Source organism: Eriocheir sinensis, chromosome 40 (assembly GCF_024679095.1).
Source record: "Eriocheir sinensis breed Jianghai 21 chromosome 40, ASM2467909v1, whole genome shotgun sequence".
NCBI lineage: Eukaryota > Metazoa > Arthropoda > Malacostraca > Decapoda > Varunidae > Eriocheir > Eriocheir sinensis.
The window spans coordinates 7,910,525-7,969,747 of record NC_066548.1 but is presented as its reverse complement, the minus strand read 5'-3'; the positions used below and the strand labels follow the sequence as shown (position 1 = coordinate 7,969,747).

Genomic DNA, 59,223 nt, shown 5'->3' with positions numbered 1-59,223 from the left:
CTTCATAAACCAGTGGACTATTTACCCATTTTTCGCATATTCATGTTTTCCCTTTTCCTTCCTCTGGCTTCTTTCTTTCCTCTCTCTTCCTTCTGCCGCCGACCTCTTTGTGGGCTACAGATAACCTCCTCATGAACCAGTCGACTTTCTATATTACCAACTATGTTTGTCCTTACCTCTTTTTCACGTATCCCTGTTCCTCCCTTCTTCATCTTGGCTTCGTCCTCCCTTTCCCTCGCCTTTCGCTGCCGCCACCGTCCTCGCCGTTCTCCTCCTCTTTGTGGCTCGGCGAGTGACTGATGCGGCCCATAATGGAGAGAAGCCTTGAAGAGCGAGGATTCTGGGCTTGCACACTCACGCCATTATTCTTATCTACTCCGCCGGTCTATCAGGGTCTGTCTCTCAACACTTACCCCCACGTATCTGCAGCTCCTCCTCCTCCTCCTCCTTTATCTTCTCCCTCTCCTCCTCCTCCCTTTTGTATTCTCTTTTTCTCCCTTATACTCTAAAGGCAGCTTATCTTCTTACAACGTGTATTTTAACTTTCAGACGAGAGAAGAAAATACTTTAAATTTGGTATCACATTTTGAGAGAGAGAGAGAGAGAGAGAGAGAGAGAGAGAGAGAGAGAGAGAGAGAGAGAGAGAGAGAGAGAGAGAGAGAGAGAGAGAGATATTAGAGGAAGGAAAGACAGGCGGACAAAGGAGGAAAGGGACAAATGAAGACACACAGTTTGTATAAATAAGTTTATTAGTATATTTTCCCGGTACATCAAACTACCCACTACGGGCTTGACTTTTTTTATGACCCTTTGAATAAATACTTTGCACATAAATGACATAGAGGAGTAGTAACACGTCCATTACTTAACACTGCCGTCGTTAGTTAAGACTATGGTAATGTTTTGGCTTCACTCTTTGCGACTCGAGGGACAAGCGAAGAGGAGGAAGAAGAGGAGGAGGAGGAGGACATGTCTGGTGATGGAAAGTGAAGGTGGATCAGATGTCTGTGTTGTCTAGTATTTATATTTTTATCTTTTGTTTATTTATCTATTTATCTTTATTTTTGTTTGTGTGTGTGTGAGTGTGTGTGTGTATATATATGTGTGTGTGTGTGTGTGTGTGTGTGTGTGTGTGTGTGTGTGTGTGTGTGTGTGTCCAGTTTCGAGTATCTTTATTTATTTAGCTTTTTTTGTGTTTGTTTGTGTGACGTTCATTCTTTCGTCTTACAGCAATGTTAAAAACGCTTTGGGATGGAGTTTTCTTCCTATATAATGTATGTATGTATGACCTTGTTGTTTAGGTGAATCTAACCTAAGCGGATCATTCGTATTACAAACCCTATGAACCTAATGCCGAAGATCATGTGTGTGATAATGTGGTTTCTTTGCTGTTATATTATTTGCTCTCTTATAACAGCGACTAAGCTTTTGGGGGGTTTGGTTTCGTCCTAAAAATATGTGTATCTAATAATTTCGTTTCATACGTATTATGATTTCACTGAATATATTGCGGAAGTTCCTGTTTTCGAGTTTTCTAAATGTGCTGGTGGCTGTGCGGAAGCCATGAGTTATATTAGGTTGATGTCATGCCTTGGATCGTGTAACCTGCAGAGAGGGGGGAGGGTGTTACGAGCGTCGCCTAGGTGTGTCTGGTGTTGGTGTTGCTTTATGAAGTGTTGCGGCGTTGCTGTTGATGTGGTTTTATTTGTGTGCTGTCTTTTTGCCTGGCTTCTTTGCTTCCTCTCTCGTGCGTCTCTCCTCCCCTTGTTAATGGGCTGTAAGCTTGTGTCTGGTGCTGGGGTTATCTTGTGTTGCTGTTTTGTTTTATTGTTTTGTATCCTGACTTCTTTCCTGACTCTTCCCTGCCTCTCCTTCCCTCATGAATCGCGTAACTTGTTAAGAGTGGGGTGTAAGATTGTGTCGGGTGTTGTTGTCTGGCGGTAGTGTTGCCGTGTGATGCGTGCTAACCACCCTCCTGCCTCCAGTCCACCAGCCCCCTCTTCTCCACCCATTCTCCCTCCATCACCTCTCATGGCCTCCTTTCCCTGCCACTGGGGAAGTCAAGACAGAAAAAAAAACTTGTTATACACTTATTTTACAGTCCCTTATAACACACGTTTGTTAATTGGTAGTGGTTGTTTATATATTCTTCGTTATCACCTCAATTGCGTCGTTAAGGCAACATAAAAAAGCAGTTACATAATAGTTTGTTACGACGATTTCCGAAAATGATGGTCTACAATTTGTCATTATACGTAGGCGAATTTTATGCAATGATACATTTTTGAGCAAGATAAATGTTTGTTTTACCTTTTGGGATCTTGTGACAGCCAAAGGGAGCTAGCCATTCCCTCGCCAGCATCACGTGGCCTGCCGGAGAGGAGGTGGGAGGAGTGTGTACAGAGAGGCTTAAGGTAAGCATGTGCGCACGGGTACACGCACACGGATGCACATACACGCACGCATGCACGCACGCACCCACCCATCACACACACACACACACACACACACACACACACACACACACACACACACACACACACACACACACACGGACGCACGCAAACACACACACACACAACCACACACGCATGCAAGCAAACATACGCACGCACGCACGCACGCACTCAAAAACACACACACACACACACACACACACACACACACACACACACACACACACACACACACACACACACACACACACACACACACACTGAGGTTACCTTAAGTCTTAGTTTTTACTGTATTGTTCTATCTAAGTGTTCTGTAAAGAAACGAGAAAGCTCAGTAGATCGGCTTCGTTAGATTAATTAACCCTGTGTGACCTGGAACGCTTCTTGGCTTTTTTTTTTCTAGGACTGAAACTCTGTATAGTTGTCTCTGCTAGGCAATGCATACAGCGAAGCCCTACCACGGCATAGTCCCTTTTTTTCTTAAAGGAACGCTTTCTTTTCCATCCAGAAAATGAAGTGGTCGAGGAAAGTAGGGAAGTTGAATAAGTTCAAATTCATCAGTGGAATCAGATATTGTAAGAAGACCAAAAAAGTTGCGTCACTGCTGGAGGAAGAAAGAAAAGAAGGTAAATTATAAAGGCTTTCCCGGAGCCGGAGAGAAAATGGAATGTCAGTAAAAGAGAAAAAGTAGGAGGGAATTCGCTTGTGTCTCGGGAACTGACTTGCACCAAGTCATTTCTCAGCGGAGAGAAGAAAGACGAGATGCGGTTCCTCATTAAGGTGGAATTCGAAAACTAATGAGAAAGCGAATCATCATCTCACCTCACAAGCTCGTGTTTCATGTAAAAGACTTTAATTCTGTGTTAACTTAGTCTCACATGGCTTCTGCTTAGTGTGTCCTGCGCCTGCCTAACACGCGCCTCATTACAGCAACGCCTTAACCCTAACCTTAGGTCGATACACCCGCCATATTGGAGCTTCACTTAAGGTACAGCGAATGGAAGCCACAGAAAGGTTGGGACGCCGCTACAGCATGACTACGACACATACTTCATAGAGCAACATCATAAAGGGAATATAAGTAAGTATATATTTGTAAGGAGATGGAAGTCTAGTCGGAGCACCGGGGCGCGTCTGGCCGCTTGTCTCGTCTGTCTCCGATCACTGGATCAGCGCCGCTCAGTCCACTTGAAACCTGAGCCACACATTCCCAGTCACTGGAATTCGGCGCCTTCAACAAATGGCGGCCGACCAGTTCCACGAACACACCCTGAGCGCCGGCCTAGACCGCTCGTCCCCCGCGCCCTAGAACGCCACCGAGCACTCCGGCGGCTTCGGGTTCGTATCCTCGGGAATCTTAATTGAGTTTGCTTTGGGGGCCGGAGGGGCACTTTGATGCGTCACACACTGTGTCTCTCCTTTAACAAATTTAACTTTAAACTTAGGACTACCGACGCTCGATCGTGACGGCACTGAATGCAGACACACGGCACCATTGTTCACCTGGCTTTGGCTTTGACAGCAGGGCGCTCGAGCGTTTAGTGTCGGCGAGTAAGTGGCCTTTGTTGCCATTGTGCCCTCACCCTGGCGTCTCACGTTGCGGCCAGAACCCAGGCAGTGTGAATACCATTGAACGCTGGCCTCCACCGGCTGTCTTTGTGGCACGGTCGTTGGTAGCTGCTGTGCTTCGAATCCCACTTCTCGCTGGACGGCGGAGAGCGTCCTGGCCTGTGGAGCCTTCGTGCCGGGCCAGGGGGGCGCCGGGTCGTGGATCCACTGGACGCAGGAAGAAACACACTCCGAACGAGCAGCGTCGCCCACAGCAGGGTCCACAGGTCGTGACGCGCAGTCCCCGGCGGTTAGCGACGGTGTGGAGCAACGCACCGGAGACGGCGTGGACCGGTCAACCCGCGTCGCTCCTCCAGCCACGTGCCTCGAGGGAGGGAACCGAGGCGAAGAGTTCCAGCGGGCCGGGTTGTGAGACACAGACAAGTCTACAGAGGGCAAAGCTACCTTCTGACTCTCCCGGCGCTCGGAGTAGGTGTGTGGCGCTGGGAGGTCAGACTGTGACCTCATGTGACACCGATAAGGAGACTGAGGCGAGTTTTGATTTTTACGGGTAATCAGGGAAGCGTCTTCATGGCACTGGGCTTTGTATGGTGGCATGGGCGACATTGGGGGCGCAGCCATGCACGCAAACCCCTCACAGCGGCCCCGGACACAGGCACCAAGGGACACCGAGCGAGCAGGGTTTGACGAAGTGTTGTTCATGGGCTGGGTGCATGGTTCCTGCGGCCTCGGCTGACGGGCGTTGAGTCTTCTCGGCATGAATGACTCCATCCTCGCCCTCCACGTGTCGCTGTGGGGCCCGCCGTCCTGGGAGGCGCAGGGCGGAGGAGTTGGCACGGGCGGGTGCTCGGCAATGGTTCTTCTTTGCCCGAAACAGTTTTCTATTGGCACTACTGACTCACTAGTGTAAAATTCACCTGGCACTGCCATACATGTCGGCGTCGTCACCACGTAGTCGGCTGGCACGGTCGGCTCAGCTCGAGACAGAGCTGAGACGGTCATGCCCGCTGTCCCCACAGGGCTGGCCAGCTGAGGTCCCGCTTTCTGTCCGCGGGGAGAGGGGCCGCCCTCCACTGCACTTGTCCGGGACAACAACTCTACGGTGGCCGGTGGGCAAGAGTCACCTGTGTCCTGCGGGCCATTGATAAGACGAGGACACGCGTCCATGTCACTCATAAGTAAATCACTGGATCGTGAGGTCACTGTCAGGTCGCCAGGGCAGGGCGTGTCTACCGCCTGGCGGGAAGAGCCCGAGGGTGCCGAGGACCGCCGCGGGTGTAAGCGCGACAGCAGCCCGGCACATCGAGGTCACCACTACATCACCAGCAGGAACAGGGTCACCAGGCAGGTTAGGAAGAACATGACCAGGTTGGCGCCCACCACGGAACCTGAGGGAGGCAGAGTCAGTCTTTTGCTGCAGAAGGAAAATATTGTATAGACAAGCTTGACACAGCATGGAAATGGGACAATAAATGTTTCAGAAGGTTATTGATTATTGGACCTCATCCTATAAACACACTCACACACACACACACACACAGTGAAATCAGATTCTCTCTCTCTCTCTCTCTCTCTCTCTCTCTCTCTCTCTCTCTCTCTCTCTCTCTCCTGCCCGCCCCCTTCCTCCCCCCCCCCCAGCACCATCACATCACCGCCGCCTTCTTTTCCCGTCCGCCCAATTCCTCGCCCCACCTCAGGCGTCTGCATGCACGAAACACGATATTCAGCCGCTCCTGGTGTGTGTGTGTGTGTGTGTGTGTGTGTGTGTGTGTGTGTGTGTGTGTGTGTGTGTAAACCAAAAAATCTATCTCCTCTATCTTTCCTTCTCACTCTCCTCCCTCTTCTCTATTTTCTTCTCCTCCTTCTTCTCCTCCCTCCCTTCCTCTCCCTCTCTCTTCCCTTCTTACTTTTACTTCTATTCCTACTCTTCATACTCATTTTCAACATCACTCACTCTCACACATACTCAAATCCTACACACCCGCCCCGTAGAGTTTCTGTGAGGGCGCCGCTGTCTTGCCCGGGACGGTGAGGATCACGTCTGAGTTCTGCTGGTACAGGAGGCCGAGGGAGGCGCGGCAGGTGAGCTGGAGCCGGCCCTCCTTGAAGTGACGGGGCGTGAGGCGGAGGCGAAGCATGGAGGTGGGCGAGAGGAGCCCCACTGACGACATGACCTCCGTCACCACTTGACTGTGTTCCTTGTCCACCTGAGAGAGAGGGAGAGGGAAAGAAAAAGAGTAAGAGTAAGGATAATAGGGAAGGGAAAGAGAAGGAGAGAGAAGAAGGAGGAGAAGGAGTTGGAGAAGTAAGAGAAGAAAAAAGAAGCTAATGTTTGACCAATTCGCTTTTTGTTTCTCTGTAAATCGTAATGCAGCTTGTGTAAAAGTGAATTAGCCTTTGTGTTTAGGTTTCCTCTTTTAGACTGAACAAACTGGTATTTCAATTTCAGCTCTTGGAAATACCAACACAGCTTTAGTAGGTATGGAATCGACAGACTTTTATGTTTTAAAGCTGATAATCAATTGAAACATATAGTACTTCTCTTAATCGAAATGAAATATGTTATTGGAAAGCCTAATGAAAGCCAAATGTGCCGAGGTGTGGGACTCAATAATCAGGTCAAGCTAAAATACATTATCAGGAATATAAACATGTAAGAGTGAATGGACGGCGAGGGGCGAGGGAAATATTTAGTACTTCTCTCAGTCGAAAGTTCATAGTGGTGATGAAATGCATAATGAATGTCAAAAGTGCCCTGATATCACACTCTGAATAATCGAGTAAAGCTAAAAATACATTATCCGGAATATGAATACGGTAGGAGTGTGACAGGCGAAGGGAAAGTTAAATATGCAGCATTTCTCAATCGAAAGCTCCATCACACTTCTGAAATGGCTATTGAAAGTCAAAAAAGCCCAGATAAAAGCCTTTCAATAATTAGGTCAAGCTAGAACACATTAACTGAAATATGAATAGGGTTGAGGCGTGTATGTGTGACAGATGAGGGGGCGAGAGGGGCGGATGAGCAGGCTATTGTGGGCGGCCGAGTTAATTGTGGCTAGTCAAAGGTAATGAGTTTAGCAAGGATGGAATGGTTCTCACCGTTATTTCCACGCCGGGGAGTTAATACGGCGCTTATTAAATATTCCGCCTAATGCCAGAACAGAGCTGCCGTCGCCCTTGTGTGTGTGTGTGTGTGTGTGTGTGTGTGTGTGTGTGTGTGTGTGTGTGTGTGTGTGTGTGTGTGTGTGTGTGTGTGTGTGTGTGTGTGTTTGTTTGTGTGTGTGTGTGTGTTGGTTTTGGGTGATCTTTTTATTTGTCTTACTAGTGTTTTTTGTCTTTGTTTATTTTTGTTTGTTTGTTTGTTTGTTTTCTCGTGATTTGGGGGTTTAAAAGAGTTGTTCGTTCGTTCTCTTAATTATGTTGTGGGTTTTTAATTTATTTTTTTAGTATTTCTTTCGCCTTCCTCCTTATTTTCCGCTTTTTTGCTTAACTATTTTGTCTATTGTTTTTATTTATTTCATCTTCCACCTGTTCCCGTATTTTTTTTTAGTTTTCTTCTTCTCATCTTTCTTTTATTTCGGGATTTGCGCGAATGGCGAGCCCCCGAACTGACTGACTTGCCCGCGGCGACTATATATAGTTTTGCTGCCTCGGCTTGGTCCGCCACTTTACTTCCCTGATTTGCTCACCACGGCCTTCGCTTTTGCTGTCCTTCATCTTCCACTTTTGATTAAATAGTTGGTGTAACTTGTCACAAACAGCCTCGTAAGTACCAGCAGGTCTGCTGTTTGTTCTTCCTTTGTGTTTCTTTGTTCCTCCTCCTCCTCCTCCTCCTGCTCCTCTTCCTTTTCTTCCTCCTCCTCTTCCTCCTCGTCCTCCTCCTTTTCTCCCAGTCCAGTTACTCGCCTCCTTTTTTTTGTTTCTTAACCAAGTTTTCCTCAGTCCTCCATCGCCCTCTCCTCTACTCCATTCCCCCTTTCTTGTCCTTACTCCAGTTCTAATCTGCTTTCTTTCCTTCCCTTTCTCTTTCATCCTTTTCTTTTTATGCGTCTTGGCCTTTTCACTCGACCTCCTTCCCTTCCTTCCCTTTCTCCGCCTCACCACCTTTTAAATTGGTCCACAAAGAAAACGGGTCTTCAGAAAACCTTTATTTCCCTTTTAGCTCCCTCATTAGCGGAAAAAGAGAGTCCCATATGTAATCATTTAGGAGTCTTAACTTACTTAATTGAGCTGAGCAGCCTCGTTCCGGTTATGTTAATGGGCGGAAGGGGGCGTAGGGTAAGGGCTGAATCAAGGTATAAAATAGTCAGTGTGTTAGTTATTTAGTCTGTTCAGGTGCTACTTATTCTTCTGGTTCGATAGTTACATTGTTGGCTGGTTAGTTATTGTCGTTTGAAACCGGTTAACTGTCTGGAAGCTTAAGTGGTGTATGTTTCTTTTAAATACAACTTCTTTTCTTTGTTAATTTTATCTCATCGCTGAAATATATCCATTACATCTTTATTTTTTGTTTTCGCTCTTATCACCTTCCTTTGACTGTTTTTTTTTTATTATCCTTCCCATCCACCTCCTTTTCTTTCTAGTTCTCCTCTTTTTCCTCCTCTACCACATGCTCTTCCTCCGTTTCCTCCTCCTTGAACGCATCCTCTTCCCCCTCTTTCTCCTCCTTGAACACATCCTCTTCCTCCGTTTCCCCCTCCTTGAACACATCCTCTTCCTCCATTTCCTCCTCCTTGAACACATCCTCTTCCTCCGTTTCCTCCTCCTTGAACACATCCTCTTCCTCCGTTTCCTCCTCCTTGAACACATCCTCTTCCTCCGTTTCCTCCTCCTTGAACACATCCTCTTCCTCCGTTTCCTCCTCCTTGAACACATCCTCTTCCTCCGTTTCCTCCTCCTTGAACACATCCTCTTCCTCCGTTTCCTCCTCCTTGAACACATCCTCTTCCTCCGTTTCCTCCTCCTTGAACACATCCTCTTCCTCCTCCGTTTCCTCCTCCTTGAACACATCCTCTTCCTCCGTTTCCTCCTCCTTGAACACATCCTCTTCCTCCTCCTCCTCCTCCTCCTTGAACACATCCTCTTCCTCCGTTTCCTCCTCCTTGAACACATCCTCTTCCTCCGTTTCCTCCTTGAACACATCCTCTTCCTCCCTTTCCTCCTTGAACACATCCTCTTCCTCCCTTTCCTCCTTGAACACATCCTCTTCCTCCTCCGTTTTCTCCTCCTTGAACACATCCTCTTCCTCCCTTTCCTCCTTGAACACATCCTCTTCCTCCGTTTCCTCCTCCTTGAACACATCCTCTTCCTCCGTTTCCTCCTCCTTGAACACATCCTCTTCCTCCGTCTCCTCCTCCCCGTCCACCACATCCTCTTTCTCCATGTCCTCCTCCTTTTCCACTACATCCTTCTCCTTGTCTTCCTTCTTCTCCGCCTCTTCGTGTTCTGTAATATTTTTGTCCCATTCATTTTGCTTCCTTTTATTTATCATTCTCGCTTGTGTCGTATTTCCTCATCTAATTCTTCATCTTCACAAAAATCCTTTAGCTCTTCTGCCACTCTTCATCCTCTCCAGTTCAGTGCTCGGAATTTTCAAGCTCATTTTTCCTCGCAGTTTCTCATTCTCGTTCTCGTTTCTTATCTTCGCCTTCATTATCTTGCTCTGTTTTTTTTCTTCCTGTTCCTTGACTTTCCTCTTGCCTCGTTTTCTCTCTCTTTCATCTCCTCCTCCATCCTTCACTCCTGGTTTCTCTTTTCCTTATATATTCTTTCCATCTTCTTTCTTGTGTTATATATATATTTTTTTACAGTTTATGCCTTTATTCGCTTTTGCTTCTGTTCTCAGGTATTTCTTTTCCCTTTTTCCTCTGATGATTCCTTCTTTTTCTCCTCCAGTATCGTCCCTTTCTTTCTTTTTTTCCTATTTCTTTTCACTTCCTCCTCCTACCCCTCCTCCTCTATCCTCCTTTTATTTAAACCTAATTTTTTTTTCACTCCCTCACCCTCCGGCTCCTCCTTTTCTTCATTCTTCTCTTTTTACGCCTCTTTTTTCGCCTGCTACTCCTTCTCTCTCCACAGCCAGCAACAACAACCCTATCGAAATCACATCACCTCTGCATATCACAGCATCCCTTACCCTGTACCCCTCCCTCTCTTGCTCCACCCTTCCACCTGATCACCTGACTCCACTCACCTGGTCCCCGTTGATGAACCAGTCGATATCAGGTGCGGGCATGACTCCAGGTGAGGTGCAGTTGGCCACAAGTTGGTCCCCGCGCGAGTACTCGGTTCGCGACACAACCAGGATGGGGTAGCTGTCGGGCACGTCTGTAAAGGGGAAAAGACTGTCTGAACTAAGAGAGAGATGATGGGGAAGGAGAAGAGATGAGGGAGAGGATGTGGATGGAGGGGAAGGAGAGGAGTTAAAAAATTGAGGGGTGTGTGAAGGGCAAAACACTGGTTGAGCTAAGAGAGAGAGGATGGGAAGGCGGAGATATGAGGGAGGGGTTAGTGATTGAAGGGGGAGGAATAAAAATGAGAGATAAATAATTAAGAGAGATATGAATGAGGGAAGAGGATGAGATTAGAGAAACAGATGAATAAATAAAAAAGATAGACTAAAAGAGAAATGATGATGAATGAAGGAGAGATGAGGGAACATGATGGTGGTGAATGAAGGGAAAACATGAATGAAGATAAAAAAAGATAGAGAAACTTAGAGAGGGAAGATTAGTGAAAGTGAAATAAAAACATGAAAAAGATAGACTAGGGGAGGTGATGGAGAATAAGGGAGTGAGTGAGTTGCTGAATGAATGAAGTAGATATAAAAGAATGAAAATAAGACTAAAAGAGATAATGGGGGATAATAGAGAGGAGGATGGATTATGAAAGGGGAACAAAGGAATAAAAAAGATTGATTGGTCTGTGAGGGGCAAAACACTGATGGAGGAGGATGGTAAATAAAAGGAAAAGGAAAAAAAATGGGAGACTAAGAGATACTGGGAAATAAGGGAGATATGAGAGAGAGGGATGATAAAAGAAGGGGAAACAGAGAATGAAAAAGATGGATATGCGTGTGAGGGGCAAAATACTGATTGAACTAAGAGAGAAAACATGAAGTAAGAGTAAAAATGAAGTGAGGGGAAACTGAGGAATAAGAGAGAAAGAGGTCAGAAATATATACGACGGAGAATAACGAAGGGGCAAAAAATAAAACATAAATGCGGAGAAAATGATGAAGTGGAGAATGAGAAGATAGATTAAGGTAAAAGATAACGAGGAGTAATGGAGGCGTGAGGGAGGTGAATAAAGAGGAGAACGGGTAATGAGAAAGATGGATAGGGGGAAGCCAGGATGAAAGAAAGGAGGAACGAGACAGCGAATTTGGGAGTTGACCGGAAGAGAAAGTGATAAGTGAGGAAGATGGTTAAACAGGAATGAAGGTATAGGAAGGGAGATTTTTTTTTTACAGCTAAAGAAACAGCTCAAGGGCAACAAAAAAAAGTGTGGGTGAATGAGAGAAAATGAAGAGAGGGATATACAGTACTTAATATTATAGCTCTCCCCGTTTTTATATATCCTATCAGTCCTTCACTTCATCAATTTATAATCCTGTGTTATTTTTTACATATTTTCTGATAAAAAAACAATTTTTCTCGAAGAATGAACCTTACTAAATTGTTTATTATTGTCTGTTAAAGGTAAGTCATGACGAACCTCGCTTTTCTTTCATCGGTGTCACATTAAGTTTTGATGACGCGAATATCTTTAGTAGCGAAGCATAAGGATATACTCGAATGTTTCTCTCTTGCTTGATATACGCGTGTGAGGGGATGGGGGGGGAATGGGGAGGGGGTAAAATTTCGCGCTTCAAAATGTAGACTTTACCAAATCCTCCCACGATTAGATGATGATGATGATGATGATTGATAGCAAAGGCTGTAAATCGAACAAGAAAAGTGTCACTCCCACGATCTTGTCTCGACTCCTGTCTCCCCACCCTGACCCCCTCTTTCTCTTCTTTCCTCTTTTCCCTCTACCCTGCCTTGCCTCCTCTTCTTTCCTGTCCCTCTAACCTGCTAAGCTTCTCTTCTGGCCTTCTACCTCCTCTTTCCTCCTATCCTTCTGCCCTGCCTCGCCTCCTCTTATTTCCTTTCCCTCTAACCTGCTAAGCTTCTCTTCTGGCCTTCTACCTCTTCTTTCCTCCTATCCTTCTGCCCTGCCTACCTTCCTCTTCTTTCCTGTCCCTCTAACCTGCTAAGCTTCTCTTCTGGCCTTCTACCTCCTCTTTCCTCCTATCCTTCTGCCCTGCCTCGCCTCCTCTTCTTTCCTGTCCCTCTAACCTGCTAAGCTTCTCTTCTGGCCTTCTACCTCTTCTTTCCTCCTATCCTTCTGCCCTGCCCCGCCTCTTCCTCTCTTTTCCTGCCCCTCTACACTCTACGCTTCATATGCTGGCAGTGTTACCTGTTATTTTATGTGTTACCTGCAGTTTTAGCTTTCGTGGACTAGTTTTCGGCGTGTTTTCTCACTTTTGTTTCTTTTTCTGTGTGAATGTTGCTGTGCATGTGTTGTTTCACTTCGGATTTACACGGTACAGTATTTTTCCTGTGCGTGGTGTTCTCTTGATTTCATTTCTTTTTTCTTTTTTTTTAATGTTTTTGTGCTTGGGAGTTCAGCATCATTTTTTTCACCCTTTTTTTTTTCTTTTTTTTTTTCGAGGCAGATTTTTTCTTGGTTCTAATTTTCTGATTTTCCTCGGCAATTCACTTTTCACTTTTGTTTTTTTGCCAAGGCGTTGAATTTGGAATGCGATGTAATCTCTGTTATTTCCAACACACACACAAAAAAAAAAAAAAAAAAAAACCTCTTTTCTTTCCCCTCTCTCCCTTCACTTCTCCTCTCTCCTCTCTCACACACCCACAGAAACCCCCCCCTCCCCCCTCCCCCCTTACATATATATATATATATATATATATATATATATATATATATATATATATATATACACACTCACCTCAGCCTTCACATCCCCACACTGACATCCTTCTCCCTCCCCCCCCAGCACGGCTCCCCAGAAGACAAATAACACCCTTTCTTTCTGCGTGAAGAGTGAGCGAGTTGGCGACGATGAAGTGTCCGCCAGTAGGTTCGTGTCCCCGGCATTATGTTGTCTGTTTATCATGAAGGAAAGCACAAAGTTGGGTGAGAGAGAGAGAGAGAGAGAGAGAGAGAGAGAGAGAGAGAGAGAGAGAGAGAGAGAGAGAGAGAGAGTATTAGCTTCTCATTATCTCCCTCGCGCGCCGCTAAAAGCTTCCCCTGCAACAAGAATGACGTTATTAATATTCCTAAGGGTACTCTCGGCGCCTCGTCCCTCACGCCGGCGCCTCGAGGCAGACTGATAATGGCCACGCTTATCCATTATTACATCGGGGGTTATATATCACACCGTCACATTACGAACGAAGTCACTCATCATGTATACAATCAGCGCTCACTTTACGGTTTTACAAAGACACAGAAAAAACGAAGAATCAGACGCATAAATACACACACTCAGTCCCAGCCGTTATGTCAAAGAGTGATTGAAGTCTTGTAACTCAATCAACAGAGGAAAGTGATTCATTATCGAGTTGAAGGTTTTACTTGTGTGACCCGTGATTGATGTACCGTGACAAGCTTCTCCTTTTCTCCTCTTCCTCTGCCCGTCTTCCTCCTCTTCTTTTCCCTCCTTCAGCCCTGTCCCGCCTCCTCTTTTCTCCTGTCTCCACACCCTGACCCCCTCTTCCTCTTCTTTCCTCTTTTCCCTCAACCCTGCCTCGCCTTCCTTTCCCTTCTGTCTCTCTCCAGCATATGACCACAGATGTTGCGCCGACTAAACGAAACTTTCCAACTTTTCGCCTCCTCTTCTTTCCTGTCCCTCTAACCTGCTAAGCTTCTTCTCTTCTGGCCTCCCACCCTGTTTCTCCTCCTCTTCTTTCCTCTTATACTACTGCCCTGCCCCGCCGCTTCCTCTCTTTTCCTGCCCCTTTACCCTTCCCCTTCTCCCGGTCTGTCCCAGGTGCAGGATGGTCCCCGGTGATCAGTAGGCATCTTGACCCGTCCCACGCCCAGATGATGTTGACAATTCGAATTTAAGACACTGATGTGGTGGTGGGGGTGAATGGAGGGAGGGAGAGGGAAAGAGAAAGGAAGAAAAAAAGGAGAAAAAAATGAGGAAAGAAAGAATGTAAAAGAGAAAGAAAGAAAAGAAAGAAAGCGAGAGAAAAAGGAAAGAAAGAAAGCGAGAGAGAGAGAGAGAGAGAGAGAGAGAGAGAGAGAGAGAGAGAGAGAGAGATGAATAGATACATAGAAAAATATAATTAAGTATATGCACAAACGGAATCCAGTGAAGAAAATTAATTGCTTATTCATAATACATTCAAAGCTATACAAACCAGTCGAGTTAATTAACAAACATAAGGCAACCAACGACGTCTTCACACAGAGCACCCAACACCAGAAACAACACTATCCTTAACGCTCCTTGTGTAATAGCATGACGTACATAAAAGGTGGGTTTGTTTATTTGTCTCAGCAGCAGCGGCGGGTAATGGAGCTGACACCTGGGCGACGGGTAGTGGTGTGGTGGTGGTGGTTGTTGTTGTTGATATTGTGGTGGTTGTTGTTCTTGTTTTGTTGTGGCTTCGGTGTTGTTTTGCTCAGTTTTCATTGTTATTGGAGGTGTGTGTATGCCGGCTTTGTCACTTTGTTTTTTACCTCTTTTTTTATATATTTTACTTAGTTTGCTATTTTGGAAGGGACATCATTCACTGTTTTGTTGCTGTGTATGCTAGCTCTTTCCTCCTTGTCTCCACACCCTGACCCCATCTTTCTCTTCTCTCCTCTTTTCCCTCAACCCTGCTTCGCCTCCTCTTCTTTCCTGGCCGTCTAACCTGCTAAGCTTCTTCTCTTCTGTCCTTATACCCTGTCCCTCCTCCTCTTCTTCTATACTTTTCTTTTATTTATTTAGTTTGCCTTGTATTGGTGTTGTGTATGCTAGTCTTGTCACCTCATTTTCTGCTTTTTTTCTAATATTTCTAGTTAGTTTGCTGTTTCGAAAGGCTATCATTGTTTTTGTGTTGTGTACGATGCCAGACTTGTCACCTCAATTTCTACCTTTTTTTTCATCCTTTTTCCTTTTCGACTTGGAAGGGACGTCATTGTTGTTGTGTATGCTAGATTTCTTTACTCATTTTTTACTTTTACTTCTTTTATTTGCTGTTATGATAGAGCAGCCTTGTTAGTGCTGTTGTGAATGATAGCTGTGTCTCGTCAATTTCTACTCTTCTTTTTTTATTTGGTATCTGGTTTGAAAGGACCGTTATTTTTGGTGTTGTATGATAGCTTTGTCTCGTTTTCTACCCTTTTTTTTATCGAGTATTGCAGCTTCAAGAGTGCGTTGCAGGAGGAGGCGAGGCTGGTGGGAAATGGAGCGGCGGGGAGGGCGTGGGCGCGTGTCAGCCAATATTGGTGACGGCGGGGAAATGTTTGAGGTTGGCGGTGAACCGAATCGTTGTGAAGTTGCCCTGAAACTGAGAGGAAAAAAATAAACTATAATATAAAAAGGCGTGTGTTCTAAAAGTGCACATAAAAGCCTGGCATAACGCAGAGCCAGGATACACTTTCTTTGCGGTTCCTTTAAAATTTGAGGAAGAGAAATCTGTAAAAAAATAAAATAACTAATAATGTAAATACGGGAAGAGGCGGGGGGCTTATTTGGACCTGATGAGCGCCCGACTAAATAATTAACAAGTCTATTTAAAAAGTTACGGAATTTCTCTTTTGTACATTGGGGAGTTTGCTTGCAACTTAGCCTTGTTTATTTCACGCTCCACTCACTCCACCGCTCGCAGCGCCGTCACCACTTTTTGGAGCAGTCCTGTTAGGCGTTGGTCGGTACCGCGCATATCGGGCCCTTAACGAATGTCATTAATAGCTTGAATCTTAATGAAATAGTTTTTTTTATTTTTTTATCGAAGTGTTTTTTAGTTTAGATAATAAAAAAGTTCCGAGTGCAGGTCAAGTAAGTGATTTGCGGACTTTTTTTATTGTTTTTTTCTTTCTTTCTTTTTTTTCTTCTTTTTTTTGCCCTTGAACTGTTTCCATTACTATAAATAAAAAAAGTTTGATACATGGGAAACAAACTTGTGTTCCTCTTGGCCAAGGACTCAGGTTAAGCAGCGGTGTGCTATCGTGAGGGAAGAGCCAGGAGTTGTTTCTCTATAGCACGGGCGTTTTTCTCCCGATGTTTTCTCTCAAACGTTTTTGCACTTCAAGATGATACCTCACTGATCATAGTATTTTGAACTGGCAAAACTTATATTACCACAAAAGGTTATCACCAGGCATCGCCACTTACCAGACAGCGCTATGACATGTCTTTGGTGCGATATTGTGAGTTTTAAACCTTTATGAACAGACCTTATATGCATACAGCTGTCGATACATTGAAAGGCGGCAGTATGTGTTTCTTTTAATCGTGTACCACCACACTGAAGTTCAATAAAAAATGGAATGAATTGCTATTGCAGAATATATTTTTGTTTAGAATAAATTTTGGAAGATCATACAGAACTGATAAGTTCACACCAAACTTTTTTATGATAATGTTAATAAGCGTTATGTTATTGCATTCCAAACTGATTTTTAAAGTACTTCACACATGTTAAGTTTGGATTTTTGTGTTTCCAGCATAATTATATCGTGCAACGTCTTCCTAGTCGAGATCAAAGCCTGTCAGCAAAATCAAATACCTGACTTCCGCTCCTAATTATCTTTTTTGCAAGTGTTTATCCCCAAGCCACGCCGGGTCTTCCTGCCGATATAATAATAAAAAAACACTATGCTCTGAAATATATAATCCCTCACCAACACACACCGACAAAAATACAAACCCACACAAAGCACTCAGGCGGCAACATGTGACCCCGCCGTGCACATCCTGCTCGTTGCGGCGTCTCCACATAAGTGAGTCGGCGCCCGCGGCGATAACAAGACTCGAGACGCTCCCGGAGGCTCCCAAACAGGCGAACTTTGTGTGCAAGCGTCTGTCCCCTCGGCCGCGCGCTGACCCGCCAACTTATTGTTTGTGTTCACGGCCAAGCCTCGGGGCCGCCGCTGCTCCTCCGATCCCCCTCTGCTGCAGCGGGGGGTGGGTTCTTCATAATTTTTCTCTCTCTCTTTTCTTCTTATTCTTTTCTTTATTTTTTCTTCTTCATTATTTTTCCTTTTCTTATTATTTTTGTTGTAGTTTTCGTCGTTGTTGTTCTCATATTATTTTTCTTTCGTTTATTTGTGTTGTTGATTTTCTTCTTCGTCTTTGTTGTTGCCCTCGTCCTTTTCTTTTCCTCTTTCTTTTTCTTTTTCGTTTTCTTCTTTACCCTCTTCGTTTCTTTTCATTTTTTATTTCTTCTTCTTCTTCTTCTTCTTCTTCTTGTTTTTTTCATCACATCATTATTATGTGATCAACTCATCGTGTTCTTCTTGCTCTTTTTTTATTGTTATTTGTTATTTGGCAAGCTGATTAAGGCAGACTATCATACTGTGTTGTGCTCATGAAATACATCGATCTGTCTATGAAGATCAGTACGAGACAACACATGATATATTAACTGGCTCGGAAATTAAATCTTTACCTGGTTCCAAGAAGAGGGATTTGCTATTTTCGAACTTGGCTATTCTGAGCAAGAGGAGGAGGAGGAGTTAAGTAGTTAAGTAGTGCGGTAGAAGTGATCTCAGATGATGCTTTGAAAAATGTTAAATTCTCGGAAGTCTAAAATGATAAAACAAATAACACACTCATCGCTAACAATCCACAAAGTTAGGAAAATTGTAGGGAACTTTAGATGATCCTCCACACACAAAAAATGAAAAGTTACAGATTTATATTCTTGTTGAGCGGAAAGAATGATTGATGGTGAAATTGGGCTCTTAAAACAAGGTAGAACAGTTTGCTACTCATCCCAGAGCGACTTCTGAAGATAAAAAGTTCTTAATTTGATGTTGACAGTATTGTTTTATTGTTCTCTTTCCTTTTTTCTTCATTCTTCTTTTTCCGTTTATTTTACCAGGTTCTGCTTTTCTCTTTTCCTCTTCCTTCTCTCTTTTCCTCCGCTTTTTTTCCTTTTCCTCCTCCTCCACTTCTTTTATCCTCTTCTTTCCTCTTCCCACTCACTCCTCCTCCTCCTTTTTATCTTCTGATTCTTCATATTATAGCTTTTGCTCCTCTTTTTTCTTCTCTTTCTCTTCCTCCTTTTCCTTTACTTCCTCCTCCTTTTACTTTCCTCTTCCCTGCCCCCTCCTCCTCCTCCTTTTTATCTTCTGATTATTCATGTTTTTACTTTTGTTCCTCTTTTTTCCTTCTCTTTCTCTTCCTCCTTTTCCTTCACTTCCACCTCGTCCTTTGCTCCTCCACTTCAAAAAAAAAAATCCTTCCCATTTTCTTTTTGCGTCGCTTTTTCTATTGCACTTTTCGTTTATATGATGTTGTGTTTTCTCGCTTTCGCCTGTACTTGAGTTTAAATTTCTGTCGTGTGCTTTCATTTAGATTCTCGTTTTGCTCACAATATTCAGTACGTTGCTTCGCCAGTATTGGTAATGGCTGTAGTAAAAGTGCTTGTAGAGTCTCGATCGTTCGGTGTATTTATAAAAAGGGTAAACATTTTTTTAAGTAGTTCGTCCTCCTATGACTTGAACGCCTTTTAGATGGGAAGGATTTTATGGCACTGGTGGGAATTTGATAAAGCTCGTGGACCAAAAAACGTGAAAAAAAAGAGAACGCGATGAATCTCCTTTTTGATCTTTGGATATTGTTTATGTGAAAGGCGGAGGCGTTTAACAATACCGACTAACTCACTTTCTTTTTATTCACCACCTACCGTTTTTTTTCTCTCTCTCTTTTACCTCCAACAGCTTCTCCATGCCGTTTGCAACACCCACAGCTGTACCCCATTTATCAGTCACTATTTTATATGTTCATCGTTTACCATCGTCCTTTTCTTCTTTCTTTTTCTTTTTTCCGCTTTCTTTCTTATTTTTCCTCCTTATTTTTTCATACTTCTTTCTTTCCTTCTCTCGTTTCTTTTTTTCTTTTCTTTTTTTATTTATTTCTCCCTGATTTCTTTCTTCCTTGCTTCATTTTTCATATTTCTTTTTCTTATTTCTTTCCTGGTTCTTTTTTCTCTTTATCCTATTTTTTCTTTCTCATTTCTCTTCTTCCATTCCACCAACCACACCCACTAAACACATCAACACCTGGCCCGTCCCAATGTTCTCTACTTTCACCGCGACCTCTCACTGCCCTCACCACCCACACCAAGCCCTCCAACTCTTCTGTAGTCCTCCACTTTGCCATCCCATTCTCCCCCACCTTTCCATCCCATCCTCTCCCATTTCCCCGACCATCCCCAGGACCACGAACAAGGCCGCACCCATTCTCCGGAACATGCCGACCACCGACCTTCATTACTTTTTGGCTTAACAAGGACGAAAATGCCACTCTGTTCTCTTGCTTCCGGTTCAGCGCAAAGGGAAAAGTTTACTCTCGAGATGTCAGGCAAGGTGAGGGTTGTCTCTTTATGGGGGGTGTTTAGAGCTTCTTGAAGGTTTGTAGTTTTGAAGCGGTGTGAAAGGTGGTTTTGTGATTTTCTTATTTTTTTCTTTTTTTCGTTCTTTTTTCTTTATATTTTATTTATTTCCCTCCTTTATGTATCTATCTTTATCATCTCATTAATTTCTTTCTTTCTTTTATGTTGTTTCTTTCCGTCCTTGTCTTTATCTCTGAATCTATCAATCCTCTCTCTTACTTTCTTTCTTTTTTTTTCTTTTTCTTTTTTCTCGTTTTATTTCTATCAATCGAAGGAACTATCACCTCTTTCTTTCATTCCTTCTTTTTCTGTCTTATTATTAATCTATACATTTACCTCTCTCTCTCTCTCTCTCTCTCTCTCTCTCTCTCTCTCTCTCTCTCTCTCTGTCTCACACGCGCTGACTTATGTAAAATGGTTCGGGGAAGGCGTGTAAGGTAAAACTCTGCTCATATTTTACTCTGCACTTAAGACTCTCGGGAGATTAGTGTTGTAGTTAACGGATAAAAGATTCCCCCTTATAAGTCGGTCGGTGTGAAATGTGTATATATCTCTTTGTGTCTGTTTCTGTCTGTCTGTTTGTTTGTCGTTGGCGCCATCTCTCTGTATGATGTTTTTCCTTTGGTGTTTTGTTTATGTATTTTTTTGTCTTTTTTAAGGGGGGGGGGTTGAAGTTTTATTTATGCTGTTTAGTTGTTGTTGTTTTTCTTTCGTGCTTTCTTTTTGTGTATAATTATCATCGATTTTTTTTTTATCTACTTCACTTTCTTTTTTTTTTGTTTTTTTTTTTGTTTGTTTGTTTCTCCCTCTTTCTTGCTGTTATTTCTTGCTGGTTTTTTTTTCTTGCACGCTTTTTTTTTTATGTGAGTTTTCTTTTGTTTTTCTTTCAATCTATTTTCTTTCTCTGATATTTCGTGTCATTTTTCTTTTTCTTGTTTTTTCTCTATCTGTCTAGTTTCTGTCTATCTACCATTAATTATTTCTCTCTCTCTCTCTCTCTCTCTCTCTCTCTCTCTCTCTCTCTCTCTCTCTCTCTCTCTCTCTCTCTCTCCCACACACACACACACCTCTTCCCTTGATAATCAACTCGTAACCTCAAAAGAAGAGGAAAAAGTAAGGACTCCCATTTCCCGATCCTTCCGATGAGCCGGTAAAAGAGTGGGGTCGGTTTTCGTTTCTTTTCCTCCGCGGATGACGTCTGATTTAAGCCTCGCGCGCGTAACGTGAAAATGTTAATGCCGGCTAGAGTGCAGCAGTGTCATTAAATAGAGATGGGCGGGGGTGAGGTCGGGAGAGATGGGTGGGGTGGGGGTGGGGTAGGAGATGGACGGGGATGGGTGGGGTGGGAGATGGGCGGTGTGGACTGGGGTGGGAGATGGGCGGAGTGGAGTGGGGTGGGAGATGGGAGGGGTGGGGTGAAGTGAGAGATAGGTGAGGTGAGGTGGGATGGGGTTATCTTTTTTTTTGGTGTGTGTGTGTGTGTGTGTGTGTGTGTGTGTGTGTGTGTGTGTGTGTGTGTGTGTGTGTGTGTGTGTGTGTGTGTGTGTATTTGCATGTGTTTTTAATGTGATTGGGGACATTGAGGTGAAATTGATTCGTTTATTATTAATGTGATTTTTTTGGGTGATTTTTGTTGTAGTTTTTATCAGCCATTTATCTAGCAGTGTATTTGATTGTTTATGTGTGTGCTTGTTTGTGAATGGGAACGTTGAGGTGAAAGGGATTTTTTTTTATTAGTGTAATATTGTGAGATGATTGATGTTGGTCTTTATCTACTGGTGTTTTTTTTCTTCGGCCCAAGCCCGTCATGGCGAAGGCAAGTGTTTATAGTGGCGCCATCCATTCTTGGTTTGTTTGCTTATATGTTTGTTTACCTTTGCGTTTGTTTTTGTGTGTGTTCGTGTTCCTCTTAACTTCCAAATCTTGCAGTAATTGTGTTTGGTCTTCGCATTACGTACCTCCAGTTTTCTACAAGCCATGTCTTATGTTTATTTTCTTGATCATATCACCCCACATTCTTTTCCTTCATTATATCACCTCACATTCATTTCCTTCTCCCCTAGTTAAGCTTTCACCCTTATTCCTTCGTTCTTTTTCACGGATGCTGGGTCACGTGACAAGCTTCTCATCGACCGGTGTCACGTGTCGGTTTTGGATGACAAGTAGATAGAATTTTGCTCCCTCTGTGTTCCGTGTCGAGGATTAAGGGATGTTATTTACTGGCGCGCTAATTGGCAGGGGAAGCAGAGAGGAGTGTGTGGAAGAAAGGGAAAGGAAAGGGGAGAGACAACGGAAGAGGAAAATCCAAAGATGTAAAGAAAATAAAAGCGTGCTCAGAAATGAGGAGGGTAAGGGAAATGGAGAGGGGAAGGGAAAGGGGGAGGGAAGAGGAAAGTCCAAAGGGGAAGTCCAAAGGGAAATTAAAAGGGAAGAGGAAAGTCCAAAGGGGAAGGGAAAAGGGAAGAGGAAAGTCCAAAGTCGAAAGGGAAAGAGAAAGGAAAAGGGAATAGGAAAGTCCAAAGGGGAAGGGAAAGTGGGAGATGAAAGGAAAGAAAAAGAAAAAGAGGATAGTCCAGAGAGGACGTCCAAGGGAAAAGTCCAAAGGGAAAGTCCAAAGAGGGAGAGGAAAGGGAAGAGGAAAGCGCAAAGACGTAAAGAAAAAAAAATCGTGTACAGAGAGGGGAGAAAATGTTTACAGTGACTCACCTTTTACCCCGGAAAGCTCGGCCCGCGCGTGTTTTAAGAGGATTAAGCTTCAGAAAACTCTCCATGTTGATTAATTTGAGGAATAAAATCGTGGGGGAAAGTAGGTAGCAATTTCTACGCCTCGGACGGACCGCTGGGTGTGTGACGCTTCCGGGAATAATAAAATATGATGAAAAAAATAAGTTTGCCGTGATATTGAGAACGGTATAGGATTGGTCGCCGACATGAACAACAACAACAACAAAAATGACGGTAGCAACAACAACAACAACAACAACAACAACAACAACAACAACAACAACAACATTATCATCATTATCTCTCTCTCTCTCTCTCTCTCTCTCTCTCTCTCTCTCTCTCTCTCTCTCTCTCTCTCTCTCTCTCTCTCTCTCTCTCTCTCTCTCTCTCTCTCTCTCTCTCTCTCTCTCTCTCTTTCTTTCCGCTTTCTTTCTTTATTCCTTTCGTTCTTTTTCTCTTCCATTCTTTGTCTCCAGGAATAAAAAAAATATTATGATGAAAGTAATGATGATAATAACACACACACACACACACACACACACACACACACACACACACACACACACACACACACACTGAACCGTATCCTCATTATCCACTGTAATTAATTGTCCCAGATACGGAGACAACCCGGAGGACGGATATTAATACTGTGGGGGGGAGGGGGAGAGGGGGAGTAGGGTAGGGAGGAGGGAAGGGATTGGTGGTAAGTGGGCGTGGCGTAGGTGATTGGGTGCATGTGGGTGGGTGCAGGGTGACGAGGTGGTGGTGGTGGTGGCGGTGATTGTGGAGGTGGTGGTATTATTGATAGTGATGGTGATGGTTGATTTGGTGGTGATGGAAGGGATAGTGATGATTGTTTTAAGTGGTTGTGGTGATGGTCCTCCGTAGTGTGGTGAGGGTTGTGATGGTTTTTGATGGTACTAACACAAGGAAGATTGGTTTTGATGTTTGGTTGGTCGGAAGAGAGGTGGTAGTGGTTTTGGTGGTCTTGATTGTGGTTGTTGTAATGTTTGTAATATTGGTTTCAGTGGTAATGATGGAGGGATGGCTGGTTTACTCGTATATGGTGGCTTGGGTGGTTGTGTTTTGGTGGTGACGCTGTTTCCTCCCTTTAGTTGATGATGGTATTGAAAGCATTAAGGTTATGGCGGTGATGGGAGTGGCTTTGGCAGGGTTAATGGTGTCGTTGTTTGGTGGTGGTGTTGAAAGTGGTGGTGTTGAAAGTGGTGGTGTTGAAAGTGGTGGTGTTGAGAGTGGTGGTGTTGAAAGTGATGGTGTTGAGTGTGGTGGTGTTGAGAGTGGTGGTGTTGAGAGTGGTGGTGTTGAGAGTGGTGGTGTTGAGAGTGGTGGTGTTGAGAGTGGTGGTGTTGAGAGTGGTAGGGTTGTGGTGGCGATGATGGTGATCGACTAACTTCCTTGTTCCATGAGCCGAAGTGAGGATTTGAAGGATTATTGCCATTGTTAGACACACACGCAAACACACACACTACCCACTCCCCCAACCCCTCCACACACACACACACACACACACACACAATTCCCCCCCCCCTCCCCCTACACACACACACAACCCCCTTTCCTTCTGAACACAGGATAGGCGTCTTCACCGTTGAGGCTCACGAATATAAGAGTTTCACGGGTAGAGCACTTTCGGGTTCTCCACGTAATGGCTACTTCTCCCGCGTAAGTGACACATCAATCCCTTAAACTGCATTTGCTGGAGCGCGTTGAGAAAGAGAGGCGCCGGTGCGGATACATACCTTGCATACATAGGAGTGTGTGTGTGTGTGTGTGTGTGTGTGTGTGTGTGTGTGTGTGTGTGTGTGTGTGTGTGTGTGTGTTATACGCTATTCTTCAACCCTGGCAGAAAGCGTTCCTAGAGTGTAATAGTTTTGTGCGGAAACAGCGTTGTATGTTTATTCAGTAAAATATTTGTGTGCCTATTGTACGCCATTACTCAACTCTGGCAGAATACATCCGTAGAGTTAAATATTTTTTGTGTAAATTTTTATTGTATGTCGTTCAGTAAAATTTCTGTGTTCTTTACTGACAGGCAATGAAGTTCTTAGTACGTACCTTGGATGTTTTTGTATTGCTCTATTCTAAAAAAATAACTATCGACATAAGTATCGCCGTTATTTTTTTTCTTTCAGTTTAATTTATTTTGTTTATTTATTTACTTATTTTTGCAGCAGCAGAAGCATTAGCACTGTGTACTTTTCTATTATTATATGTGTTTTCTTTTCTAATTCGTGGTTCGTCCCGTTAGCTATGGCCATTCAGAGAGAGAGAGAGAGAGAGAGAGAGAGAGAGAGAGAGAGAGAGAGAGAGAGAGAGAGAGAGAGAGAGAGAGAGAGAGACTGATCGCTACACGGTAAAGTTAGGCAGGCCCGGCATGAGTCAGGCAGAGTAAAGTATCGTTTCACTGTCTGTCTATCTCTCTCTGTCTATGTTCCTTTGTCTGTCTGTCTGTCTGTGTCCAGGAGAATGTGCTTTGGTCTTCGCGACGGTTTGCTTCCGTGTCTTCGTGCATACCCCCCCCTCTCTCTCTCTCTCTCTCTCTCTCTCTCTCTCTCTCTCTCTCTCTCTCTCTCTCTCTCTCTCTCTCTCTCTCTCTCTCTCTCTCTCTCTCTCTCTCTCTCAAAAAGAAAATACTAGCAAGAAGATGCTGATTGGTGATTTTCATTTTACTCAGAGCCCGTGATTTTGAAATGCCTGGAGAGAGAGAGAGAGAGAGAGAGAGAGAGAGAGAGAGAGAGAGTAAACAAACATCACCGTATAATGTAAACAAACAGCTTCCCGTGGCTACAAGAGGTTTTTCAGGTGCATCGCGGGCCAGACCTGTGCGTAAGAAAAATAGCTTACAAAAATAAGGCGCCGCTGGGCTCCACCTGCACGGCCGCGGCGGCACGCGTGACTTGGCCGCGAGAAAGAACGCGGAGAGCCATTTAAAACTCCGATTACGGCGCCAGTGAGGCCAAAGTTTGCAGTGGAAAAACGCGAGCCATCCATTTTCTTTGCCTAAAATTTGAAAATTCTTAATTTCGGACCAGTGATTAGCGGGCTTTTGATTTTTCTATATTTGTAGGCTCCTGAAATGCCTCGTTCTGTGCACTCACCCAACTGTTATTTATCTGTTGGCAAATTTAGGCGCGGTACCACTTCTTGGAAAATATGGGAAATGTCTTTAATTCACTATATATTGATGAATTATGTTATCCACCAGTCATCCAGACACCAAAACTTGAATGCCATTGAGTATTTTGCTTCAAGTCGTGATTTTCCTTCAAGGATCTCGATAATTTTTCAGACGCTCGTCAATATTACTGTTCAAAAATACGATTAAAAGCTAATAATAATGCATACAAATGTGTTGGAACAACCATGACTAGGGTGGCCTGTGTCAGTCATCACACAACACAGATACACATAAATATCCAGCCACCGCCGGGCCTTTCAATCCTTCCGCAACAACAGCGTTTGTTTAAATGCTTACGACAACCATTGTATCCCCAGCGCTCTAAAAAAAATGGCAATAAATAGTTCGCCAGGAATAGCCTTACTCACCTATGATGGACATGTTCTTGAGCTTGGAGTCCTTTTCGAAGCTTGGATATTCGGCCACCACCTCGCACTTGTAGCTCCCGGCGGTGGCGGGCGACACGTTCAGCAGCACCACCGTCGTGATGTTGGACTGGGCCTCCTGCGGGGCGATGGGCGGGATGGGTGTTAGTGGCGACAGACACAGGGACTAATCAGTCTAGTTTAGTCTGACTAGTCAGTAAAGGAGCAGGAAGTTGCCTGATTAGTTGGGAGATAAATTGCTAGAAGGGAACTGGAAGAAGAATAAAGACTGCAGCGTCATATAAATAAAGGAGAAGTGGTGAACCTGACATGTGATTGACTATGTGAAAGGAGGTGAAGAGTCAGTGGCAGGGATGGGATGTGATCATTAATGGACGGCGTGGAGGAAGGCCTGACAGTTAAATGTTAATGAAAGGTGTTAGAGGCAGCGTGTGTGTGTGTGTGTGTGTGTGTGTGTGTGTGTGTGTGTCACCGGTGGAATAAGTGGAATCCTCTCTGCTTCTGAGGCCACTTGGTGAATACACAGAACATCCTTGATTGCCGTTCAAGAAAAATCACTAAAGAAAAAAATATACGCAGTAAGGATCAATTATTTCTTCGTTGTTTACAAAAGCGTGATAGAAACCATTTCGTGGAGGATTGTGTTAATAGAAACAATATGCTCTTTTGAAGCTCCGCAACAGCCTGAAACAAAGCCGCCACTCCGTTGATTTGAATAAGTTTTACGAACTCTCTTTTCGAAACGCTTTCCACGGATTTTGTCGGTGTGAAGCTGCGAGTCAAAGTAATATATGTGACTAGAATAACACTTTTAGGTGAGGAATTTAACATCAAACTGGATATATTATTAATTCCCTCCGCGTCGCGAGAAGGGCTATCAAGTTTTTGTCTTTGTTGGTCTAACGGTTTATCTACCTATGTTTATGTACGTATGTCTGTTTGTTTGCCCGATACTAAAATATCTCTCTAAAAAAATATTGACGCAGCATCTTTGAGAAAAAAATGCTATGTGAAAAGTTTAAAAAATATGGGGAGCAAAGAGAGTGGAGAGGAAGAGCCAGACTTCACACAGTCATCACTGGAAGATAAGTGGAATGGAAGATACAAAATTCACACAGCCATTAATGGAAGAGAAATGGAAAGCAAAAGTCAAAATTCACACAGCCGCTAGGGGAAGAGAAGAGACGAGAATTGAAAGAGAAGAGAAATGGAAGAAGATAGAAGAGAAATGGAAGAAGATAGAAGAGAAATGGAAGAAGAGATAAGAGAAATGGAGGAAAACAGAAGTGAAATGGATGAGATGAGAAGAGAAGAATAATGGAAGAGATGAGAGGAGAAGAGAAACAGAAGAGCTAGAAATCACAGAGCCCCCGACATAACCAAGACGACGATCAGTCAGTTAGTCCGTCTCCCGAGAAGCGTTGAAAATATAATGAACTTGTCGGGGAACCTCCTTGGGGGAAACACGAGAAGACAGTCCTCGGTAGAATATAACAGCGCGTATAGACTAAAATTATGTGTGTGTGTCTCCAGCGATGACTGTGGTGGAGGCTTGAGGCGAGCGGTGTGGTCGAAGGGAGGAGTAAACCGAGGAGGAAGAGGAGGAGGAGGAGGAGGAAGATTGATCGAGTAATTGATCGAAAGTCATTTAGGAGGACGAGGACGAGAAGGAGGACGAGATAGTGGAGTAGGAGGATAAGGACGAGGACGAGATGGAGGAAGAGGAAGAAAAGGACGAGGAGAAGGACGTGAAAATAGAGAAGGGCGAAAACAAGGATAAGGACAAAGAGGAGTGCGAGAAGATGGAATAGGAAGAAGAGGAGGAGGAGGACGACGAGGAAAAAGAGCAAAAAGGAGGAAGAAAACGAGTACGAAAAGAGGAAACTGGAGGACGAGAACGTGTATGAAGAGGAGGAGGAGGAGGAAGAGGAAGAGGACGGGGACGAAGACGAGGAAATGGAGGCAGAGGACGAGAACAAAGACAAGGGAGGAGGATGAAGATGACGATGACAAAGACGAGAAAGAGGAGTAGTAGGAGGAGGCAAAGACGACATGAAGAGGAAGGGAGAAGGCAGAGGAGAGGATGAGGAGGAAAAGAAGGCATGGAGAGGAAAGGCGCAGGCAGAGGAGAGGAAGAGAGGCAGGTCGAAGTAAAAGGACTGGCGCTGTTGATTCTGGAAGCGCCTGCTGAAGCTCGCTAAGCCCCGAGGCCCTTTGTGCATTGGATGTCAGAGATTATATTCCTGGCGGAGTGTGTGTGTGTGTGTGTGTGTGTGTGTGTAGATAAACTAGTTGAGAGAAAGACAAACAGGAATACAGACTGGCAGACAGGAAGATGTACAGACAGACAGGCGAGCTTACAGACACAAACAGACAGTGGAAGAAAGCTATTTTGAAGAAGAAAGTAGAAATACACGAAATACAAACGACAAAACAATTTAAAGGAAGGAAGAATGAGAGTAAAGCTGATTGATTCCTAGACGAACAAGTGCAGCAAATAATAGAAATAGAATCTAAAGCAAAACAAAAAGAATAGTGAAAGTAAATGTTTATGAAGGTTACCCCGTGAACCAGCCAAGGGAACAGCTATTTCACCTACGTTGTTTTAGGATAATATAAACCTTTTGACACGAACGCAACTCCATGATTAACCCGTGGAAGTTTGTGTTATTCTGTTATTCTTCGCTCTTAGGAAGTAAGTTAGCTACAGGGAAGTTATATATTTTCTTTAGCAACATCAGAAACGTTAGAAGCCAAGAACTGTCATTTATATTCTCTTTCTCCTCCTCCAGTCTCTCACTCTCTTTCTCTTCCTCCTCTCATACACTTTCGCTCTTTCTCCGGTCCTCTTTACACTTTTTTTCTCTTTCTCCAGTTCTTAACACACTTTTGTCTCCTCCTTCTGTCCCTTACACTCTATCATCTTCCAGTTCCTTATCCACTTTCTCTCTCTTCCTTCTCTCCTTGAACAATCTTTTTCTCTTCCTCCTGTTTTAAATACACTTTCTCTCTCCTCCTCCTCTCCCTTAACACTCTTCCTTTCTCTTCCTCCAGTCCTTTAACACTTTCTCTTTCTCCTCCTCCAGTTGTGTGACTGTGGCGGCGGTGGACAAATGACGTGCCAAGTCCGGGGTCGCTTAGCACTCCAGGGGAAGCCTTCGCCCTCACGCCCACTTTAACCTTCCCGCCGCCAAAGGTAAGAAACAGATTAATCACTTATTTACTTTCTTATACGTTCATGTAGTCTGACAATGTGTCGCCCGTGGGAAGGAGCAGAAGTGTTATTTTTTTATTTTTTTATCCTGCAAAGTTGATACGTATAGGATACAGGTTTTGCCTCCCAGGGAAACAAGTACCTTTCTCATCTTCTTAATCACTGACGTTGTAACTGTATATTGTTTAGTGATTTGTAGCCTAGAGTAAGTAATTAATTTTGTCGCTTACTACTACCAGAGATACATGGTGGCCGAACTCTGGCCTTTCTATTCCTTTTTTTTTTTAAATACTATTGATTTTAAAATAACAAAATTCAAGTAGTTAGCAAATGTGTAACTTACCGCTAACCTTGTACTACTTTCCGTAGACTCTTCGGCAATATTTGGAGCCAGTAAATCGTGTCCTTGAAGGCAGAGCTCAGTGAGCCGTGTGTGGTCTGAATGGAAGCGTTTGTCACTATATAGACTGCCGCTTTTGGTCTGTTTTGTGTCGGCCTCTCACACATATCAAGGGCTCGAATGTTAAATCAGATCATGAGAGAAGAATAGCTATATGTTAATTGTTATTCCTTGGACGGCACTGATGATCGACCTTATCGTGTACTGGTACTGACGGATATCCATGAATATCAATTTTAGGGCAGATACTACTCTTTTCAGAAGTCATAGAGCTGGATAAAGTATTGCTAGAGTATACGCGAATGATTCTCGAGTATGCGACGAGCGGACAGAGAACATTTTATAGCTTTCTCCAGCTGACCAGAGATGCAGTGTGGTTTACTGAAGTGTTTCGTGTTATGTTGCCAAAGTTGGGTCTGACTGGCTTTTGTCATTTCAGGACTTTGTACAATGTAAGAAGATTATTAAAAATATGCCTCACAGAATTATGATCCATGAGGGCAGTACAATTATTTCCAAGGGGCGTCACCGTGAGCCCAGGTCGGCTGCAGCGCCGTCGGGCCAGGCAGCGTTCATGGCACCGCGTGGGCCGCCGCCCCCAGGCTGGTCATAACCCGGCCATGGCGTCGCTGCGGCGGGCGGTGCGCCGCGTGTCCCGGCCTGAACGTTGATTTTGTTCGGCCGAAGATGCGAGGCGTGGATGAGCCGCGGCGGCGACGCGTCTAGTGCGGGATGAATGTTTCAGGTGTGATGTAAAACGTTTTTTTTTAACATGTTAGCGGCCGCTATTACTTCGAGCTTTTTCGGTTCATTGTTTGTTAATGTTAAGTCGTTTCGGTGAAACTTTCTCTGTTTCGCTAGACATATCGAAAGCCTTCGATAGAGTCTGGCTCAAGTCTTTGCTTTCTAAACTGCCCTCTTTCGGATTCTATCCCTCTCTCTGTTCCTTTATCTCCAGTTTCCTTTCCGGCCGTTCTATCTGTGCGGTGGTAGACGGTCACTGTTCTTCCCCTAAACCTATCAACAGTGGTGTTCCACAGGGCTCTGTCCTATCACCCACTCTCTTCCTGTTATTCATCAATGATCTTCTTTCCATAACAAACTGTCCTGTCCACTCATACGCCGACGACTCCACTCTGCATTATTCAACTTTTTTCAATAGAAGATCATCACAACAGGAAGTACACGACTCCAGACAGGAGGCTGCAGAACGCTTAACCTCAGACCTTGCTATCATTTCCGATTGGGGCAGAAGGAACCTTGTGTCCTTCAACGCCTCAAAAACTCAATTTCTCCACCTATCAACTCGACACAATCTTCCAAACACCTATCCCCTATTCTTCGACAACACTCAGCTATCACCATCTTCAACACTAAACATCCTCGGTCTATCCTTAACTCAAAATCTCAACTGGAAACTTCACATCTCCTCTCGCGCTAAATCAACTTCCTCGAGGTTGGGCGTTCTGTATCGTCTCCGCCAGTTCTTCTCCCCCGCGCAGTTGCTATCCATATACAGGGGCCTTGTCCGCCCTCGTATGGAGTATGCATTTCACGTGTGGGGGAGCTCCACCCACACAGCTCTTCTGGACAGAGTGGAGTCTAAGGCTCTTCGTCTCATCAGCTCTCCACCTCTTACTGATAGTCTTCTACCTCTTAAATTCCGTCGCGATGTTGCCTCTTTTTCTATCTTCTATCGATATTTCCACGCTGACTGCTCTTCTAAACTTGCTAACTGCATGCCTCCCCCCCTCCCGCGGCCTCGCTGCACACGGCTTTCTACTCATGCTCATCCCTATACTGTCCAAACCCCTTATGCAGGAGTTAACCAGCATCTTCACTCTTTCATCCTTCACGCTGGTAAATTCTGGAACAATCTTCCTTCATCTGTATTTCCTCCTGCCTACGACTTGAACTCTTTCAAGAGAAGGGTATCAGGACACCTCTTCTCCCGAAATTGACCTCTCTTTCGGCCACCTCTTTTGATTCTTTTTTAGGGGCAGCGAGTGGCGGGCTTTTTTTTTATTATTGTTTCCTTTTTTGTGTGTGCCCTCGAGCTGTCTCCTTTGTTGTAAACAAAAGATAATGTGGTTTTTTTACGTCGCGGGCTATTGCGCCGTCAGGCTTTTTTCACTGGTGGGGCCTGATGGTCGGCCCACCCCGTCGTGGCGCAGGCAAATGTTTATAGTGGCGCCATCTTGTTTTGACTCATACTGCCCCACGGAGTTTATATTTGAGCCTCTCTTTGGAGAGGTAATCTACAATCCGGGATGATAGGTGGTCTTCTGGGCAGCATATGGGTAGTCTTAGACCACTCGGCGGTGACTGAAAACCCCCAGCTGTGTGGCGGCCAGGAATTGAACCGGCGTCCCTCCTGGATCTTCCGGACGCGGCGCTTGCACGCTAACCACTCAGCCACCGCCTCCCCAATTGTTTTTTAACAATGTCCTGTCTGCATTTTGATAAATAAAAATGGCGTATGGCTTAGTGCTGCATCGGTGCTGGTTGTGATTAATATGCGAATGAAGAAATCTGCATACAAGAGAAATATTCATAATGACGAACAAAAATATACTTGTTCAGAGTGCCTTATTAAATACATTATAATACAATTTTGGTCTGAGCGTTTTTATTTTGAAAGCTGTTGACGTTTTATGCAAGCGTAAATCTTCACTAGTTAATGAGGATTTATGTAAATGAATATAATAATTAGAGACTGACGCAATTACTTCCAACATTTTCCAGTATTTTTATTCGCCTCGCTACCAAATGAAACCGGAAACTTTCCCATTAACTTTTGTTTTCGTTTTGCACAAACTGTGTTCGTATATTTCAATTATCAACGAAAAGATACACCTCAAAGTTATATTATTTTATTTGATTTTAAGATGTGTTCAAAACGTTTTGATCCAACAGTAACCAGTTTTCTTTTTTGTTTGTTGCACAGTTCATGATGTTTTTATCTTTTAATATTTCCCATTTTAGGTTTAGTTAAAATTTAGTTTCTTTAGGTAAATCCCAGTCACAAACAATCATTGTCTCATAAAAAAATGATGATGTTAAATTGCCTTTCTTATGTGACACAAAATCGAAACATTTAACCGAGGAATTCTACCTTTGCCGAAATCAGCCTCGTGGTCGACTTTTGTTGGCGGTGTTCCGCGAGGAGCCAGACCCCCGACCCCCGACCCCCGCGGCCTCATACATTACCTCTGTGTGCTGTAAAACACGCGCCTAATGGCTTGGATTGGTTTTGTACTACTAAAGGAAACTGTGAATCCCTTCTTATTTACGGAGGCCGCCGCGAAGCCTTTCTTCTTCCTGGCTGCGTGGTGAGCGCGGGAAGATAACGGCCTGGAGCAGCCATTTCCCATCCATTCCCTCATTTGAATTACTGGGGGTAAGCAAGGCAATCCACCTCGATAAGTAATGTAAGGAGCCGACCCCCTCGTAAGGATCGCGAGGCTTTGTATCCCTGTAAGTGTGTGCCACCCGCGGCTACAACTCCTTCTCCTGCTCTCGGGGGTCTTGCGGGCGCTGTGTTGCCTCCCGCTGGTAATGGCGGAGGGCGGCGGGCGGCGGGCGCTATGAACCATCGGGTGGCGGCCTAAACCAATTTCGGCGAAGAGGTCTGGCCCTTGAATCTCGGCTAACAGTGTTAAGACGAGATGTACGTCCAGCCGAGGCACGAAAACAACGCCGGGGATTACCTCTCGTATTTTGTGGATTATAACAGCCTCGTAACTACTGCTCTTGCTCCCCCCTACCCCCTACCCCTTCCCCTGCCCCGCCCCGCCTCCACCATCGCCGCCACCGCCACTATAATGCATTTTTTTCTTTTTATTTATTAAGTTTTACCGTTTTTTTTCTTATTTTTTTTTTTTGCCTCATCCTCATGTTCCTCCATTTCTGTCTCACTCCTCCACTTACTGTCTTACCCGGATCCTTCCTCCTGACATTCTCCTCCCTCCTTTATCTCCTCCTTCCTTCCTCCTCTCCTCTCCTCCATTCCTCTATTCCTCCTCCCATCCTTATCCCCTTGAGCATACTCTTCCTCTTACTCCTTCTCCTATTCCTCTTTCTCCTCCTCCTCCTCCTCTCCACTACCCATTCCATTAGCCACATTCTCTTTCCTCCTCCTCCTCCTCCTCCTCCTCCTCTCCCAGGCCAAGGTTGTTCCACTTTACGGGTTTGTCCGTTAGTGGAAGATGATCCAAGTTAAGAGATTGGAATTTCTTGAGTTTGCAATCGAGGTTCGTTTTCAACATTACACGATGGCGGCGGCGGCGGCCCGTGTGTGTGTGTGTGTGTGTGTGTGTGTGTGTGTGTGTGTGTGTGTGTGTGTGTGTGCGTGCGTTTTTGTTTTACCGTTTGCTTTTTATGCCTTTGAACTTAAACTTTGTAAATATCTCTATCTTCTCTTTAAAATGAAAATACAAAAGAAGAAGAAAGAGGTTATTTTACTTTCCTCGCGGCTTAAGTGTGTCGGTGTGATGGTCCTCCTCCTCCTCCTCCTCCTCCTCCTCCTCCTCCTCCTCCTCCTCCTCCTCCTCGCCGTGATGGCCCCAAACTTAATCAGCTCGATGAGGCAGCTTGAGGCGCAGTGGCCAAACTTATTCCTAACTTGATCAAGCCGTCGCGAATTGTCCCTCACGGCGCCTTCCTCCGCGGGTCTTGCCCTAGAAGCCCGCCGACGCACCTCTATATTCATTCCCTCCCGGTGACCCCCCTGACGACTCCCTTCACTGGTCCCTTTCTCCTCCTTTTCCTCTTCCTTTTACTCCTCTCTTATATTCCTCCTCCTCTTGACGCTCCTCTTGCCGACTCTCCTGACGACTCACTTCAATGATCCCTTTCTCCTCCTTCTCCTCTTCCTCCTCCACTCTTCTTCCTGTTCTCCGTTTCCCTTCCGGCGACACCCCTTCATGTCTTCCTTCTGGCGACTGACTTCACTGACCTTTTTTCACTTCCTTTTCGTCTTCTTCTCCTCTTCTCTCGTCTTCGTTTCCTCCTGTTGACTTTTCTGACAACTCTATTCACTGCCTCTTATGTCTTTCCTTTCCTCTTCTTCCTCTATTCACTGTTCCCTATCTCCTTTAACTCCTCCTCTTCTTCTCTTCGTTTTCCTCCGGCCTCCTCTCCCTTCGCTATGTCCTCCTGCTGAATTTCCTGACGACTCATGCACTTCACTGACCCCTTTCAACTTCTTCTCGTCTTCCTCTTCTACTCACTGTCCCCTCTCTGCTCCTTTTCCTCTTTCTGCTACTCCTCTGCTCTTCGTTTTCCTCCGGCATCTTCCCTTTCTCTGTGTCCTCCTGCTGAATTTCCTGACGACTCATACATTTCACTGACCCCTTTCTCCTCCTTTTCCTCTTCCTCCTCCTCCTCTCCCTCTTCTCTGCTCTTCGTTCCCGTCTCGCATCCTTCACTTCTCTTGATCCCTGATACTGAATGTGACCCGTTTATCCTTTTTGTTTTCCTTCTCTGTGCTTCGTTCCCTTCTTCCCTTCTTGCTTCGTTCTCCTTCTATTGAGCCTTCGACGCACCTCAACATCTTCCGCTCCTAACCTTACTCACCTCTGGCTATTGTCTTCACTTTTTCCCCTCTCCTTTCTTTTCTTTTCTCCTCCTCTTTCTTTGTCTTTACTTCTACCCCTTTTCCTTCTTTTCCTATTTTCCTTTCATGTGTTTACTTTTGCCCTCTTCCCTTCCTCTCCTTTTCCTTTTTTTCTTTCTTGTCTTTACTTTTTCCCCTTTCCCGTCCTTTCACTTTTCCTCTTTTTTCTTTATTGTCTTTACTTGTACCTCTTTACCATCCCTTCCTTTCCTTTTCTTTTCCTCTGTTTCTTTCCTTTTTTACTTTACTTTTGCCCTTTTTCCTTTCTTTCCTTTTTTTCCTTCTTTCTTGTCTACATCATTTTTATCCCTTTCCCTTTCTTTCATTTTTTTTCTCTCTTTCTTCTCTTCAATTTGTCCCTTTTCCTTCCTTTCCCTTCGTGTTCTTTTCCTCTTTCTTGTCTTCACTTTTACTCTTTTCCCTTTTTTCCCTTAATTTCCTCTTTTCTCGTCTTCACTTTTACCCTTTTCCCTTTTTTTTCTCTTTTCTCGTCTTCACTTTTACCCTTTTCCCTTTTTTCCCTTCATTTCCTCTTTTCTCGTCTTCATTTTTACCCTTTTCCCTTTTTTTCCTTCTTTTCCTCTTTTCTCGTCTTCACTTTTACCCTTTTCCCTTTTTTCCCTTCATTTCCTCTTTTCTTGTCTTCACTCTTACCCTTTTCCCTTTTTTTCCATTTTTTCCTCTTTTTTCGTCCTCACTTTTACCCTTTTCCCTTTTCTTCCCTTCTTTTCCTCTTTTCTTGTTTTCATTTTTACCCTTTTCCCTTTTCTTCCCTTCTTTTCCTCTTTTCTTGTTTTAACTTTTACCCTTTTCCCTTTTCTTCCCTTTTCCTCTTTTCTTTTCACTTTTACCCTTTTCCCTTCCTTTCCCTTCATTTCCTCTTCTTCACTTTCCTCCAGTAAGGTCGTTGACTCACCTTCATTTAGTCTATTGCTGCCGTTCCTGATCCCTGACTCCTCCTACCCTTTTCGTTTCCTTCCTTTCCCGCCTTTCTTTTCTCTTTATTCTTCCTCCAATTCGTCTTTCCGCATAGAGCCAATTTCACAGTTCAACACAGTGGCTTTGTAATCGCCCGAACCAATCTATGCAATCCCCTACAATCTTCATGGTTAGGTTTTCGAGGCAACACCAGATACACAAAAAAATTCCCGTATGGCTTCCTCAAATTTCTTAACTTAAATATGAACACAAAATACTATACAAGGAATTTTCTCTTAAGTCTTGGGTATTGGTGTGGAGGCTTACTAATCCATCATGGCGAACTGAGAAAGTGGCCCTAGAGAAGTCACTCACCCCACTGCCGATTTCCTATGTATGGCTTCCTCAAATTACTTACTTAAATATGAACACAAAAATACTATACAAGGAATTTTCTCTTAGGTCTTGAGTATTGGTTTGGAGGCTTACTAACCCATCATGGCGAACTAAGAAAGTGGTCCCTAGACTCGGTGAAGCATTGATTACCATTGTTGCTGACTCCTGATTCCTAATTTCATGACCCCCTCTCTTTCCCTTTCATTTTCATTTTCCTCTTTTTTTCCATTCTCCTATAAATCCTTCTCCTTTTTGTTTACCGTTTAATCTTCCATCTTGTATATTATAATTTTTTTCTCTTTTTCCTCTCTTTTTACCATTTGTTTTCGTTCTGTAATCTCTCTCTCCCTTGAATCATTGTTTTTCTTTGATTTTATTTTTTTTATCCTGATTCTCCTTGATTTCACTCCCATTCGTATGATTTCCTGATAATCCTCCTTTTTAATCTTGTTCCTACTCATCCTCTTTTTCCTCCCCGTTTTCTTCCAGCTAGTTAATGTACTCCTTTCTTTTCCTCTTCCTCCTCTTCGTAAATGTTGAACTCCTCCTCCTCCTCCTCCTTTTCCCGTTTATCCAACTTTTAATTTTCACTATAATTCTTCTTCTCTTTCCCCCTTTTTCTTCCAGCTAGTCGATTTATTCCCTTCGTTTCCTCTTCCTCCTCTTCCTAAATGTTGACCTCCTCCTCCTCCTTATCCCATTCATCTTACTCTTAATTTTCACTGTTCTTGTTCTTCTCTTTCCTCTTTTTTTTGCCTTCTCTTCCCTTTTTCTTTCACTTTTTCTCTTCCTAATCCTTCTTCGTTATAGTTTCTTTCTCACATCGATATTTTTTGTACTTGTTAAGTTTTGTCTTTGTTCTATTGTTTTCTCATTTATTTGTCCTTTTCATTGCTTTTTTTTCGTGCTGCGTTTTGTTTCCTTACCTGTTTTTTTATCCTTTCACACTCCTCCTCCTCCTCCTCCTCCTCCTCTTCCTCCCTCTCCTCCTCCTCCTCCTGCTTGTTTTTCCTTTTTCTATCGTTTTCTCTGGTTTGTCCCCATTCTTGTCGTTTTTTGTTTTTCGTCTTTTTTCCTCTTAAATTTTACCTTCGTTGTCCTCCTCCTCCTCCTCCTTTTCTTTCTATCGTTTTCTCTTTGAATTGTCCCCATCCTTTTCCTTTTTATCTCCTTTTTGTCTCCTTTTTCCTCCTCCTCCTCCGCCTCCTCCTCCTCCTCCTCCTCCTCCCGGTATGCGGGTGAAGTGTTTTCACCTCAGGGAACTAGACGCCCCTGCCTTACATAGTCTCAGGTCACCCATGGACAAGGTGTAATACCTGATCTGTCTCCCGTGCCAGGGTCATGGTGAAGCCTCTGGGCAGCAGCAGTAGTGGATTGGACTGCAGGCAGAGGATCTCTTTATGAGACAGTGACTGGAGTTCCAGGGACCTGGTTAGCTGGACCGTGCCCTAGTTATTTAGGCCTGCGATGTAGAAGAGTGTGGCGACCCTTACACTAAAAACCATACCTGGGAACCAGTTGTCGATGTGACCTCCCCGTCCCTCCCCTCTAACGACGGAACTCCCATCCCTATTCTGCATAGCAGCTGGTTCTTCTTTTTTTCTCCTTTCATGCCAGCTTTGGCTGGAGGGATTGGGGAGTGGGGAGCCTTCGCTTTTGCTGTCCTTCATCTTCCACCTCTGATTAGATAGTTAGTGTAGCTTGTCACAAACAGCCTCGTAAGGACCATCAGGTCTGCTGTTGCTTGTTCTTCCTTTGTGTTTCTTTTTGTTCCACCTCGGGGAGTTTTGGAGGGAATCTCTTCTGAGCCCGTTGTCAAGGTAACGTGCCTCTCTCCCTCCCTCTTTCTTTCTTTTTTTTTTTTTAATTCTTTCTCTTCTTTTTATCCTTTGTTTTTACCTCCCTTACTCTGTCATTCTGTTTCCTGGCGCTCCAGTTTTTTTCTTCATATTTTTTCCGTATCTCTCTCTCTCTCTCTCTCTCTCTCTCTCTCTCTCTCTCTCTCTCTCTCTCTCTCTCTCTCTCTCTCTCTCTCTCTCTCTCTCTCTCTCTCTCTCTCTCTCTCTCTCTCTCTCTCTCTCTCTCATTTTTACTTTTCAATGTGTTTTAAGACTTTTATTTTATTTCCCTTCCCATCTCTCTCTCTCTCTCTCTCTCTCTCTCTCTCTCTCTCTCTCTCTCTCTCTCTCTCTCTCTCTCTCTCTCTCTCTCTCTCTATCTCTCTCTCTCTCTCTCTCTCTCTCTCTCTCTCTCTCTCTCTCTCTCTCTCTCTCTCTCTCTCTCTCTCTCTCTCTCTCTCTCTCTCTCTCTCTCTCTCTCTCTCTCTCTCTCTCATTTTTTCCTGTAGAGTGATCTTTTTTCCTTTTTTTCCCTTTTATTTTATTTCCCCTCCCATCAAAAGGTTTTGGTCCTCGTCCAGTTTGGTCGCGACGCTTACCTGGGTGCGCACAGGTAGAAACTTTTCCTGACTCTACCCTTTGTTAGTGCCATTGGTGTTTTTTTTAGTCACACACACTTATAAAACCCATAGACACCACCCCTACCCCTCCGACATACTTAAACACACACACACACACACACACACACACACACACACACACACACACCGATCCCCCACCCAGACACTACACACACATACATACATACACACTTAAAATACTTAAAACACCCACAAACACTTTTCCTACACTTTCGAGACCCACACACACACACACACACACACACACACACACACACACACACACACACACACACACACACACACACACACACACACACACACACACACACACACACTCACCAACCCCAACCCCACCCTACACGCACCAACAAACAAAGAAACAGAAATATCCGGACCCCATTCCCCCTCATACACGCAGAAGCACACATTTACATACACACACACAACACACACCAACAAATAAACAAACAACCCTCTCCTCCCTCCTTGCACGCCCATACACTAGAGTCATGTATAATACCCGTTCAGATCTGTATCAATTTCGTCTTTGTCTTGAATACCAACGAATCATCTTGAAGTCTATCTATTTGTCAGGTTTGGCATAAGGAAGGGCGTTCGCTATTTTTGTCCCGTCCTGTATAACGTTAATAAGCAGGATTTTTTTTTTTCGATATTATTCTGCTGCTTAATGTAATATCAGCTCAGAATAATACATCTGAAATTGGCTGAGGATCCTTTTGGGAAGCTTGTTTCCTGAGCACTAGTTGGATATCGTTCGTGAAATAATTTAAAGTTTGTACAAGTTTTTTTTTTTAGAACAATGGAAAAATGCGAGTCTTAAATTCGAAATACGCAGCCAATTTAAAGGAATTAGGGGTAAAAGGCACGCGTATAAGGATGTCTTCGTACACACACACACACACACACACACACACACACACACACACACTCACATTCTCTCTCTCTCTCTCTCTCTCTCTCTCTCTCTCTCTCTCTCTCTCTCTCTCTCTCTCTCTCTCTCTCTCTCTCTCTCTCTCTCTCTCTCTCTCTCTCTCTCTTAAAATAGTGTACGCATTCAATTTTCCACAAAAGCCATAACGTTTGATGACCTTAACAGCACTATATCACTGAGAAGACGACGACACGACACAATCTCCAAAGAAAAGAGCTAAAGAACGACGCCTACGTTAACGTATCACACAGGGCGAGATTAAAAGAATAAATTGCCAACGTTTTCTTCGGCGTATCCTGTTTTTGACGAGCGACCGGAACGTTGGGTGTTATTGGTGTTGGTGTTGTGAGCTTCGACCGCCCCCGTGGCAAGAAGGCAATGAAAAACAAGCAAATAAGAAATCACGAAACAAAAACAAAAAGTAAACAGCAGCGGGAAACAATCACTTCGAACGTATATGTGTCTTTTAATAGCAAGTTTCTTTCTTTTCTTTTTTTCTTACCCGAGCAAGTAAATAAGCCGTGTATTCATGTTCTTTTGTTTTCCTTGTTGTCGTAGGATTCAATGGTCTTAAAAGTGTGTTGTTTCGCAGGGGACAGGTAACTCTTTTAGGGCAGGTAAATCTTTTTCTAATATTTTTTTTATTTTTTACCAGAGCAAGTAAGTCGTGTATTCCTTTTATTTTTGTTGTCGCAGGATTCACTGGTCTTAAAAGTGTGCCTCTGGGGCAGGGGTTCAAATGAGTGTTTTTTTTTTTTTTTTAGGTTCATGTTACAGAAAAAGGGTCGAAACACCACCTGGGTCATCAAACTACCTACCCATGGACAAGGTAAACAAAAATCCTACGAAAGCCTTGTCAGATATGTGAGTTTTGGCGCCGAATTGTTAAAGACTATGACCCCTTATGTATTTCCTAGGTCCGAAAATGAGATCAATCGGGTTCTAATGAGGGTTTTTTTTTTTTATTCATAATACAAAAAAAATAAAACTACCACATGAACAAGCTAAGAAAAAAAAAAACTACGAAAGCTTTGTCAAATATGTGAGTTTTTGCGCCGAAATGTTAAAAAGAATGTATCCTTCAGTTCTTTTCTTCAGCTTCTGTAGTGGTCGATTCGCGGGCTATTTTTATTCTCTTTTCTCTCCGTATTTTATTCTATTCCCGACTTTCTTTCTCTAAATTCTTCAATCCCTTCTCGACTCTCCCACCGCCTTCCCACGTCTTCCTCAATCACCCTCTCCCTCCTCCCCTCCTGCCCCCTTGCTCTCTTTTTTCTCTCCCTCTCCCCTGTTCACCTTCCTTCCCTTCCTTTCCTTCCTCCCTCTCGTTCCCCAACAAATCCTTGCTCTCTTTTTTCTTTTATAATTCTAACTTTTCTTTGATCCTTCCATTCTACAATATACGTACGTTGCTCTCTCTCTCTCTCTCTCTCTCTCTCTCTCTCTCTCTCTCTCTCTCTCTCTCTCTCTCTCTCTCTCTCTCTCTCTCTCTCTCTCTCTCTCTCTCTCTCTCTCTCTCTCTCTCTCTCTCTCTCTCTCTCGCCTTCGTTGACCAGTGTTTTTTTTTTTTTTGTCACCCTGTAGCCATTTTTATATAGCCCTGTCCCCTCCAGTATGTTGGTCTGTATTTACGGGTGTTTGTGTGTTGACCCTGTGTGTGTGTGTGTGTGTGTGTGTGTGTGTGTGTGTGTGTGTGTGTGTGTGTTTTGGTTATAATCGGATAAATAGTTGATGGGTTGGTATTCGCCCCCACTACAACCACCACCACCATCACCACCACCAGCACCACCATCATCACCACCACCACTCCCGCCACCTCCGCCACCGCCTTCACCACCATCCACAAAGAACTAAAAAAATATTGGAAATAAAACAAATAAAAAAAAGAAACATACGCAGAAAACCTAAAAGTAAAAGAATCTCTGGTCACTCGCAGCTCCAAAAGCGAAAGAGAGAAAGAGGTAAAAAAAAAAGAAAACGAGAGAGAGAGAGAGAGAGAGAGAGAGAGAGAGAGAGAGAGAGAGAGAGAGAGAGAGAATGTGGCTTCGGCGATAAAAGAAAACGACAGATGGATTTTAGGTGACCGGGCCCGCGTGAGGTCGGTCCTGTGTCTTGGCCTGGATGGAGCGTGGGATCCCGAGGTGGCAGGGGGATGATGGCCCGAAAAAGTCGTGTTGTGGGGGTGGGAATGGAGGGGGCAGGGGAAGCAGAGGAGGTCGAAAGATGATGAGGAGGGGATGGGGTGCGGACACAGTGGAGCAGGGAGGTGTGGTAGGGAAGACGGAGGAGAGTGGGGAGTTAGGAGTGGTAGGGTGTGCAGGGGTTGAAAGGGACGAGGAAGTGTGACAGGGAAGAAGGAAGAATGTGAGGTGATAGAAGGGGGCAGGGAAGTAAGGGAGTATGGCAGGGAGGAGGAAAGATCAGTTAAAAAGTATTACTAGGTCTCGTAAATTTAGAATATATAAAGAAACGGAAATGTAAGGGAAAGAAAGGGAAGGTGAATTTTCTTTTTGCTTTCGTAGAAGAAGAAGAAATGTAAAGGTGTGTGTGCGCGCTGGAAAGAAAGGAAAAAAAAAGAGTTTAAACGTCGTTCCAGGGACACTTAAATTTAGACTAGGTAAGAGAACGGAGAAGGAAAGAAAGAGACGGGAAAGGAATTAAAGGAAGAGAAAGAAAAGGAATTAATATGTTGTTTTGTCTGCCTTGAAAAACGAATAAATGTAAAGAAAATGTGGGAGAGGAGGAAGGAGAGGCTCGACAGTGGAGGGTAGGAGAGCAAGAGGCTGGGAGGGGAGAGGTGGAGGTGTGTGTGAGTGGTTGGGAAGACGTGGCTTGAAAACTTGGCGCCTCACAAAATATTTAGAGAGAAAGCCAATAAGCGCACACAGAGGAATGTAGAGAAAAAAAAAGCTGGCCATAACTTGAAGAGACATAAAACGAACGCCTTGGATTAGGGAACAGAGAAAGGTTGAAGATATTGTAATGCATTAACGCAGACTCTATCATACTCAGAGCTGATGATAGATGTACAGGCAAAGTATCGTAGTGGCATCCTAGAAATTGTAGAAGTCAGGACAGACAGAGGACCAGGTGAAGAGGTGAAGTTAGAGCATTTGCGTGATCAGGATGAAGTACACTGATCAGACAGAGATGAAGTTTGAACATTTGCTGGAGAAGGATGAAGTACCGTAATCAGACAGAGCTGAAGTTAGTGTAGATGATGTTAGAGCATTTTTCGGAGAAGGTTTAAGTCTACCAACACCAGACAGATATAGATGGAAAACATTGGTTGCATATGATGATGAGGGGATGGGGGTTAAGTGAAAACGTATGAGGGGAGAAGAATTAGGCAAGTGAAGTTAGTGTTTATATGTGAGTGCGAAGAGTGAGGATGAAAGGTTGGAAGCGTTTGGTAGAGGAGTACGGAAATGGAGGAGTAAGGAATATAGTTTCGGAATGGCGAATTGAAGAGTGTAAAAGGTAAGAGAGAGAAGGAAGGGGAAGGGTAAACTTTAAGGGATAGAAGGGAGGAGGACACAGTAAGTTCAATAAGGAAGAATGATTGAGGGAGATGGAGCGAAACAACAAATAAAAGGGGAAGAATTAAGGAGAAAGGATAAATTAAAGGAAGAGAAAGGAGAGGAAAGGACGTAGGGAAAGGAAGAGGATGTGATGAACGAATTTAAAAGGAGAGAAGAGAGAAAAAGTACATATTTAAGGAAGAGGAGAAGGATGTGGTAGACGAATTTAAAAGGAAAATAGGAGAATAAGGTGAATTTACGGGAGAGAACGGTTGAGGTGGAGGTGAATTAAAGGTAAAGAAGATAAAGGAAGGACAAATTTAAAAGAGAAAAAACGCGAAACGAAAGAGCAAGAGGAGGAAACCGAAAGGAAGGAGGAATATAAGGGAAAGAAAGGTGAGTTTGAAAATGAAATGATGTATTGCTTAAAGATATGAGGGAGGACGGAGGTGAAGGAGGTGACAGAGACGGATAGAGGTAATGAGAGAGAGAGAGAGAGAGAGAAAGGGTACAAATTAATCTCAAAAGTAAAGAAAAGAAAATAAAAAAACAACACTGATTCAATTCGTCAGTTTACCAGAAAAGGCTGTCGAGTGGGAAGCTTTTTCAGTCTGTCAGGGCGAAGAAAAAAGAAAGTCCTCGATGTGAAGATTATATAAATTTAAGACAAAATGAAAACCAAAAAAGAAAAAAAAGAAAAAAACGTTAAAAGGCTTTGTGAAATAGAATTGATTCACTTCCCCACCCCTCCCATTACACACACACACACACACACACACACACACACACACACACACACACACACACACACACACACACACACACACACACACACACACACACACACACACACACACACACACACACACACACACACACACACACACACACACACACACACGCACATGGAGGAAAGAGAAAGAGAGAAGCAAATAAATACAATAAAACACACACACTCCAACAAACAAAAGAAACACACACAAACAAAATAACAAACACGACAAACTTCCTAATGTTTTCGTCAACAATTAAAGGAACTGTTTGCCTCCCTTCCAGGCCGTGGCAAACAAGGGAGCATGTTTTTCTCCCTCTTGTTTCTCTCTCTCTTCTCTTTGTCCTGATGGCTTTTGTCTCTGGATATTACGCTCTTTTTTTTTTTCAATGATCCTCTCCGTCAGTGAGAGAGACCGTGCGGAGAGAGTTAATTATGTTAGTTAAGGAGACACACAGATAGAGGAGGGAGAGTGGAAGACCAGTAAGCTTGAGTGACTACCTGTTGTTCATAATTGTTGTTTTACCTGCGCGCGCGCGTGTGTGTGTGTGTGTGTGTGTGTGTGTGTGTGTGTGTGTGTGTGTGTGTGTGTGTGTGTGTACCTGTGTGTTATTTTCCTTTGCCTTCTTATGTACATGTTAGATTATATAATTACCTGGAGAGAGAGAGAGAGAGAGAGAGAGAGAGAGAGAGAGAGAGAGAGAGAGAGAGAGAGAGAGAGAGAGAGAGAGAGAGAGAGAGAAATACATACATACATACATACATACATACAAACAGACAGGCAGAAGGTAGAAAGACAGGCTTATAGAGAAGAGAGACAGAGTGACAGGAAGAGATAAAGAAGAGGGAAAGAAAGAGAGACTAACAGACAGAGACACAGACAAAGAGAAAAGGCAGACAGGCAGACAGACAGACAGGCATGCAAGAAAGAGTGAGGGGAGACAGAGAGTGAGGCAACATATATAAAAAAACGAGAGAGGGAAAGTGAGTAAAAAAATGAACACGATAAAATGAACAAACTCTTATCGAGAAACAGCGGACCAATCGCAGAAGGGTAATGTTGCGAGGGGCTGACTGATTGGTTCCCGACGGGCGCCGAGGGGAGAAGGGGCGCTGAGAGGATGCTGTAGATGCCGGGAGATGAAGAGGGGAGAGGTGGTGTAGACAAGGAGAAGGAAAGAGGTAGGCAGGGAGAGATGAGAATGGTAGGGAGAGGAAAGGAGATGGGAGGTGATGTATATAGAGAGATGAAGATGATAAAGGGAGAAGGGGCGCTGAGAGGATGCTGTAGATGCCAGGAGATGAAGAGGGGAGAGGAGGTGTAGACAAGGAGAAGGAAAGAGGTAGGCAGGGAGAGATGAGAATGGTAGGGAGAGGAAAGGAGATGGGAGGTGATGTATAGAGAGAGATGAAGATAATAAAGGGAGAAGGGGAGCTGAGAGGATGCTGTAGATGCTGGGAGATGAAGAGGGGAAAGGGGGTCTAGGCAAGGCGAAGGAAAGAGGTAGGCAGGGAAAGATGAGAATGGTAGGGAGAGGAAAGGAGATGGGAGGTGATGGATAGGGAGAGATGAAGATAATAGAGGGAGAAAAAGCGTTGAAAAGATGCTGTAGATGCCGGGAGATGAAGAGGGGGACAGAGGTTGGAGGTAAGGAAAGAGATGAAAATAGTATTGACAGGAAAGGAGATGGGAGATAATAGATAGGGAAAGATGAAGAAGGGAGGTAATGAATTTTTAGAAGATGGGAGATAAAGAGAGCCGGGAGAAAGAGAGGAGATAAGAGGATGGGGAGAGGGAGGAATCTTGTGTAAGGAAAAATGAAAGAAGAATGAAGAGAGAGAGAGAGAGAGAGAGAGAGAGAGAGCGGCGTGTGTGTGTGTGTGTCCGTGTCCGTGTGTAGAGGAAAGGCATGCAGCTGGGAAATGGTGTGAGTAGCGATGTAGATGGGGCGTGTAGATGGGTGCTTAGGAGTGGGAATGTACGGGGAATTGAGAGAGGAGGAAGGGGAGAGTCGATGGTATGTAGAGGGGCGCTGGGGAATGTGGGAGAGGGGTGAGGAATGGTTACTGAAGGGAGGAAGGGGGGGAAGGAGGAAGGGAGGAAGGGGAAGGGGCAGAGACAGATAGAAAGAGAGGGAGGGAGGGGGGGGAGGGAGGAAGAAAAAAAAAAGTATGGGAGTGTATGAACCGTGAAAAAGTTTAGGAATGGAAAGTAAGGGCCAGGAAATTGTGTTGTGTGTGTGTGTATGTGTGTGTGTGTGTGTGTGTGTGTGTGTGTGTGTGTGTGTGTGTGTGCGTGCATCCGCCGTCTGCTTTCTCGTTTGGGGACAAATTACCAAAGCATCAATAACGACAGAGGTAATAAAGCGATTCTAATTACCTGGGTGATCGTCCTCATTAGTCTCACCTGTGTGTGGGTCCGCCAATTGCTTCCGTCTCGTGTCTTTATTATATTACCGATTATTTTGTGTTTTTATTTGTTTTTATTTAATATTGCTGGAGGAGAGTAAGGGTCGGCACGGTAACGGGATTTTTTGTAAGACTTTTATTTTTATTTTTTAAGTGTATAGGTCCATCTTGTTTCTTCATTATATTACCGATTTATTTTGTCTTTCTATTTCTTTTTCACTTAATATTACTGAAGGAAGAGCGTTAGAGGGTCAGTATGTTAAGGGTTATGTATTTTTATTTTATTTCCCAAGATATGCTCAGATTTTTTATTATATTTTTTTCAACTATAATTAGAGGGCTTGAAGTCCGTCGTTTTTTCACTTAATATTACTGAAAGAAGAGCGGCAAAGGGTCAGTATTAAATTAAACAGTTATATAACTATTTTTTCCTAAGACATACTAAAATTTTCATGATGTTCACTATTATTAAGGGATATGAAGTGCATTGCTTTTACCAGTGAAGTTTTAAGTGTAGAATTTTTCACGTACCCTGATTATTTATTTGTTCCCTAAGACGTGCTCAAAGTTTTCATTATATTGTTCACTATTTTTAAAGGTTATGAAGTCCATCGCTCTTACCGGTGAAGTCTATCGTGTTGGGTTAATCACATACGTATATATTTTTTCGTTATTTGTTTGTTCTTTTATTATGTATGGCATCGATTTCATCCGTCCTGACTCTGGAGTGCTTGATACTTTGAGGCAATTTGCATGATTTTTGTCCATTTTCTGTTTTCAGTTTCATTTATTTTCCTAGGCCGTGGATAATCCAAGCGAAAAGTGTAGAATTATATGAATGTTTTATTTTATATTTATTTGGAACAACAACACGATTGTTATATATATTTGGAACGACTACACGATTTAGTAGGATGGAGAATCGCTGGCTACTGGTCCTGAACACACACACACACACACACACACACACCACACATACCATCCCCTCCCACACACACACACGCTGATCTTCACTTCATGTTTCCCCTAAATGAACGCAACGTGAAGCATCTGGGTTATAAATATTCGTGGCGCCCACCTGATCGAGTTCTAAAGCAGAAGCGAAGATGGGAAACGTAATCTCTGGGAGCGGCGAGCCTGCGGGAAACGGTTTAAAAGAGAAGCAGAGAAGAGCATCAGGGCCATTTTAAAAGCTTATCCGCCATTTTGAACGCTAATATTCCACCTGCTGTTGTACGCATCTATCATTCTTGAGACGGTCCGCTACGTTTCACTACAGTATATAGAAATAAAATCAAACAGAGTATTGTAAGTTATGATATTTTTATACGCTACTCCACTTCAATTGTTCTTGTCCGTCCGCTATCTTTCAGTACGCGTTAAGAATAGAAAATCAAGAACAGAATATTTTAGATTTTGAGATTTTCAGCGTCCAGAATACAACACTGAAGAATAATTTGCAGGGGAATCTCACTACTTGGGATTTTTTCAGCTTGATAAAATAAAATGATAAAATTGAAAACAGTATATTGCAAGTTTGGGCGTGTGTATTTTTTCCTTCCTGCGTCGAACACTTTTTAGGAGGGGAAGTATCAAAACACCTCTCAAAACGATTCTGACCCTCTGTTTCGGGAGCTTTTTACTGTCCACTGTTTGCAGGAGCAGCGGCAGCAAACTTTTTTTTTCCCTTGAACTGCTTCTTATACTGCATCAAACTATAGAACACTGAATGACAACTTGCCGGAGAATATCACTTTTTTTGGAATTCTTTATTTTGTGTGTGATTTTTTTTTATAGAATTTTTCATTTCCTGGAGCTAATTTTTTTTTCAGCTTGATAAAAAGAATTGCCGCTAGTGTTAGTTGTTTGTGTCGGTGCTGGTATTACTTTTGTTGTTGTTGTTGATGTTGGTGTTAATGTGTTGCGTTGCAGTTGACGAGAGGGTGTTGAATGCCCTGCTTTGTTAGGCTTAATTCTTGCCACAAATCAGCCATAATGATATTGTCCGCGATAATGATGGTGGCGATGACGACGGCGGTGCTGTTGGGTGTATTTGATACTGCTGGTAATTTATTTTAGGTTAACGAGGATGATGACTTTGATGTTAGTAATGAAAATAATAATAATAACAGTAATAATAATAATAATTTTTTTTTTACAACAAAGGAGGCAGCTCAAGGGCACACAAAAAAAGAAGACAATAATAAAAAAAAGCCCGCTACTCGCTGCTCCTAAAAAAGAAACAAAAGAGGTGGCCGAAAGCAAGATCAAATACGGGAGGAGAGATGTCCTGATACCCTCCTCTGCTAGTTCAGTTTACCTTATATTTATTATCTGTCATAGCTTCAAAACGGTCCAAAAGGCTCACTAATATTAAGAAAAAAATAGACAAGCTCCTGAAATGACCGTCGATGAGCAAGGTTTCAGCAGCTCTAAAATATGTACATTGTTAAGATCAGGACGCATATTTCTGAAGTCTCTGCTTGATTGACTCTCCCCTCAGCCGCTGATCCGTGGGTGAGGCGCGGGTCGTTGCTGACAAACTAACAACGTTGTCTTCTTATATTATTAATCTTAGTGTATTTCATGTACACTTGCGTAATTATCCTAACCTTACCTAACATAACCTAACTCAACCTAATAGACTAACCCAGTCTAATCTAACCTAACCTTAGCTTACATCACTTAACGTAACCTAACTTAATCTTACCAAACCCAACCTAATTTAACCCAATCTAAAATGACCCAGCCTAACCTAAACCAACCTAAACTAACCATAACTAACCTAACCAGCCTAACCTAATTTGAAGTAAACCTGAACTGAATCAACTTATCCCTAAGACAACACTCTTACAGTTCAGTAATATGCGATTGGGAGAAGGGGAAAAGAGAGAGCAAGGAGCGGCGAAGCAAGGGAAGGAGGTGCGTCAGGTCTGTACAGGGTCCCTTTTGAAGCCTAGGTGTTACCGGGAAGCTGTTTACCTGGAGGGGGGAAACTTAATTACACGCTATCATCATTTAGTGTCTCCCTTAATAACGAAGCCTTCCATCAATATGCTTCTTTTGTAATCTTAATGAAAGGCCGTTTGGAAAAATTGTGTATGCAGGGAAATGGGATATGGTAGTGGAGGTGGGGGGAGCGGGGGAAGTGGTGTGTGTGTGTGTGTGTGTGTGTGTGTGTGTGTGTGTGTGTGTGTGTGTGTGTGTATTTGGAAGTGACAGTGATGGAATATGGAGACCCACTAATGTCTAAAGTCTCAAACACACACACACACACACACACACACACACACACACACACACACACACACACACACACACACACACACACACACACAGAGAGAGAGAGAGAGAGAGAGAGAGAGAGAGAGAGAGAGAGAGAGAGAGAGAGAGAGAGAGAGAGAGAGAGAGAGAGAGAGAGAGAGAGAGAGATCCTTTGACGCAGCATCCCTAGGTCTCCACAAGATCGTGTTATTAGGATCGCATTCCTTTGACCAGTTAGAACATGCATCTCCATCTCCCTTCCATCAGCTCTCTCCCCCTTCCCCTTCCTCTAATCCCTCTCCTTCCCTTCTTCCCCTTCCCTGTTATCCTCCCTCTCCTTCCCCTTCCCGCTCATCTTTCTTCATCTGCATGCTCCCTTTCCCTCCTTCCTCTCCCCTTTCATCATCCCTTTTCCCTCCTATCTCTCCCCTTTCATCCTCCCTCTCCTTCACCCTTCCTCTTGTTTCATCCTACCTCCTCCTCCCCTTCCCTCCCACCTTCTGTCTTCATTTTTTCCCTGTCCTTTCATTTTCCTTCTTTACCCTCTATTTCTTCTTCCTCTTTTTCTTTTCCTCTTCATCTTTCCCCTCCTCTTTCTCCTCGCTTTCTTCTTATTTCCCACCCACATCCCTTTCCATCTTTCCTCTTCCCTATCCACTTTTCATTTCTCCTTTCCTTCACCTTCTCTTCACTCTTCCCTTCTATCTGTTCCCTTCCTATTTTCTTCGTTACTTCTTCCCTTCCCTCTTTGTTCCTCCCTACCTCTTTTTATTTCCCTTCATTTCCCTTCTTTCCTCCTTGTCCCCTTTCATATTCCCCTTTTAGACCCTTTTCTCTTTTTCATTCACTTTCCTCTCTTCTTCAACGTCCTCTTCCCTTCCCTCTTCGTTCCTCCCTGTCCCCTTTCTATTTCCCTTCATTTCCCTTCTTTCCTCTTTGTCCCCTTTCATATTCCCCTTTTAGACCGTTTTCTCTTCTTTTTCATTCCCTTTCCTTTCTTCTTCCACGGCCTTTATCTATCCTATAATTATTCTCTTTATTTTCCACTTATATTACACCTCTTCCTTCCTTTTGTACCTCCCTATTCTTATCTCCCTATCTCCTTCCCGCTTCTCCTTCCTCATTTATCGTCCTTTGCGCCGTTCCGTCATTTTGGATTCCTACTGTCATTCTCTCTCTCTCTCTCTCTCTCTCTCTCTCTCTCTCTCTCTCTCTCTCTCTCTCTCTCTCTCTCTCTCTCTCTCTCTCTCTCTCTCTCTCTCTCTCTCTCTCTCTCTCTCTCTCTCTCTCTCTTCTCTCTTCCTTCAACTCAATGATCTCCTTCTCATACCTTTGACACCTGTATTTGGGTTCTTTTACTCTCTCTACCTCTTTGGACTCTCTCTCTCTCTCTCTCTCTCTCTCTCTCTCTCTCTCTCTCTCGCTCTCTCTCCTTTAACTCTTCCCTTTCTCACTCTTCTCCAATCCCTTCTCTCTTCCTCTTTTCCTCCTTTCCCTTTCTCACCTTTCTCTTTCCTGCCACCTGTCTATGATCTCCTTCTCATACCTTTGACACCTGTATTTGGGTTCTTTTCCGTGTCTTACTCTCCCCTACCTGGTTTTGGACTTGTTGGTGTGTGTGTCTTTTTTCTGTTTTGTTTTTGTTTTTTCTTTGTGTCGTTCCTGTTTTTTTTATATGTCGTCCGCCGGTTGTGATGTTCGTTTTTCTGCACTATCTGTCTGTCAGAATGTCCATCTTTGTCAGTGTGTGTCTTTGTCTTTCCGCCTGCCTGTGCCTGTCTGTCAAACTGTCTCTCCTTTTCTTTGTCTCTCTTTGTATCTCTATCTACCTATTTATCTTTCACCCACACTCATACACACATATACACACACAAAACAAATACGCACACAAGACCACAAACAAACAAAGGAGACAAGAAGAAAAACAAACATATATATGAAAACACACCTAGTAAGAATAATAACAACAACAACAACAATAATAATAATAATAATAATAATAATAATAATAATAATAATAATAATAATAATAGAATGTTAAACGGATAAAAATAATAATAATGATGATGACAACACAGCACAAAAACACACACAATAGCACAGGCTTCTTCGATCTTCCAAGTAACGGTCTCCGCCTCACCTTCCCTCGCCAGCAGCAGGTGAGCAGAAACCCCGACGGAGCGCTCCACCTCCTCCCGCTGCTGTTCGGCCTGGCAATCCTCTCAAGGTGACTTAGCATGTACGCGTCACTTAGCGGGGCGCCGGGACAAAACCTCGAACCCTCATTATTATGGTGAGGTGGAATTCAGACGGGGATTTACTTACTTGCTCAGTTATTTTGTTTTTGTTATTTGTTTAAGTGTGGGGTGGGAGGGGGTGAGAGGTATATCGTTTGTTGGGGTCTGGGTTTTTTTTGCGGGATGATGAAGTGGGTTTTTTTTTATCGTGTGTATTGTTTTGTTTTGGTTGTTTTCTTTTTCTCTTGTCTGTTTTTACGTGTGTTAGTTAGTCGTTGCCGTTCTCGCTTGTTATTCATCGTTGTTATCGTTGTTTTGAATAATTGATCGTGATTTTATTTTCGTTTTGTTTTCCCTTTGCTACTTTTTCATCCTTCTTCACGTCCGTGTATTGATTGTTTTCTTTTTCTTTTGTCTGTTTTTACATGTGTTAGTCAGTCGTTGCCGTTCTCGTTTGTTATCCATCGTTGTTATCGTTCTTATGAATAATTTATCGTGGTTATTTTCGCTTTCCTACTTTTTCATCCCTCTTCACGTCCTCGTTGTCATCGTCGTGCATATCTCATCATTTTCTGCGTCCTGGGTTCGTTAAAATGTTCCTATGTCCTCCCTTTGTTGCCTTTTTCATCCTGTTCTTCACGTGTTTGCCATCATCATCGTGTTCATTATGTCGATCTTGTCCTCGCGTTAACCTCGTCGTTTTCTTCTTTTCCTCATCTCCGGCCTCCTCCCCGCACGACCTCCAGCCTCCTTTCGCGCTGTATCGTTGTCTCGTTAACGCTCTCATCTCCGCTCCGAAGTTTTACAATAAATTTTCCTTCCGCCTCCTCAGCACAAGAAGGGAGCTGAAGAGAACCTCGCCTCGAAGGGGGAAGGAAAGGAAGCTGAGGGACACTTGAAACGCCTCGCTGCACCTTCGACTTAAAGCGCCTTGCTGGGAAACGTTCGGGAGTTGAAACGTTTGTGATAAGAGGGAACGTTTGTAGAGGTTTACGTTCCCATTGGTGGATTTGACAGCAGACATTTCTAATAGTGAACGGTTAATTTTTTGCTGGGAAACGTTCGTGAGGGGAAACGTTTGTGATAAGAGAACGTTTGTAGAGGTTTACGTTCCCATTGGTGGATTTGGCAGCAGACATTTCTAATAGTGAACGGTTTATTTTTTGCTGGGAAACGTTCGGGATGGAAAACGTTTGTGATAAGAGGGAACGTTTGTAGAGGTTTACGTTCCCAATTGTGGATTTGACAGCAGACATTTCTAATAGTGAACGGTTTATTTTTTTACTGTGAAACGTTCGTGAGGGGAAACGTTTGTAATAAGAGAACGTTCGTAGAGGTTCATGTTCCTATTGATGGATTTTGCAACAGACATTTCTAATAGTGAACGATTTATTTTTGGTGGGAAACGTTCGTGAGGAGAAACGTTTGTGATGAGAGGGAACGTTTGTACAGGTTCATGTTCCTATTGATGGACTTGGCAACGGACATATCTAAGGCTGAACGGTTTATTTTGTACGGAAAAGAAAACAGCACAAGTGTAGTAAACAAAGAAAAAAAAACAGGTAATCGCTGCCCCTGCAAAAAACAGAAAGCTGGCAGGAAAAAAAAAAAAGGTCAATTTCGGGTTGAGATGTGTTTTGATACTCCCATTTTTCAATAGTTCGAGTCGTAGGCAGGTGGAAGAATAGACGGAGTAAGGATAATCCTGAGTTTACCAGTAAAAGGAATGAAAGATTGATGTTGGGTAACCCTTGCATGAAGGAGGTAGATAGTACAGGGTTGGGCTAGAGTAGAAAGTAGTTGAAAATACAGACGGAGGAAGGATGTTCTAGTCTTGAGTTTACCAGTGAGAGGAACGAAGGTGCTGGCTAACTTTTGCATAAAGAATTTGGATAGTACAGGGTTGAGCTAAGGTAGAAAATAGTTGAAAGTACAGACGGAGGAAGGAGAGTTTATCAGTGAAAGGCATGAAGGAATGTACATACTGGTTAACTCTTGCATAAAGGATTTGGATAGCACAGGGTTTAGCTAGAATAGAATGCCGTGAGCAGCGGGGTCCCAAGTGGTGTTATAAAGGCTCACGTTCTTATTGGTGGATTTCGCTACAGTCAGCATCATAAGGCACCATATGTTTTGTATTAGCGAAGGTCAGTTAGTTGGTCAGATGAAAACAATTACCCAGAACAGTTAATAGATTCGTGTATTTTTTTTCTATTTACCTCTAATCTTCAACTTCAACCTTCCCTCCGCCACTCTGTAAGCTCGTCGTGTTCGCCATTAATGTTTTACATACAGCTGAGTGCTTTCTTTCAGTGCAGTCATCAAACAGAGTCGTCCCGGATAATGACATTTCGCTCGTTGCTTTTCTGTTCTCTTTGGATCGCCTCAGTTCAAGGGCTGCCAGTCAACGCTTCACCGCCTGCAGCATGTGGGGGAGAGGCGACTGGACTGTGCTCGAGGGTTGTACTGCGTGTGAAAGGGAAACTCTGGGAAGCGGGGAAAGGTTTTGAGATAGCAGAGTGTGTGTATGTGTGTGTGTGTGTGTGTGTGTGTGTGTGTGTGTGTGTGTGTGTGTGTGTCTTTGAAAAAGTAAAAAAGTTCTTATATAGAAAAATTGATTGATTAATTGCAAGAAAAAGAGTGGCCTTGTGAGTGGCAGCCCGGACTGACCGTCGGGTGCGGGTCGGCGATGAACAGCATGCCGAGAAAAGGGGTAAAAGGCACGAGACTCTCAGAGCACCAACAAGGAAACTTAGATACTATAATATGACGGTTCAATAGTTTACTAGTAATAGAAGAAGGAAAGTAAAGAAACTAAACATAGAAGAAAAAAATCAACTCATATGTCTTGAGACTCCTTGAATTTAACTCATAAGAAGAATTAAATGTACTAAAAAGAAGGCTCTTCTAGAGTTTATCAGCATAAGGAATAGGGCAGTAAAAGACAGAAAAGAAAAGATAACAAAAAAAAACAGAACTCACCTCATCAACTTGTATCCCGATCCCGAATAAATTTAACTTATAAAAGGAAGAAGGAAATACAGTAAAAAGAACCATCGTTCCAGCGTGTACTAGTAAAAGGAATAGAAAAGTAAAAAAATATAATAACTGATAACATGAAAAACATAACTCTTCTCCCATCAACTTAATCTTGCTTCAGAGTCCCAAAGTTTAGAAATGAAAACAATTGAAAATATACTGGTGAACTAAAGCGACAACAACCACAACAACAGAAGAACTCAAGCATCAATTTAATCACGTTCTTGTCCAGAATATACTGATGAAACCCATGAAAAAGTAAGAAGAAACTGCTGAACTTACAAAAACAAGAAACACAATAACAACCAATAAGAACGCAACTCACATCCACTTCGATCCCGTTCCTCTCGTACTTGGTCTTCATCTTGTTGGACGCCGGGACGAACTGGTAAAACTGCTCCTGTTCTCGCCACCACGTGATGGAGTACAGCTTGTCGCTCTGTAGGTCGAAGTAACAGTGCAGCTTCACCGAGTCACCCGCCTTCACGCGCGCCGGCACCTGGATGCTCGTGATCTTGAGGGCGAGGCAACCCGAACCTGAGTGGGAGGGAGAGAGAGTTGGTTAGTGGTCGTGGCGGTGGTGGTGGAGGTGGTGTGTGTTAGGGAGAAAAGGGAAGGGTGAGGAAGTAGTGGTGTTTGTGTGGGGGAGATGGATGTCTGGGGTGTTAGTGTGTGTGTGGTGGGGATTTAAGGGAGGTTTGTGTGGGTGAGTGGAGGGCTTAGTTCATGTGAGGGGGTGTTTGTGTTGGTGGGTGGGGGGTTTAGTGCCTGTGGGGGATGTTGTGTGGGTGGGTATGGTGTTTGTGTGTGTGGCAGGTTAGTGTGCGTGTTGGGAAAGAATGTTTTTGTATGTATGTGTTGGGGGGGAGTGTGTGTGTATTGGAGAGGGTGTTAATGTGTGTGTGTGTGTGGAGGGGGGGTGGTGTTAGTGTGTGTTTGTGTAAGAGAGACAAACATACAGACATAGACAGACAGATATACGCAGACAAACAGGCGGTATAATTTAATTTCACGTGTGTAGCTCAGCGTTTCGATGGCTACCTAAGGAGTAGCTGACGTCAGACCTGCTATAATATATTCTTGCTATAAATGGTAACTGATTCTCAAAGTAAAGTGTAACAGGAATAAAATATGGGTGTAACCGATGCGTTAATATAAAAACAATACATTTATCTAAGTATCGCATTGGTCGGTATACAGTATTGGGTATCCTGGGCGTCACGCTTTCTATTGTGTTTCCGGTTTTCGTGTAGTGTCACTTAACTTCAATTAACTATCACGTTCATGCTTCTCTGGACCTTTAATTGATAGGGTGTGACATGTAACGTTAGCTTTGCCCCTCTTTCTCATTATTCTTTATCTTTATTTATTCCCTATCTCTTTATCTTCTTATTCTTTATCTCTATCTTTATTCTCTGTCATATTTTCTAATCCGAGATCTCCATTACCTCTACCTTCATATATCGCCTGTCCCTCTTCTGTCTTCTCCTTTATGTTCTCTACTCTGATCTTTCTCAACCTCTACCTTCCTTTATCGTCCTTCTCATTCCCTTAAGCAAAACATAAACTCACTCTTTACCTTCTATTCCTTCCTCTCCCTTCGCCTATCTCCCCTAACCCATCCTCCTCCCCCCTTAGAAGATGTATGCTTTTCGTGCCAGCCATCCTCCTGCACGACACATCCATTCCATAACTCTTAACACATCCACACACAACGCCTCTTCAATCCTCTTCTCCCCACGCTTTCCGTTCCTTCCTCCCCAGATCCCATTCACATGTGCTTCCCTTACCCGTCACATCACTCCCCTTACCCGACACCTCACCATCGCTTCCTCCCCCTCCTCTCTCTTCTCCACCCTTTCTCTCCCCCTTCTCCATGCCCACCTCTCACCAGCACCTCCTTCTATTCCTTGCTCTTGTGCGATAAATAACCGATGCAAGATACACTCATGCATCTAAGGAGAAGTATGAGAAGAGGAGGAGGAGGAGGAGGAGGAGGAGGGGGTAGTGGGGATAGCAATGTATTTTACTCGGAGTCAAAATACAAGTAAATATGTAGATAGGCAGTTTTATGTACGTTAATATATCTTTCCTTAAGCGCTTGTACGATACTTTAGCGAAAGGTTGCAGTAGTGCGTGTGTATGTGTGTGTGTGTATGTGTGTGAGTGTTAGAAAGAGAGACGAAGAGTGAAAGGTAGACACACACATAATACTTAGGGAAACGTTGCAATGTATGTGTGAGTGAGAGAGCGAGATACTGAGAAATAGCAAGAGACAGAGACACTTGAACCTCGCGAAAGACAGATACAGAGAAGGAGATACACACACACACACACACACACACAGAGAGAGAGAGAGAGAGAGAGAGAGAGAGAGAGACTTGAACCTCCCGAGACAGAAAAAACAGAGAAAAAGGCACAGAGAGACATTTCAACCTCTCGCCAACCGTATGTAATAAGGTGCTTCCTGCCGTGGTTCATATTAATGGTCCCCGCCGCCAGAGTCATCAGTAATATCCGTCCGCCGCGGGATGAATGGATGCCCTGGGGACTATTATAGAGGTGATCCGTGAATAGCTTTTCCTCCCTCTTGTGTTTCTGTTGTTTTATGTTTCTGTTTGTGGGTTTGTTTGTTGAGGTTTGTTTGTATGCATGTAGGTGGGTTTTGGGAGTTACTATCTTTTCTCTTTTTTTTGCCTGTGCTGGTCTCTGTGTTTGTTTGTTTGGGATGTGATTGTTTGTGTGCCTTACTGGAAAGCTGTTTTTTGTGTGTGCCTGTGTGTGTCTGTCTTTCCTGTCTCTCTCTCTCTCTCTCTCTCTCTCTCTCTCTCTCTCTCTCTCTCTCTCTCTCTCTCTCTCTCTCTCTCTCTCTCTCTCTCGAGCACCGGAGCAGGAATGACACGCGAGGTTTGGAGACGTGAAAGGAAATTACCAGGTGACTGATGGCAGGTGAGTCGCCGCCGCCCACCATACATCACCGAGAGAGAGAGAGAGAGAGAGAGAGAGAGAGAGAGAGAGAGAGAGAGAGAGAGAGAGAGAATCTACGTTAAGAAGAGCCAGAAGTAGTGAAATCGTACACGTTTCATCCGTAGACTTTCATGTTTCCGGGAGTAATGCGCGTGTTGAGAGAGAGAGAGAGAGAGAGAGAGAAATGGATAGACAAACAGAAAAACAAATCCAGACAGACACATGCAACAAAGGAAATGAAAGGAAAAGTCGTGAATTTGACAAGTAGCGGGTATCGTGAGAGAGAGAGAGAGAGCGTTGAATTGTGCGGAATGTCAGGGAAATATTCGTGTTTGGCTTTCATATAAATGCAACTGTTGGGAGCTAATGTATGTTAAACACGAGGAAGCGCCGGCCCCGTTTGGCGCCCTCTATAATGGGGAGGTTTATCTGACGCTTGGCTGCTGAATAGGACTCGAACCCTTTATCGCGGTTACTAAAGAGGGAGTCTGAGCCATAAGTCCATCGGTTTAATGGCGGTGGCTTAAGTGTTTATTTTGGCTATAATGAGGGGATGGCACACAATAAAAAATAATGTTAGCGTGTTTAGGTTTTAAAGAATGGGAGTTGCATGTGTGTTTGTAATTTATCTTTTGGTGTGTGTGTGTGTGTGTGTGTGTGTGTGTGTGTGTGTGTGTGTGTGTGTGTGTGTGTGTGTGTGTTCCTTAACTACCAAATCTTGTGGTAACTGTGTCATGTTTTTAATTTACGTTTTTTTTTTTCAATTTTCTAAAGCCTTCGTTCTTTATTATGTGTTTGTTATGGTTTGAAATTGTTGTGTCTTGTATTGCTACTGTGAAACAAGAAGAGTATGTGTGTTTGTTTGTGTGGGGTATGGTGGGAAGGGGGATAGTGGGGCGGGGGAGGCAACGGACGGGGTTACTGGGATCCGATGCACCAGAATCCGACAAACGCGCCTCGCCATCAGCCACATCGAGTGATTTCAAGATTAGTGGCAATTAATATGCTAATCTTGTATTATGTAAAGCCCGCGCGCTCATCCTCCCCCCCACACACACATGTCACAGCGTTTAAGCTTAAAAATGTGCATAGG

The 59,223-nt window shown here is 43.7% G+C and overlaps 1 protein-coding gene across 1 annotated transcript; it reads right to left on the bottom strand.

Moving 5' to 3' along the window:
• Positions 1-731: 731 nt before the first annotated feature.
• On the bottom strand, positions 732-55,721 carry LOC127009312 (uncharacterized). The gene is made up of 5 exons (XM_050882264.1): positions 55,489-55,721; positions 25,946-26,081; positions 10,222-10,355; positions 6,007-6,232; positions 732-5,413 (listed from the first exon to the last, which is right to left on the bottom strand). The coding sequence occupies exons 1-5, from the start codon at positions 55,525-55,527 to the stop codon at positions 5,340-5,342; spliced, it is 609 nt and encodes a 202-aa protein (XP_050738221.1). The 5' UTR covers positions 55,528-55,721; the 3' UTR covers positions 732-5,339.
• Between the last annotated feature and the right edge of the window lie 3,502 nt (positions 55,722-59,223).

What these genes read in the sequence shown, in the direction of transcription:
- LOC127009312 (XM_050882264.1), bottom strand. Translation starts at nt 55,527, where the DNA reads ATGAAGACCAAGTACGAGAGGAACGGGATCGAAGTGGAT. An exon ending in CAAGAACATGTCCATCATAG is followed by an intron (nt 10,356 to 25,945) that starts GTGAGTAAGGCT and finishes TCCCCTTTACAG; the next exon opens with ACGTGCCCGACAGCTACCCC. An exon ending in ACAGAAACTCTACGGGGCGG is followed by an intron (nt 5,414 to 6,006) that starts GTGTGTAGGATT and finishes TGCCTCCCTCAG; the next exon opens with GTTCCGTGGTGGGCGCCAAC.